General features: G+C 47.7%; 1 long non-coding RNA gene and 2 pseudogenes across 1 annotated transcript; 1 reads left to right on the top strand and 2 right to left on the bottom strand.

Moving 5' to 3' along the window:
• Nucleotides 1-3106: 3106 nt before the first annotated feature.
• On the top strand, nt 3107-11625 carry LOC105489016 (UL16-binding protein 1-like; annotated as a pseudogene).
• A 20259-nt stretch (nt 11626-31884) lies between these two features.
• Nucleotides 31885-69485, bottom strand: LOC105489018 (uncharacterized). Its single transcript, XR_011623451.1, has 4 exons — nt 68709-69485; nt 43040-43330; nt 40128-40342; nt 31885-32768 (listed from the first exon to the last, which is right to left on the bottom strand). It is a non-coding gene; the product is annotated as an uncharacterized lncRNA (long non-coding RNA).
• LOC112422950 (transcription factor BTF3 homolog 4 pseudogene) lies at nt 46668-58968 on the bottom strand (annotated as a pseudogene).
• Nucleotides 69486-72089: the final 2604 nt, after the last annotated feature.

The raw sequence follows: 72089 nt of genomic DNA, 5'->3' as shown, positions 1-72089 counted from the left end.
AGGACGAGCCACAGACAAAACTCCTCAGACACCGGATTAAAGAAGGAAGAGGTTTTTTATTCGGCCAGGAGCACCCGCAGACTCGCGTCTTAAGAGCCCAGCTCCCCCAGAAGAAGTTCTTGGCCTTTTTAAAGGCTTACAACTTTAAGTGGTCCATGGGAAAGGGTCGTGATAAATCGAGCAAGCATGGGAAACGTGACTGGGGGCTACATGCATCAGCTAACAGAACAAAAAGTTTTACAATGCTTTTTTCATACAGTGTCTGGAATTTACAGATAACACAAGTAGTTTAGGTCAGGGATTGATGTTATTATTATTACTTTTTTTAACTCCTAGGGCTGGGTGGTGGTGCCAGGGTTGTCTGGCTATTTATCTTACTTTTATTTCTTTCTAGCTTTTTGCTTTCTGTCTCCTCCTGTCTTGTGAACTAGGCAAGGTAGGGGGAGGACAGCAATAGGAGTAGTAGTGGTCTCCTTCCTTAGAGGCCGTAAGATGGCCTGAGCTCAGGAGTTAGAGGCTGCAGTTAGCTATGACCACGCCGCTGCACTCCAGCCTGGACAACAGAGGAAAACCCCATATCTTAAAACAAACAAACAAAAAAGATGGCGTAGCTAAATCCTAAACAGTAATTATCACAATAAAGGTGAATTACTAAACTTATCACATAAATCACTGAAACTCCCAGGTTGGATTTTAAAATATCGAATAATGTACACTATTTTCAAAAGGCAATTAGCTGTTAAATGTAAAGATTAAAAATAAAAGGTGTTGTATCTGCCAAGAAAGGCTACTTTGCTTTTTTTGTATTTGTTTCTTTTAGCAACTACAATATGCTTTATTGTCCTTGGAAAGGGCTCAGGGTTTGGCTTTAAATCAGGCTGCACGCTTTTCATCAGTCTCACATCTCTCTCCCCATGCCAGGCTGGCTCCAGCCCGCAATGCTGCATTACATTCCAGGGAGACATTCAGGAGCTTCCAGAAGTCTCTCCTCCTCCTGACCTCCCTGAAGTCCAAGAGTCCACATGACCCCTGCTTAGGGTCCAGCCCTGGAACTCACCCACCTGACCCACCCTGGACCATCCTGGCACCAGGAACAGAAGCTGGATGCAGACACCCAACTCTGTGCCAGCACCTGTGCCACTGGGGACCTGTAGCCCAGGGTGTGACACACCCAGAGGAAACAGAGGGCCCCCACATGAGTCACCCTGGCTTTCAAGGCTGTCATAGCTCCAGTGGCCTTGTCCCACCCACTTACAACTCCAGGCTATGGGGCTGGAAATACTTGGATCTTGGCTCCCTCTCAGACCCTAACCCTTCTTTTCTCCTCCACTTTCCTTCTGGCCCCCTTATCTTTTCCCATTTCCATTCCTGCTTTCAGACTCATTCCTTCTTTGCTTAAATGCAAGATTTTCGGCCAGGCATAGTGGCTCACAACTTTAATCCCAACACTTTGGGAGGCCAAGGCTGATGGATCATGAGGTTAGGAGTTTGAGACCAGCCTGGCCAACATAGTGAAACCCCGTCTCTACTCAAAATAAAAATAAAAAACGTTAGCCAGTCGTGGTGGTAGGTGTTTGTAATCCTAGCTACTGAGAAGGCTGAGACAGAGGAATCACTTGAACCCAGGAGGCGGAGGTTGCAGTGAGCCAAGATTGCACCACTGCATACCAGCCCGGGCAACAGTACAAGATTCATCAAAAAAATTAATAAAAATAAAAATAAAAAAATTTTAAAAAGGCAAGATTTTCCTCGCCATGGTGCACTCTAGGCTCAATCAAATCATATGAAAACAGCTGTTTGCTGTCCATCATTACACTATGTTTTCTAGATGTTTCTATCCTGATGAAGCACCCCAGACTGGTTGAAAACCAAAGTTACTCTTCATTGGAAAATGTTTGTGGACACCCAGGTGGGCATACAAATTTCCAAGTTGTGGCTGGAACCAGTGGCTCACTCCTATAATCCCAGCACTCTGAGAGGCCGAGGCAGGTGGATCACCTGAGGCCAGGAGATCGAGACCAGCCTGGCCAACATGGTAAGACCCTGTCTCTACTAAAATTGCAAAAATTAGCTGGGCACGGTGGCAGGCGCCTATAATCCCAGCTACGCGGGAGGCGGAGGCAGGAGAATCACTTGAACCCAGGAGCCGGAGGTTGCACTGAGCTGAGATCGTCCAACTGAACTCCAGGTTGAGCAACAGAGCAAGATTTTGTCTCAAAAAAAAAAAAAGAAAGAAAGAAAGAAAAAGAAAGAAAGAAAAAGAAGAAAAAAGAAACACCAACTAAAACAGGAAAAATGGGCAAAAAAATTTATCAACCTCAATGCAGCCACCTTCAGGCCCCTGGGGATTATTACGACCTCTGCTCCAGCTCCCCTCTGCACCTGTGCTATTCCTCTGAGCCCCATTCACTTCCACAACTCTCTCATTCATTCTCTGGTTCACTCAGCCTCCAACCACCCTTAAATCATGTCAGGCTCACCAGGTGATGGAGAGAAAAATCATCCTCTGTGGGTCTGAAAAACACGCCTGAGTCCTGATGGTGGGTCTTGCTTTCATTTCCTCTCCCTCACAGCACCCCCAGGGCCATGAAGAGGCCACGGCCTGGGCTCAGAGCTCCAGCTCTCCTCAGGGTGGGCCTGGCATTTGCTGACTTCAAGGAGGGCAGCAGGGCTCACAACTAAAATAGGAAACCTGCCCTGGGTGCTTAGCATGTGCAAGGACAGGGTTCCTTGTAGAATCTGCTCATTTCATCTGTGTTCATAGCATTTGTCATTTTCCACATACCAACATCCACGCCCAGAAAGCTGAAGAACCTTGCACAGGAATATTCAGCCACAGTATCTGCTGACTTCCATGTCTGAATGCATGATCGCTAGATCCCTGCCATTACAGTCACTTTTGGGCCACTTCCATCCCCATTCTGGGCTGGTCTGAGTCTGGTGGCCAAATGCGGGCATCAGGGGTGAGGCAGGAGAGCCCAGGTGTGCACAGAGGCCCCTTTAAAAACCCTCCTGTTCTGCAGGGCAAGCTGCAGCCGCAGGAAGAGGACCCAGCATAAAAGAGCCCAGCGGGGAACTCAGCGGGGGCGATGTTTGCAGCGGGGCGATGTTTGCTGCGGGGAACTCAGCGGGGGCGATGTTCGCAGCGAGGCCGATGTTTGCAGCGGGGGGCGATGTTCACAGCGGGGAACTCAGCGGGGGCGATGTTTGCAGCGGGGAACTCAGTGGGGGCGATGTTCGGGCAGATGGAAACCTGCTGCAATCCACAACCCCCGAGGTTTGGCCCCAGCCCCCGATTAGGCTCTCACCTGGCTGTCCTGCTCGAGGGTCTCCTGCCAGCCTCCTTCTGCCTTCCCCTGTTCCCCAGTCACTGACCCAGGTCACCCAGCCTCAGGGGTGGTGCTGCCAGGGTCTTCCCAGTGGCCTCCTCCCAGGACTAACCCGGGTTGCTTGTCCTCAGCCCTATGCATGGGAGGCTCTTTTCACGCATAGATGCCCAGACCCACCAAGCTATGCCCCTCCCAAGTCTGAGAACAGCTCACCCCCCTGTGTCTGTTGTCCCGTAGACCACTCTCCACGTGGCCCCTCCTGGACAGTGGCTCTAGTGCATCAGGCCAGAACCTTCTAGGCTCCTGTGTCCCTGCTCAGTCACAGAGGTGGCTGCCCTCCCATGACTGTGTCCTGAAAGCAGAGACAGGCCCTGGGCTTGGTCCAGGCCTCCTCCTCTTTTCCACAGCCTCAGGATCCTAGGGATTGCTGGTCACCAGGTGCAGGTTCTCCCCACATGAAGACTCATTCAATGGGGAACGGGCTGAGTGGCTGGGGGCAGAGTGGGCTCAGGAGCTCTGCTCACTCCTCACCCCAGGCTAAGCCCTCCCTTGCAGCCGGGGGCCACTGGGCTCCTCGCCTTCCTCTGGTTTCTGTCCATAGATCTAGATGGTTCCATGGTGACTGAGATGAGGATGCACTCGGGATGCCCCTTTGAGGATGGCTGCAGAGACCATCCAGGGACTGAGCAGAGGTGCGGATGCAGCCATAGATTTCGGTGTGGTTGGACACAGATGGGTGTGCAGCAAAGTGAGCTCCACCCATGCGTAGACCCCACCCTCGGCTTCTGCTGTCCATGGAAACACAATTAATCACATGATGATTGATCACGGTAGGCCACTAGGCCTTTCTTTTCTTTTTTTCCCAAAAGTCATAAAGGGATATAGAATATACTCAAAGACCTCCTTATGCTTTTAGTGGAGAGGCATAGAAGGTCTGCTGCGAACTGGGGAAGCGGCTCCGCGACGCAGGCAGAGGGAGGGCGGGTGTCGCTGGCACAGGCGGTGACTGGGCACACCGCCGCCACGCAATATTCCTGTTAAGTTTCTTCACCTAGGCCGGGCACGGTGGCTCAAGCCTGTAATTCCAGCACTTTGGGAGGCCGAGACGGGCGGATCACAAGGTCAGGAGATCGAGACCATCCTGGCGAACACGGTGAAACCCCGTCTCTACTAAAAAAAAATACAAAAAACTAGCCGGGCGAGGTGGCGGGCGCCTGTAGTCCCAGCTACTCGGGAGGCTGAGGCAGAAGAATGGTGTAAACCTGGGAGGCGGAGCTTGCAGTGAGCTGAGATCCGGCCACTGCACTCCAGCCTAGGCGACAGAGCGAGACTCTGCCTCAAAAAAAAAAAAAAAAAAAAGTTTCTTCACCTTCCTGTGCATAAGTGTTTACACTAGGGTAAAGATAAATGCTGTGCTGAAAAATTAAATGAGGCGGTCATGGAAGGAACCGTGTTCTGCCCGGCGCGGGGCACTGGGATGCCGCCACCAAGCCGCGGGGGTGGGGTGGAGGGGGAGGGTTCCCCCGCCTGGGCCGCTGTCAGGTGACGACCCCGGAGCGGGGCGGGGTGGAGCACCCCCAAACCAGGGCAGTAGTCGGATCACGCCCCTTGGATCGCAGCCTGGGGCGGGGCGGAGCAGTTAAATTCACTAGCCTGAGTGGGAGGCACTAGGCGATTCCTCCGCCCATATCCACCTGGACCCCAACTCCGGTCCCCTGCGCCCCAGGTCCCCAGTGGCAGCGGTCGCCTGCCCCGCCTTCCTTCCGTGCTTCCCGCTTCTGCTACTGCTGTCCGGCTAGTCAGGGTCAGGGCAGGACGGTGAGTTCCAGGATGGAGCCTAGTCCGGGGCTGGGGCCAAACCTCGGGGGCTGTGGACTGCAGGGGGTTTCCATCTCCCCAAACATCGCCCCCGCTGAGTTCCCCGCTGCGGCTCCTTTACGCTGGGTCCGCGTCCTGCGGCTGCAGCTTGCACTGCAGACCAGGAGGGTTTTTAAAGAGGGCGAAAAAGAAACCACAGGAGGGTGGAGGGGCCAAAGGGCCGCAGAATACAAGGTGGAGCGGGAATCCCTGGTGCAGCTCCGCAACCCCACTCGCCCTGGGGAAGGAGAAACCAGAGCTCCCGAAACCCTAGCTGGGATCAGGACAGGGGTGAAGGGGAACTCCACAGGAACGCGTTCACAGACTCCCCCACCAGTCGCAGGCCTGCTCTGCTCTCATCCGGTCTCCACCACAAAAACCCTCCAGCATCCCCAGGGCTCCGCCCTGAAACTTCTCCTGCGCTTTGCTGCAGGCACTCACCTCCACCCAAGAAGCTCACCAGACACTTCCCACCATTCACCACTTCTTCACCATTCACTTCCACTACCCAGGTCGCATCCTTTCACTCCCCATCTCAGCCCAGCCCCGTCACCACTCAGGCCTCCCTCACCTCCCCATCCATGAAGGGGTCCTTAGCACCTCCCCCAGCAACTAGCACCTTCTCGCCTTTTGCCTGAGGACACACCCCAGCAAACACACCCCACACTTTCCACAGAACTTAGTGCAGGGGGGATGGGAAGAACCATTTCCCCCAGGATGACCCTGGGAGCGCCCGTGAGTAGAAGCGCCCACTACTGCCCTTGGGTCCCAGACCCGCCTGTTCTTCCTACTGGGGAGCCAGAGTCATATGGAATAGTCACTACGCAGACAGGAGTCAGCAAACCCTTTCTAGAAAGGAAAGGCTGAAGGCACTTTGGTCCTTGCTGGCCATGGGTACTGTGTGTCAAGTCCTGTCCCTTTGTAGAGAAACAGCAGGCAACGGCAACCTGCAGATAAAAGGGAGAACACATCTGAACACCATCCTAGGTTGCTGACCCCAGATGAGGGCACATGCTGTGTCCTGGCAATTGGTTCCCCATCCCCTAGGGTGTCATCTCCAAGTGCTGTAAATTAAAGAGTCACAGGTGTCTCCGACCCTGCCTGTGGCTTCTGGGTGGTGTGGGTGTGATGGATGTGAGTGGAGGTTCTATGATTCGGGGTCAATGCCCCCCTCCTTTGCTGCTGGGTGGCATCATCGGTCCCTCAGGGCGATCAGGGACCCTCCCTGAAGCCTCAGGTGTGAGCTGAGGGTGAGGGGTGCACCCATGTGGTGTCCTGGGGATCGGGACCAACTGCTTGTGCAGCTTCTTGGTTCTCTGTGGCCCTGCTCCAGCCCATCCCAGGAGACCCACCTGTGTCTTCTCACTGCCGTGCCGATCTTCCTAATGACGTAAAGGGTGAGAAGCACACCCTGTGATGGGCAGCTCTGAGGCTGTGTGGTCACTGCCCTCCCATAGCTGGAGGCCCATCTCTACCAGGGCCCAGGACCACACCTGGAGCCTCTTATAAGTGAGGGGATTTCACTGCTGTGAGTGGCACAGCTTTGCTTCTGAGCACTAGGGGACCCTGTTGTGATTCTGCAGTTAGCAATTGCCATGAAATCCACATAGCACCTTTTCCAACCACACATGCCTCTGGGATCTTAGGGACTCCAGGGTCAAATAACCATATAAGTAGGTCCAGTCCCTCATCACAGAGTGTGTATGGTTGCATCCCAGCTACAAGAGCAGAGTTGAATAGTGACAGGGAAGGTCATATGACCAGCACAACCTATAATAGTTACTACATTAACTACAAACACTATCCATTCCCAGTACGAATCCAGGAAATGTGAAATTACCATCGAATGGGTCTATGAACCCAGCATATCCCCCTAAGCTGGACCTGACACAGGTGTCCATCCTTTATTTTGCCCCAAATGCACCTCATGAGTATCAGGGGAGCAAGTTAACACTTCATATCTCTAGAAGGAGGACACACACTGTGTCCACCAGGAGTATCTGGGTATTTGCTATTTCATGGTGTACACTTACCAGAGTGAATGCCCATCTGGCTCTGTGGGGGAGTCTGAAGGAGTCACTGCAGTTGCTGTGGGATTGAAGGGGCCCACCAGGGCCTCTGGGCTCTCCTTTTAGTCATGGACTCTGGGTCTGAGGTGTGGCTCGGTACTCAAAGCTGGGCAAAGGAGCCCGATTATTTCCTGGGGTGACTCATTTCAGCATCCACGTCATACATCCTTGTGTTTTGTCTTTATTTGTTGTAATTATTTAAATCTAGCAGTATTCGGGTTGAGTTTCCATCTCTTTTGGATCCTTGACCCCTTTGTTCTACGAGCCGTGGGCACACCTTCCTATGGCTGAGGTCCCCAGCTGCCATTGTGACTTCTCTAATTATTTCCATCATTGCACCCTCCTTCCTCCTGACAGTTGACGGCCTCCACTTGAGATCTGTTATTTCAGGATTTTCCATCCCCATTACTACTGGGAGCCCATTTCAGGAACAGCATTTCCTACCCCTGACCCCGGCCTTCAGCAACAGGCATCCCTGAGCTTCTTGACAGTCTGCTGCCTTCTCCTGGGGCCTTCTTTATATGCTGGGTAAACAGGAGTCCTCCAGGCTTCCCATGAGCACAGAGAGTGGACATTGTTCTGGATTTTCATACTGCAGTCACTCTGGCATGGGTGCTTCTCTGAGCCTTTTTGCTCTTTCTTCTACACCCTGACTTAGAAGTTCTGGATTTTCCACTTCTTGCCCTGTGAACCATCCCTTTCCAAGGTTCCAGGAATGCATCCTCAAAGCAGATGGGTGTCATTGCCGGGGCTTTGCAAACATATTAAATCATGTGACCCATGACATTAATCACTTGTGTATCTAAACTGAATTCTGCCCTCACCCCCTCCCCCCGCCCCCGCCGCCCCCACTGTGCTGGAGGGTGCGAGGGCAGCTCCCACACCCTCTCCCATCTCCTGCAGTCCACATGGGCTGCTGCTGAGGGTCCTCCTCATCCAGGCCTTTTCCTGCCACAACAGGCCTGGCACCTCTCCAACAAGATCATGTGCTGACTGATGTTGGCACAGGGTAGGTGGGACATGTCTGGAGGGGACATGTGGTTTCATGGCTGCAGGAACCTTCTCCTCCATATACTCAAGCAAGGGAGACGCTCTAGTCTTTAACTAGTTGACATGACAGCCCTGGCTGGGGCACATCTTGCTCTACCAGCCCAGCCCCTCAGAGGCCTTCACTTGCAGTCACCATAAGGGGGAGGAGGCGTCTCAGGTTCCCTTCACACCAATCCTCTCCTGTGTTTTGCTTCCACAGACACACACTGTCTTTGCTATGATTTCAACATCACCGCTAAGTTCAGACCTGAACCACGATGGTGTGAAGTTCAAGGCCTGGTGGATGAAAGGCCTTTTCTTCACTATGACTGTGTTAACCACAAGGCCAAAGCCTTTGTTTCTCTGGGGAAGAAAGTCAATGTCACAAAAACCTGGGGAAAACAAACTGAAACACTAGGAGACGTGGTGGATTTCCTCAAAGGGCAACTGCCTGACATTCAAGTGGAGAATTTAATGCCCATTGGTAAGTTTCAGATAGTCCAGGACAGCAGGGAGCAGACACAGTAGTAACTTAGAGGCATTTATTGGTTTCATGTAACAAATAAATCAGAAGTTTGTGTCACACAAGAGGCTGAGAAGCATGGGCAGGATGCAGCAGAGAGAGCAAGTCCAGGAGCCAGGAAAGGAAGCAGAGTGGGGCTCAGGACTTGTCAAGATCAGAGCTGATCTCTTTCCAATGGGGCAGAGTCCCTCATTCTGCAGGCCCAGATGTCTTGTGAGCACGAAGCCCATGGACACGGCAGAGGATCTTGGCAGTTCCTCTTCAATGGACAGACGTTCCTCCTCTTTGACTCAAACAACAGAAAGTGGACAGTGCTTCAACCTGGAGCCAAGAAGATGAAAAGATAAGTGGGAGAAGAACACGGAGGTGACGTGTTCTTCCACAAGATTTCAGTGGGGGATTGTAAGATGTGGCTTAAAGAATTTTTGATGTACTGGGAAAAAATGCCGGATCCAACAAGTAAGTGAGAGGCGAAAAAAGGAAGCTTTCTTGAGTTCAGATCTTAGCCTGGTGTGTGAGTGTGTGTGAGTGCATGTGTATGTGAGTGTTTGAGTGAGTGTGAACACGACCCCCTCATGGGGGACTCCTTTTGGGGGTGCTGGTGTGCCTGTGCCCTCTCATCCTCCTCTCCCTTCTTCCTCCTGACTACTCTTCCTCCCTGCACCTGCCTGTGCTCCACCCACTGTGCGTTTCTCACCAGCCTCAAATCTGTGGGTGTCATAGTGTTTCTAGACCTTTTTCGTCAGTGTTCCTTCCTCCTAGAATCACTTTTCCTTTCCTCTCCCTTCATTTGTTTCTGTACATCCATCGAAACTACCTCAAAGGCCAGCCCCAAGACCCTCCCCTCCCTGGCCCTGGGGCATGACCTCCTCTTCCGCCAGAGCAGGAGGGGGGGCTGTACTATCACCTTGCTTCCCTCAGCAGCTGTGTGAGCTCCCCGAGGACAGGGACACCCTCTCTCTTCCTACCCCAGAAACTGTCACAGCGGCTTCCCCACAGCAGAGGGGGACAAAAGCTCTTCCAGGATGAGCTGGGGAGGCAGGAGCTGAAGAGGCATCCCCTAAGATTTGGGGCCTGGACAAGGGTTGTCACTCCTGTGTTTCCATTTCAGAACCACACTCTCGGGCCCCAGGCACAACCCAACCCAAAACCATGGCCACCACCCTCAGTCCCTGGAGCCTCCTCCTCATCATCCTCTGTTTTATCCTCCCTGGCATCTGAGGAGAGTCCTTCAGAGTGACAGGTACTGTAGGCAATATTGGGAGGGGGGCAAGGAGCAGGTGGATGAGGTGGAAGGATGCAGAAGGAGAATACCCAGCGTCCCACATCTCCCCATGGCAGGAACCTTCTCATCCTGACATGAGACAGATGAATGAGACCTAGTGTCACCTATTGGCAATGACCTGGGTAGCTCAGCCCTGAGTTCTGATGGATTCTCACTGTCAGAACCAGAGAGAAAGGGAGGGGCCCATACCAAGGCTCAAGCCCTGTTGAACTTGAGAGGGTTTAGCCAATTCAGGTCTGTTTCAGAGCAGGTTCCTATTCAGGAAGGGTAGTGGGGTGTGGCCTGCAGGCAGTAGGAACTCAGGCATGGGCAGTCCGCGCAGTAGGAGAGGAGCAGCATGGCTGTTTCACCTAGGATGTCAAGGGAAAGGGTGTCCCTGGAGAAGGCTAAGAGGAGAGTGATCTGGGAGAATCCTCAGACAAGGGGGCTGTGAGGACCTTAGCCCACCCAGTTCCTAAGGCTGCATCCCCAGAGAAAACAGCTTGGGTCCCAGCACTTAAAGTGGAAGGTGAAGAGTAGAGCATGTCCAGGGTGAGGTTTGGGAAAAGGCCAGGCCCCTTGGACCCATAGGATTCCTGGTTTGGCCCTAGGGCGATGCCCCTGCCATTCTGCCTCCTTCACACTCCAGATCCTGAGCCAGCTGATGGCCCTGCCTGGAGCAGAGTGGACTCAGAGAGGGAGGCTGAGCTGCTGCTAGAGGTCCATGGTTGCCACTGAGCTTGGCTGGGAATGAATGGGGCGGGGCAGGGACAGTCCTATTCAGAGCTATGGGTGCAGCTCCCAGGGTGAGGAGAGGCTGAGAGCGAAGGGGAAAGAAGGAGGTTTGCCTGCAAGCCCACCCAAGGCCAGGGAACATGGATCCAGAGACCTCTCTTTGGACAGGGCTCCCCCAGGTCCTCTAGACCCTTCTATGAGAGGGAGGAGCAGTCCCTGAGTGAAGGTGCAGACCCCTCATTACCAGTCTCAGTTCTGAGCCCCCATGCGCTGTAGCAGGGCCTGGGCTGGCTCTGTGGTGTGGTGAAGGAGGGTGGAGGTTGGGACAGGCTGCACAGCCAGGGGTAGCATTGGAGGGAGAAACATAAAACATGTTCCTTATTTGGGGGAGAGGCTCCGAAATGGGGAGGGCCTGGAAGGGATCACCCAGAAGAACAGACCCAGGTTTTTCTCAGCCACTTAAACCAACACTTCATCTTTTCTGAAGGTGGAAGATGATATCAAGAAGCCTCTGTTAGCCTGTTCTGGTTCCTGCTCTCCCTTCAGGGAGGTCGCCTGTCTACTCACCACTGTGCCTTTCTGGAAAGCAGGAGTGCAAGCCTTAGCAAGCCCACAGGCCCCCAGGAGATGATGAGGACGTTGTAGACTCAGCGTCTCATGCCACTCATTACCTTTGCTGATGATCCTAGCAGCCATTTTTCTTAACGTCTTCTGCCACTTTCTCTCAGTGCTAACGGATGGAATTCCTGCACAAGTTTTAACTGAACAAGAAATCCTAGCAAAAAAGCATTTTCTTTCTACTTCTTTGATTGTGGAAAAGCAGACACTTCTCTGAAGCATGACCTTATTCTTCCAAACAGTATCGCTATGACTTCAAAGCTCAGGGATCATTTTGATGCAGTGACCAAGAATTGCATTCATTTTGTTTTGTTTTGTTTTTATGGTTTTTTACAGTTTCTTATTCTGTCAACCATACTGGAGTGAAGTGGCAGAGTCTTCACTCACTGTAATCTCCAGCTCCTGGGCTCAAGTAATCTTCTAGACTCAGTCTCTAGAATAGCTGGGGCTACAGGCGCATGCCACCAGGCCCGGCAAATTGTTTTAGTTTTAGGAAGAGTGGGTCTTCCTATGTTGCTCAGGCTGGTCTTCAACTGCTGGCCTCAAGCAGTCTTCCCACCTTGGCCTCCCAGTGCTCTGGGATTACAGGCATGAACCACAGTGCCTGTTGTAGAAATTTTTAAGTATTTAATATGGAAAAGTATTACCTTCATTATTATTTTATTTAGTAAGACAGCAGATCTAATCTCAGAATAGCTGCTTAGCCTTTTCTCTGACTCACCTCCTGCCAGCTCTGGCATTCAAGTGAGGGTCAAAGCCTGTGAACCTGAATGACCCCAGCTCCTGTTTTGGGCTGAGCTGCTTCAGGCTGTGGAAGGGCCTGGGAGTTGCCTGCAGGAGAGGTGAAGGGAGGAGAAGCTGCCTAAAGCAGAAAACAGAGGGTGAGAGGGAAACATCTGGAGGCCCTGGCTTTGCAGGAGAAGAAGGAACCATAGTGGATTTATTGAGGGATTTATCTCTTTACATCAGTTTCCGAAAAGAATGTTTTTCTTAAGTTCCCATTATCAACTAGTAAAACAGAACAAAGCAAAACCAATGTGAAACAAGCAAGAATTGCAAAGCATTTGCAAGCAGAATCCAGAGAACTTCTCTGCCTGCGCCACTTGAGAGCTAGCCACCACGCTGATGCCCCATCTTTAATGATGCCACCTCATGCCCCATACTTTAGTGTTCTTCCTACAAACCACAACACTCTCCTAATAAGCACAATACAATCACCAAAACAGATTCCGCATCCATACATTAGATCCATCTCATGCTCAGACACCACCCAAGATTCACCAGTTGTTTTGATTATCTGTTTTACAGACAAGGATCTGATGGATTTAGGCATTTCCTACCTCATTATTTAGCTGAAAATATAAATCATGATGTTTTATTTGCCCCACTATTTGATCTCTATATTTTTGGAAATAGGTGGGGAGATTTGGATTGATGTGGTGCTTCTTATTGTGTTTCACTCAGAAGTCCTCATTAATATATTTGAACGATTTAACATCTTTTTATCCAGCATTTGGGTTGCATAATTTTTTCTAGTTCAGATGTTCTAGTCTGACATAGAAACAGAAATCTAACACCAACATGAGAAAACATGCTCTACTTTAGTGGAATATTTTATTGCTAACTGTTTCTTATGAAAGCAACAGCAAAGTAAACAACCAAATATCTCCATGCTTTCTAGAACGTGCTTGGAGCCTGGAACTGACTGGGATTGCTGGTTAGTGGGATGAGCACAGCATCCACTGTCGTGAATATCACCTGAGTCGATGTCAAAGGAACAATTCAATAGAGACTCCTACCCACAATGGAGGAGGTCTCTGATGCTCCACTTCCTGCCCACCACCTGGTGTAGACAGATTTAAACATTTGTCAATAGAATGGGTGTGAGAGGGCATTCCATTGTTCTTTATGTGTGTTATCTTGATTATGTAGGACATGTCAACTCTTTCACGGGTTTCCTCAGAATCTCTGAACTGCTCATAGCATTTGCCCAATCTTAGGACAATTATATGTATTTTTATTTATTTGTAGTTCTTTATACATTACAAATCTGATCTTTTCTCCATAGGGGAATAAAATAACTTTTAAAAATAGAGATTAATCTGACGTGGGGATTACTTCTAAAGAAGTAGGTGTGTTCAGGGCTGAGGGATGACAAGGAACGTCACTGCCCAGGGTGTAGTGTGCTGGGGCCAAACCAGAAAAGTTATGTTTTTTAAGAACAGGAACATTGGTGTCTGTCCAGGGTATCAGGACAATGTTCAAGGCTGACAGAGGACCTGTAATTTAGAAGTATCGTTAAGTTCTCTGCTTCCCAAATAGTCTAGCGGAATCCCTAGTTTATTAACCCATAACATGAAGGAAGAATAAAATCCCATTAATTCTCTACTGGATTATAACGCAAATTTGAAGGTCAATAAGCCTTTCAGAAAATAAATATTTTTATTTAAATATCAGTAAGAGGTAAATTACTAAAGGAAAGAATCATGCCTATATATATTTTCTTATGAACAAATTAGAAAATTCTGATTCAGGACATGAAAAGAATTCCTGGTGTTCTGAAGTCGGCCATGATGTTTCAGTGGCAATGCTTTAGAAGAACAAAATCATGGTTTAGAGAAGCATCTTTTTTTCCACAACCAAAGCAGAAAACAGAAAATGCTCTTTTTGTGGAGATTTCTTCTTCAGTAAGTTAAAACATTAAATGCAGGAATTCTTCCATCAGGTAGCATGAGAGAAAATGGGAAAGTATTTTAAGAAATTTCAGTGATATTATTACCAAAGGAATTAAGGCTCATGAGTCTTATGGGGTCATCCTGATCTACTGGAGGCCTCGGATTTGCTAAGGCTTGAATTCCTGGTGGCCCAGAAATGAAGAGTGCATGATGGACAGGCTGCCAGCCAGAAGGGAGAGTTTGACATGCACCCGTAATCCCAGCTACTCTGGAGGCTGAGGCAGGAGAATCACTTGAACCTGGAAGGCAAAGGTGGCAGTGAGCCAAGATCGTGCCATTGCATTCCAGCCTGGGCAGCAGAGTGAGACTCCATCTCAAATAATAATAATAAAAGAAAAAGGCAAAAATTCAGACAACTAAAGAGAAAATGGGCAAAAGAGTTGAACCAGCCCTTCACAGGAGAGGAAATGTGAAAGAATGGCCAATAAAAACATGAAGAGGGTCTCAGCCTAACAGGATGAGGTATCACATGACACCCACCAGACTGGCAAAAATCCCACAATCCAGTAAATGCAAGGGTTGGGGAGAATGGAGAGCAACAAGAACATTCAGCCACTGCTAAGAATGGTTGTGAATTTTTTTAAGTATACTTGTATATGAAAAGATGTGTGTTTTAGATTATGAGGAAAATTACATTTCTTACCAGGGATGAAATTTTAATAATTGAAAGCTACTGACCAGAACAGACTTGCACTTGTGTACAAAAGAAATGCCCAAGAACGTTCTAGCAACACAGTCCTAAGGGCCCCAACCTGGTCAAACACTCATCAACAGGAAAACAGAGACATTTCCCATGTTCCCCTCATAGCACGGGAGATCACACAGTAATGAAAATGAATCACGTCAATGTGGATGGGTCTCAGGAAGAGAATGGAGGACAAAAGTAGACATCGAGCAAATGCTCAGACCCAGTGCATTCACACAAAATAATTCCTTCATATCAAAGTTCAAAAACTGCAGCCGAGGCAACAGAGCAAGACCCTGTCTCAAAAAGACAACAGAAAGTTCAAAAACTAAATGGCATATTGTTTAGGGATACACAAATACATGGTGAAAGAAATGTACTATGAAGAAAAGTGGGGGAATAATAAAGACTAAAGCAGAAAGTGATTCCCTCTGTAAAAGGGAAGGGACTGGGATTCAGGAGGGACCTCCAGGGAGCATCCAAACTTATGTCTCTTCAGATTCTATTCCCTAAACTTGGTGGAGGTCCTGATTGTGTCCAATGTGCCGATATTCTTTATACCTTACCCATATTGTACAAATACATTTTTCTATTCAGTATTTAGAAGACAGTTATAAACAAGATTCATTAAATAGCAAGATGGCAGATCCACATCAGGAAGGAACATCAGGAACATCCATAGTGTTCCATCCATGGAACCTCACCATGGATACCCTTGTGCTCATGGGCCTGGTCTCCTCTCAAGACACAGTCAGTTGGTCAGTTGGTCCACCATCTTTAAACTACAACAGCAGCACCACCTCCTCCCTGGTCGAAGGAGCGCCTCTTCCTTCCCTGGATCTCCAGCTCCATAACCCTCAGACATGAACAGCAGCACCAGCCTCTCCCCAGGTCTCCAGCTCCACAACCCTCAGACATGAACAGTAGCACCTGCTCCTCTTTGGGTCTCTAGCTTCACCACCCTCAAACTTGAATTGCAGCTCTGGCACCTACCTGGATCTCCAGCTCCACAACTCTCAGACAACAACAGCAACACCGGTTCCTTCCTGGATCTCCAGCTCAATGACTCTCAGACTTGAAAGGCAGCACCAGCTCCTCACAAAGGCTCCAGCTCCAAGACCCTCAAACTAGAACAGCAGTAGCAGCTGCATGCGGGGTCTCCAGCTCCACAACCCTCAAAGTAGAATAGCAGCACTGGCTCCTCCCTGAGTCTCCAGCTCCTCAAGTCTGAGGGTCGTGGAGCTGGAGACCCAGGGAGGAGCTGCTGCTGTTCTTCTAGTTGTCTCCAGCTCCATGACCCTCAACACGCAACAGCAGCACTGGCTCCTCCCTGCAACTGGAACCACATGACCCTCCGACTTGAACAACAGCAACACCAGCTTGCCACTGGGTCTCCAGCTCCACGACCCTCAGCCTTAAACAACAGCAGCACCAGGACCTCCCTGGGTCTCAAGATCCACGACCCTCAAAGTAGAACAACAACGTTTCTCCCTGGGTCTTCACCTCCACAACCCTCACACTAGAACAGAATCACCGGCTCTTCCCCAAGTCTCCAGCTCCATGAGCCTCAAACTAGAGCAACATTAGCCCCTCCCTTGGTCTACAGCTCCATGACCCTCAGAATTAAACAACAGAAGCACCAGTTCCTCACCAGGTCTCCAGCTCCATGACCCTCACACTAGAACAGCAGTACCAGCTTGACCCAGTTCTCCAGTTCCATAACACTAAAATTTAAGCAACAGCAACACCAGCTCCTCCTTGGGTCTCCAGCTCCCTCACCCTCAAACTAAAACAATGCTTCTCCCTGTGTCTCCACTCCACAAACCTCACACTAGAACAGCAACACCATCTCCTCCCTGGGTCTCCAGCTCCATGAACCCCAAAGTAGAAAAAAAACACGAGTTCCTTCCCAGGTCTCCAGCTCCACAACCCTCAAACTAGAACATCGGCTCCTCCCTGGTTCTCCAGCTCTACGACCCTCAAACTAGAACAACGCCAGTCCTCCCCAGGTCCCCAGCTCCATGACCCTCATGAACAATCCCTTCTTATGAACTTCAGCAGTCAAGAAAACTGCAGAGGAAGTGAATGAATAAATGCTTTGCTTTCAAATTGATATTTCTTTTATGTTCACACAAGTCAGGAAACTTGTCTACTTTCCATTAACCTTGCAGTCTTCTTATGTCCAAAATGTAAGATCAAAATCCACCATTTGGAATGACCTTTAAAAACTTAGTAATATTTTTAATATGATCTTATCTCACAGCTATAGAAACGATCTTATTTCTCTCTGTCTGTGCAGAAGTCTTATGAACATTCAAACTATGAATTTAGTTTGTTGAGATTTCCAGAATGCACGTTATGCCCAAATGTTACTGCCCTCCTTAAAATCTTCTAACACATTCTCATCACCTGAGCATAAATGCCAGCTCCCATCCACAGCCCACAGTGTCCAGCATGGCCCTGCCTTCTGCCCTAGCCTTCTGGTCTCCCCTCTGCTGTTACTTTCCTGCTGGACAGGCTTCTATCAGTTCCTCAAACCACACAGGCTCAAGCCTGACTCCAGGCCTTTGCCCCTGCTGTGCCCTCTGCGTGGGGTGCCTTTCCCTGGCTCCCCATCCTCCTCTCAACCCACTCAGCTCCAGCCTGCTGGTCGCCCTTCAGGTCGATGAACACATGATGTTCTCCCCACATAGGCCTTTGCATATGCTGTTCTCTGTGCCTGAAACACTTTCCCCTTTCACCATCAGGGTTCACTTTTCTAATTACCATTCATCTTTGGAGTCTCCACTGAAATACCAATCCCTGCCCGCCCCCATCACTTGGACTTAAACTTGGTTAGGTTGCCAACCCCTATCTCCTGACTCCAGGAAGCTAGATGCTATCCTGGCACTTGGAACTCTCACACTGCAGTGTTTTGCACACTCGTAATTATTCAATAAGGTTGGTGCAGAAGTCATCTTAGCTTTTGCCATTACTTTTAATGAACTGCAGCACCAGCTCCTCCCCACTTTTTATTGGCATTACATTTAATGGCAAAAACTGGGATTGCTGCTGCACCAACCTAATAGAATAATTTATATTTATTCATCCATCACCTGTCTTCCCCTCCAGAAAGTAAGCTCTATGAGAATAGGGACCAAATCTACTCAAATCACTCCACCTTCCTGGCACATTTTTTGTCCATAATTGTTTGCTGACTGACTGATAGAGAAACACCTTCATTGTTGCTGGGATGAGCTGCATAACATGACACGCCCCTTTGAAAGTCAATGTCATGGACAGTTAGCATTTGCTTTTCACTCCTGCACCCGTGGGTTGGCTAGGCTTAGGCTGATCTAGTCTGGGCTTGACTCCAGGCTGAGGGTTGTAACCATGTGTGCTCCACATGCCTCTCCTCCTGCAGTTGGAGCCGCAGTTCCCTGGGGCACGCTCATCTTGTGGGAAAAATCAACAGCATTAGAGGGCAGACCTGGCAGTGCCAACACATTCCAGGCTAATGCTTATGCCATGTCTATGAAAATCTCATTGGCGTAAGAAAGTCACCCAGCCACGAGCAATACCTGTGGGATGGGTAAGTCTATCCACCCTCCCTCAGGCCCTGGCAAGGATGTGGCTGTGTCACACTCTTACAGGGAGAATGAAATATTGAGGCCCAATATTAAATCAACTACCGTAAGAAATGTCAACTTCTATGTCCCTACACAGGAATCATTCTTCACCAGCAGTTTCACCTGAGCTGACTTCCCTTTGCAATTAATGGTTGGTGTCTGCAGGTTTAGGCCAATGCTGTCCCCTGTGGAGGACAGAGAAGCCTCAACTGGCCTTCGACTGTTGGGAAGAACAAGATATTAGGTTGGCACAAAACAACTACAAGCCCCAGGTGGCCTGTGCCCAGTGAGACAGGAGAGGGACAGAGACCTGTGGGAGCTCAGGGTACCTTGCATCCCCAGCCTCTTGCCCCCATCTCTGCTTTCTGTTTTTTATTTGTTTGTTTGTTTGTTTGTTTAGACACGATCTGGCTCTGTCACCCAGGCTGGAGTGCAATGGTGCAATCTTGGCTTGCTGCAATCTCTGTGTCCCTGGCTCAAGCAATCCTCCCACCTCAGCCTCCCCAGTGGATGGGACCACAGGTGCATGACACCACACCCAGCTAATTTTTTTTTTTTTTTTCTGTAGAGATGGGGTTTTGCTGTGTTGCCTAGGCTGGTCTTGAACTCCTGGGCTCAAGCATTCCACCCCTCTTGGCCTCCCAAAGTGCTGGGATTACAGACATGAGTCACTGAGCCCAGCCTGCTTTATTTTTCTTCACAGTACTTGGAACTTTCTATTGTACTAAGTACACATGTATTTTCTTTCTTTTTTGTCTTCCCTAGAACAGGAGCTTAACGTGGGCAGGTATTTTTGTTGATCTCATTTATCACTCTATTCCCAGTCCCTGGAACAGTGTCTGGCACAAATGATGTGTTCTAAATAAATAGTTTTAACAAATAAACAAACTATCCTACAAGAGAAGGCTAATATTTGGAACTCACTTATCAACAGAACCAAAAAGCCAAAAACCTTTAGCCTGTCCCTACGTCTGAATGCACCCAACCCCAGAGGAGCCAGCAGAGAAAAAACAGGAACAAAGGTGGGGAAGGGAGCAGGTGGTGCCCACCCCCCAAACTAAAGACCCCTGAAACAGGTTGAACTTGAGTTGGAGAAGGGAGTCATCTAGGAACTGGGTGTGAGATTAAAGTTTAGATTTGCCTGGCCTGAATTTTGTAACACCCAACCCAAGTTATTCCATTAACTTTTGTTTTTATTTTTTGAGACAAAGTCTTGCTCTGTCACCCAGGCTGGAGTGCAGTGGTGCGATCTCAGCTCACTGCAACCTCTTCCTCCCAGGTTCAAGCAATCCTCCTGCCTCAGCCTCCTGAGCAGCTGGGATTATAGGGGCCCATCACCAGGTCCAGCTAATTTTTGTACTTTCAGTAGAGATGGGGTTTCACCATGTTGGCCAACCTGGTCTTGAATGCCTGACCTCAAGTGATCTGCCCACCTCAATCTTCCAAAGTGCTGGGATCACAGACATGAGCCACTGTATCCAGCCATATTGCATTCATTATTAACAAGTCTATTATTATAAATCAAAGTGACCAAAATCCTAGGGAAACTTCCCCAGATGTCATCAAGCAGCAGAGACCAGAGAACTATCAGCAGGATGGGGACTAGGGTGAGGCAGGGGAGAGAGGCGCGCATCTCTGGATTGTCAGGGTGCAGCTAGTGAGGCATAAAATTTAAGGAGGCACCAAAAAATTCATTGATCAAAATAAATATTTGAATGCAGATTTTTTTTAAAAAAAATCAAATTTAATGCAAAAATAATCCCTAATGGGAAAAGTTATCAACATTTCAACTAAGACGCAGTCCAACCCTGCATTTGAATGACTTGGCCTCACTCGCTCACCCTAACCCACCTCTGCCTCACAGAAGCTGCTGGAAGGCAGCAGCTGGAGAAAAATGAAGTCATTTCCTGCTCATATCCAGTTCAGATGTTCCATAAACTAGCTACATGTGAGACCGTGATGATCTACCTGTGCCAACCAGGACCACAATCTACCATCAGGACCACAATAACCAGGTCCATGTTGACTGGCCCTAGCTGAGCCCAGACACTTTGACTTAGAGGCTCAGGCCAGGATTGCTTCTCCCATTGACATCAAGCACTCGTTAAGAGAAAACAGACAAGGCCGAGTGCAGTGGCTCATGCCTGTAATCCCAGCACTTTGGTGGAATCCCAGCAGAGGCAGGTGGATCACCTGAAGTCAGGAGTTTGAGACCAGCCTGGCCAACATGGTGAAACCCCATCTCTACTAAAATTACAAAAATCAGCTGGGCGTGGTGGCACACAGCTGAGGCACAAGAATTAATTCAACCCAGAAAGTAGAGGTTGCAGTGAGCCAATAACAAGCCACTGCACTCCAGCCTGGGTGACAAAGTGAGACTCTGTCTCAAAAAAAAAAAAAAAGAGAGAAAACAGGAAAACAGACAGCTCAGTTATGGGAACTCAGGCCTCCCTACAGATGCAATCAAGGAGCTTCGTTATTTAAAATGTAGCGTCGTGTGGGGGGTAGGATGAAGAATGATTGTGAGTTTTGACTTGATTCTCTTTCTCCGTTGCCTGGCATCTCTGGCCATGAGCACATCATTTCTGGAATCAGAGCACAGATTGTGGGGAGAGGAAGGACAGGCCACCTGGCAATGTGGTCCTGTTTTTCTCGGACTAGCCTTTGTGTGAGGACCTGTGCCCAGTAGGCAGATTCAGGTCCCTGAGGAGAGAGGAGGAGCCAGGTAGTGGGACATTTGAGGTGATGACACTTCCCCAGCTGCCCAGAGCCCATTTGGCACCGAAGGTCACTTCCAGAATGTTGGGTTGGCCCTCAGGGATCTGGTCGGGACTCTCGGGGCCATTAGGTTCTGGCAGGCCCAAGTCTGGTTGTGAAGACACCTGGGACAGCTCTGACACCCTCTCTGGCCACTCGCACACCCAGCACTGACAGGCCACAGCAGGTCTGCCCACGCCCCTCTCCTTGTTCACTTGGCACCTGACCAGTCATCATGGATGCTGACCATTGCTTGAGTGTAGGGTCCCCAAGTTCCTGCTGGGCCAGCAATTGTGCCCCTTGTGCTGATGTATCTTGGGGTGCCAGCGCAGGGTCTCCTTTGGGATACAGAGAGCATCTCTGCACCAACCGGCGGGGACACAGGTGTGTTTCAGGACAAACACCTGGGCTGGCTGGACAACACAGCCTGCACCCAGTAGCTCTGATTTGCCTGAATCCCAGAGTTGGCATAGTGGAGTCATTCCCTCAGCCAAACCAGTGGGAACATCCTTGGGCAGGACGAGGAGTGCTCAGAGCAGACGAATGAAGCTCTGCAGGAAATGACATCTCCTCTGAGAAGTGAGGGCCGTGAAATCAATCCAAGGACACTTTCTGAGCACCTCCAGGGTGCACACCCGGGCTCAGGGAGCAGGGGAAATGTCAGCCAGTAAGTACATGTCTGTGTTCTGTGGATGGGCCAGAAAGGGCTGCAGCAAGGAAGTCACAATCACAGAGGAGAAAACGGCCAGAGTCACAGTCTGGTTTGTCCCTTTCTCATTGGGTGCTGCCAGGAGTCCAGTCCAAGCAGGTGACTCCCAAGCAAAGGTATTAAAATGGACTAAGGCCCTCTAATCGCTTCCTGGTGTCTTGAGATAGCCTCCAACTAACTGGCCCCACCGCGGGGCCCTGCACTAGCTTCCCCAAGAAGAAACTGGGAGGCTGAGGGGCTGAGCTGCCAGGAGATCTTTCACCAGTCCCTGTGGACCTGTTGAATGTTTAACTTATCCTTTAAAAACATGCCTGCCTCTTTGCGTGTTAACTCTCTGTAAGGAGCATGTGTTACTTGGCTAAAGAAGGAAAACATGACTCAAAACCACCTGTGCATTTAGCAAGCACCAATTCCCAGCCCAGAGCAGTGGATTTGCTGCTGCAAGAATCTAAACTTCAACACCCACGTGGAGCCTTCAAAGGCCGCCTGGCCCCAAGCTCACCCTTTGGAGTTCACTGACGGGTGTGTTTGGAGTTGTTTCTTCCTGGTGTCTGGTGTCAGGAAAAAGAAGACACAGGGACACCAGTTGGGGGTTTAATCCCATCAGACCCAAACCTCGGTTTTCTGTGTCCATTACATTACCCCATCGAGACGCCGCTGGGGCTGAATGATCAAGTTGAATCTATTCTTGACCAGATGGTTGAAGCCACACACACCCTCTAGGGCCCTGCGTGGGGGTGGAGTCACTCCTCGGTTTTATCTCACAGCAAGGATGACCCCTCACTGGGCACCCCAGCTCAGATCTCAAGACAAACAGGTGCTGGGGACAGTGGGTGGAAGGAGGGGCACCTCATGGGAGGACTCACAGGGTGAGAGACCCACACCCAACCGGGCAATTCACACTCAGGATCTTTCAGGCCCTCAGAGGAAATGGTTCACAGTGAACACAGGTCCCGCTATTCAGTCACAATTATCTGCAACAGGGACAACCACTCCCTCCAAAGAGATGAATTCAGTAAGGCAGAAACTTTAGCTCAAGATGAATTTTTTCTTGAAAATATTCCTGAGGCTGCCTGATGGAGTTTAAATGTTGTCAAAAGCCTTTCAAAGGAAATTTGGTTAATTATTACTCTTCTTCAACAGTGGGGACTCAGAAATGATCTTTCGGAGATGCTACAGGAGGGAAGCTGAGTTCACCATCACCTTTTCCTTCACTCATACAAGGCCAGGCCCCCTCACCACTACTGCTAACCCAGGTCCCCTTTGGTAAACCTGGAAAACTCACATTCCCTTTCAATGTGATTTCAGATCTATACATGATTTAAGTGTAGTGTCTAAAAATGAAGCAAAGGGAGTGCATTGGGGAAAAAAATGTTCTCAGAAAATGTGTATCTTGTGCTCCAGCCACGTGGTCCCCCCACCTCCTATGGCTTCAGGGCAGCTCTGTGGCCAGCTGTGCCTCCTCCCCAGAGTCAGCAGCAAGCTCGGGACGTGTCCCTTCTGCAGTTCCAGGTCTGACCCCAGCCCTGGCTCCAGGCCAAGGCCTCCTGCATTTGACCTCTGGGAGTCCCTTTCTTTGTGGCCAGTGATGTCCAAGGTTCCTGCAGGGGCCTAGAGCCTGTGGTCCCTGAGTCCATCAGAAATGCAGCCTGTGCCAGGTGGGCAGCATCAAGCCTGCCACCCAACACCACGGGCTGCAAGGGTGAACATCTGTGCAGAGTCTGGTGGGTAAGAAATGCTGTGCCTCTTACCTTTCTTTAAGTCCACCTCATTGTGACTGCAGTCTCCACCTCCCTGGGCTGCTGGGAAATGCCATCTCAGCCAGTCTTCCTCTCCCAACCTGAGAGGAGGTCCATGTTGCAGGCCTTGCCTAGGCTAACGTTGGGAATAAGGGAAGCCAAGCCAAGCCTTCTGCTCTCGGTTCCTGGTTATCTTGAGATGCCTGTGTTCCACCCAGCCCTTGCAGTCCCTCAGGTGCACTGGGGCAGGCAGTGTAGCATGATGAGCACAGCTTCCAGAAGCGGACTGCCTAGACTCCATACCACATGTTGCCACCTACCCCTTGTGTGACACTGAGCAGTGATTAAACACTCTACGCTTCAGTTTCCTCATCTGTCCAGTGACAGCACCCACCTGCTCATAAGGTACAGTAAGGCCATAGGAGATGCTTAGACCAATCCCTCACAAACAGGGGTTCCTTGGGCGGTACAGGCTGTTCCATCTCAGGCCCAAGACTGGCAATACCTCCTGACACTCTCGGGAATGCAACACAAGTCTCCACCACTGTCCAAACACAGACTTTAGCAAGCCTGCGAAGCTCTGCACAAAGCTCCTCGGCCCACCTAGCTGCTGGTCAAAGGCTCCCACCCTTCTGGACACTTGGGCAAATCTCCTCACTGGTTCAGGGTTTTTGCAAAAGCCAATAACTTTGGCCTTCTTTGACTCACTTGCCGTTGCCACCTAGTTCCTCCCAGCAGACACTACCTATATCAGTCTTCTGTTGTCACAACAGTGGGGCATAACACACCGTCACCCAAACTCAATGACTTATAACATGAGCTTCTGTTCTCACTCTGAGAGTCTGCAGGGTGACTAAGGTTTGGATGATCTGGGGTGGTCTAAGAGCAGCTCTGCTCCAGGCTACAAGTTGGGCTTGGATTCGCAATACATTACTTTTTCTAGACCCAGGCACAAGGGTCAGCAGCTCTGTAGGACACATGCTTCTTGTGACAGTGCACTCAGTGCCTCTGCTCACAGCTCTTGCATTCATATTCTTTTGGCCAAAGCAAGTCACTCGGCCAAGCCCAACATCAGTGGGGCAGGGATGAGTTTTTTACCCCATAGTCAGAGAGTGAGGGGATTGACTATCTGCTAAACAATAATGTTAACTTTCACATCACCCCAAATCCTAACTTCTGACATTAACAAGACTGCCTCCCTGCTTAAAATGGAAGAAAAGGGGAAAACAAGAAGAGAAAAAGGTTAATGACTCTGACAAAAATTTCCCACCAAATCTATATGCCCACCAGGCTGGCCAGCCTGCAACAGCAGACCCTGACGTTGTTTTAGCCCCAGGAGAGTGTTCTGTGCTGTCATGCGATCTCTCCCATCAATCATTCCTCCCCTCGGCATCCCCACCACACAGGCCTGGCTAAGAAGACCAAGCCGCTCCAAGATCTCCAAGACCCTGGTGCTTCAAATCCACGCTTACTCTGGGTGAGGTTCCAGATCAAGCCCTGTTAGGATACACTGAAGACACAACCTCTGCCATGAAAAACATCATTTCATGGGGGATTTCAGAAAATTCTAGAAAGCATAGACTGTAGTCATATTACAGGTACAAGTCCACGAAGATGGAAAGTGAATGTGATATTTCCCCAGAGATAAAAGCAGAGACAAGCAAAGACAAGAACCCTTGTGGCCGGGAGTGGTGGCTCATGCCTGTAATCCCAACACTTTGGGAGGCCGAAGTGGGTGGATCACCTGTGGTCAGAGTTCGAGACAAGCCTGGTCAACATGGCAAAACCCTGTCTCCACTAAAACTACAAAAATTAGCTGGGCATGGTGGCAGGCACCTGCAATCCCAGCTACTTGGGTGACTGAGGCAGGAGAATCACTTGAACCTGGGAAGTAGAAGTTGCAGTGAACCGAGATCATGCCACTGCACTCCAGCCTGGGCGACAAAGAGAGACTCCATCTCTAAAAACAAAAAGAACACTTGTGAGGAGCATTGCAAGATCTCTGCGGAAGCTTCTCTCTCCTTCTCTTCTTTGACCACACCAACACAATGGGGTGTGGGTACAGTAGAGGCCTGTGGGACTCAGGGTGGAGTCAACCTTCCTGTGAAGTGAATGGCTCCAGAGCAGTGGTTCTGCAGTCACCAAAGCCACCAGCTATAACCAAGGCAACATGGGTCTCCGGATCAGAAATGTGCTGAGAACAGAAGGTTGACAAGCAGGACTGCCTTAGAAAACCTAAGACATTCAGCCACTGACAATGTAACCTATCACCTAATTCTGGCTCAAGGTCAAAGTCTTGAAAAGAACATTGTGGAGAAAGGAGCAAAATGAGGAGATGAAATAAGGATTCTGAGAAACAAGGAAAGGCCAATGCCATGGTCCCTCTTAAACCATGTAGAGTGAATACATGGTTCCCAATGCATTTGAGGACAAATGATGGTAAAATACTGGGCCGCGGATTGGAGGGCCTTAGAAATGTTCTTTCAAAATGACTCCTTAATACAAATATAGACACTATTCAGTGATCCCACAGCATGAATCCACCACAGATGGTGCCCTCAGCTTCTCTCTTGTTTCTCTGGGAAAAAGTAAAACTGAGGTACAGCTGAAATCATCTGGCCCTTGGAAGCACACCATCATAGATTCAAATCTAGCTCTGATACTTTCTGTGTGACCTTGGGCAAATTACTTAACTTCTCTGGACCTCAGTTTACTCATCCACAAAATGCATGTGATACCGAAAAGGTTGACATAACAGTAAAAGAAACAGCACAGATAGAACATCTTGTGTCCTACCTAGTAGATTATGAGATGCTTAGACCAATAACCTAGTAGGTTAGTTCCCTTGTTTACCTAGGCTTGGCTAGGACACAACCAAGCACATTTTCACTGTACATTAGGAGGTGATGCTGTAAAGAGCTCCTGAGGAGGGCGTTCAGAGCAAATCATCATGGACGATCTAATTTATCTCCTCTTTTATTCCTAATGCTGCCAGTTTGGAGACAGCATAAATGGAAGTATTTTCCAGAAGTACTGAACATTTGGTCACAGTCTCCTGATCTTTGAAATGGACATAAATATTAAATATCTCAGGGGAAATGCACACTCAGATAGCATTAGTGGCTAGTCACATTCAGCAGGCACTCACTATGTGCCATACTAAGCACATGTTAGCTCATTTCATCCTCACACCCACACTTTGAGGTGGGCATTATTATCTGATCCATTTTACAGATGAAGAAACTGAGGCACAGCCAAAGTAACTTAGACAAGATTGCAGAGCTGTAAGAGGCAGAGCTGGGACCTGAGCCCATGGGGTCTGACTCCAGAGCCTGCATATTCACCTGTGCACTCCATGAAAGCTTCGAGACCCAGCTCTGCAGGGGCAACGAAGTCCCTAAGTTTGTCTTCATCCAGTTACACTGAAGTCATTCCCTTTCATGGGTCTCTAAGACCCTAAAGAGATTTTTTAGTTTTTCAAAAAGTCTAGAGTAGAGCCATTTCACCAGACCCTTCCCAGATGCTCCAAAAATCTTCCTTCCACCATCTCAGGAATGACAAGGAAGAGTCAGTCACGGCTGACGAGGACGAGGAGATATCCAGTGTAAGGGGTCCAACCAGATGTCTAATCAGGACTTGAATCATTGTCCCTTCAACACGCCATTCTCCACAACCCATGGTGAGGGCTCTGGGAGGGCCAGCTCCATCCTGGAGTTATGGAGGATGGGCACTGAGTCTTCCAGGACAGAGGGGGTGGCACAGGCTGTGCCCCATGAGTTGCAGGAGAGACAGATGCATGAATGTGGGGGACACCCCTGGTGTTCCCACCCAGCACCTGCTGCTTTTTCTGGGTCCTGAGTCCCCTTTGGAAAAGCCACTCCTCCCCAGCTCTCCATCCATGGGTGGGGTGGACCCAGCCCTGCTCATTCAGTGCAGGGTTCAGCCTTGGCTGAAGCAGTTGGTTCAGGGAGGAGCTCATGAGAATCACCCTTCAAATGAAATTCGATCCAAGGGCTGTTTTATGAATGATAAAAGAGGCTCCCTTTCCCCTGGGATAGGGAAGCTGGGAGAAGGAAGAGGGGCTCCTGGAGGCATCATCACAAGGAGAGGGCCATCCTCCAAATGCACCAACTAAACAAACGAGCCTGGAGAGTCACAGAGACAGGGAGACCTCGCAATGTCATCTGAGCACCCGGATGGAGCAGTACCTGAAGGCAGCTGGCCTTTTGTGTTAGTTTTCTATTCTTGTGTCAAATTACCATGCACTTAGTGGCTCAAAACTGCACCTATTTATTAGCTCATAATTCTGTAGATGAGAAGTTTGGCCCACCAGTACTGGGTTCTGCTCAGAGTCCCACAAGGCTGAGATCAAGATGTTGAGTTCTTATTGACTCAGGGGCAAAATCTGCTTCCAAGCTAGTTCCTGTTGTTGACACAGTTTAATTCCATTTGGTTACAAGACGAAGGCTCTTCCTTCCAGGTATTCTGAAATGTACGATAGATTATTGTAAAGTGTAGTTACCCTACTGATCTATACAATACTAAATATTTCTTCTATGACTATGCATTCATACCCATCAATCAACTTCCTTTCATGCCCCCACCCCCTACCCTTTCCAGCCTCTGGTAGACACCAATCTACTTTCTATTTTTATGAGATCCACCTTTGTGGCTCCCACGTGGGAGTGAGAACATGTGATATTTGTCTTTCTGTGCTTGGCTTATTTCACTTAAAATGATGGCCCGTAGCTCCATCCATGTTGCCGCAAATGACATGACATCATTCTTCTTTATGGCTGAATAATAACCCATTGTGTGTATAAGACTTTTTAAAACCCATTCACCCACTGACAGGCACTTAGGTTGATTCCATATTTTGGCTCTTGTGAATACTGCTGCAATAAACATGAGAGTGCAGAGAAACAAAACAAAACATGAAAAGCTAAGGTTCCCAAACTCCCATCTTCGGGCCAGATGTCCAACAGGAACCACTCTCGGCTCCTAGAAGCCTCCTGAGTCTTTGGCATTCAGGCCCCTCCAGTTGTTTTTTTTTTTTTTTTTGAGACAAGTCTCACTTTGTTGCCAGGCTGGAGTGCAGTGGCGTGATCTCGGCTCATTGCAATCTCTGCCTCTCGGGTTCAAGCAACTCTCCTGCCTTAGCGTTCTGAGTAGCTGAGATTACAGGCTCATGCCACCATGCCTAGCTAATTTTTGTGTTTTTAGTAGAGACAGGGTTTCACCATTTTGGCCAGGATGGTCTTGATCTTTTGACCTGTGATCTGCCTGCCTCAGCCTCCCAAAGTGCTGGGATTACAGGCTTGAGCCACCACGCCAGGTCACTCCCCCATTTTTAAGCCAATGGCATTTTGAATAACTCTTGTGATTTGAATTCCTAACTTCTATCTCCAATCTCTAGGCCCAGAATTAAACAGCTAGCATGATTAGGTCAGGTTCACTTGCTAATCTGCCTTCTGATTAGCTCAAAGTCAGTCAACTAATAGCCTTAATTAGATCTGCACAATCCCCAGTGTCATATGATGTCACAGGAGTAGTAGCCTATTCACAAGCTCCCGCTCCACCCACACTCAAGGGGAAGAGGCTTTATAAGGAAGAGGGTCATTGGGAATCGTTTTGGTATCTGCCAGCCACACCTCTGGACTCTTCAGTGATGTGAGGCCTAACATTCTTTTGTTTGTTTGTTTGTTTGTTTAAGGTAATTTGAATTGCTTCTCACTTAAAACCAAAAGAGTAGGCTGGGAGTGGTGGCTCATGCCTGTAATCCCAGCATTTTGGGAGGCTGAGGTGGGGCAGATCACTTGATGCCAGGAGTTCGAGACCAACCTAGGTGACATGGTGAAAACCCGTCTCTACTAAAAATAAAAAAATCAGCAGTGTGTAGTGGCATATGCCTGTGATCCTAGCTACTCAGGGGGCTGAGGCATGAAAATCATTTGAACCCAGGAGGTGGAGGTTGCAGTGAGCTGAGATTATGCCACTGTACTCCGGCCTGGGTGACAGAACAAGGCTCTATATCAAAAAAACAAAACAAAACAAAAACAAAAGAGTTATCCATTCAATGGAATGCTATTCAGCCATAAAAAGGAATGAAATGCTGATTCATGCTACAGTGTGAATGAACCTTGAGAACATTATAACAAGTGAAAAAAGCCAGACACAAAAGATCACATAGTATATGGTCCCATTTATGAAATGTCCACAACAGCCAAGTCCATAGAGACAGAAAATAAATCAGTAATTCCTTAGGACAGTTGGGGAAGGACTGCTAATGGGTACAGGGTTTCTTTTCCGCAGTGACAATATTCTGGGACTGGATATTGGTGAGGGTTGCATTACCTTTCGAATACTAAAAAATACTGAATTTTATACTGTTAAAGTGTGAGTTGTATGTGAATTTTGATTTATATCTCAAAAATCAAAATGAAATGAAGAAACAAAGTGCCTCGGTATAAAAGGAGAGCAAGAAAATAAAAAATGTGGTCTGATTGGGAGAAGTCAGACTGCGTGGCTTCTCTCCGGGAAGAGGGAACCTTGCCTCTGAAGTCATCATCCCCGTCACACTTTTCACAGTCATGCCATTCGCTGGGGCGGCAGAAGTAAGAGAGAGAATCAAATTATTTTCTAAATGTCTCACATTACTGTGGGTTAGCCTGACACACTGCTTATGAAAGCTCTTGCTCAAAATCACCTATTATTTGATAGGCTTGCGAAAGAGAACTTCTTCTGGAGTTCATTCCCCGAAAGTAAAATGAATGGCTTATGGTGAGTGTTACAAATCAGTCTTTGTACAAAGGGAAACAGACTTTGGCTGCAAGAACCAGAGTCATCTTTTCCCCTAGAGCAGTTTCTGAAGAGGCCATTCATTAAAAAGTAGTTTGTAGATTTCCCCCATATGGGGGTGAGTTAGTTCGTTCAGCCATTTCGGGTGGAAGTTCTAAACATCGCTGGCCCATCATCCTCCCCAGCAAGGGGGACAATCCCAGGTCTCTTGAGGGATGGCTTTGGGAACACATGCCCAGCCCTTACATCCTTCTCAGACAACAGCCTCCTCACACTCCCAGGCGTGGCCTGCAGCTGCCCTCTGTGACCTGACTCCTGTCCACAGCAGACTGGAAGGGGTAGAGTCCTCCGACCTAGGGGCCAATCAGAATCTCTTTAAGGCACTGAACTAAAGAAATGCACATCTGGGGACCGTGGGGGCTGCGATTTTCAGCCACGTCATCAGGGAGGCAAAAAGAAGAAAAGAATGAAGTAACTGGCCAGGGAGCACGTGAGAGGCTCTGAGGAGAGGGGCAGAGTGACAGCCACATTTCTTGATGGCTTCCCAGGTCTGGTTCTGCCCTTCTGAGCCTGGACCCACCTCCCACCACTGACTTCCTTTAGATGGCCCGTGTCTTGGTCCCAGGTTCCCGTCCTCCCCTGCAGCTGCCCTGAGTGGCTGTTTCCAGGCAAGACCAAAGGTCACCTCACTGAGACCCCTCATTTTCTCCCAGAGGGAAGATTCCAGAGATTCAGAGGAGGGATCCTATAAGAGCTGGCATGGGAGGGGTCTCATATCTTCTGGCAGCAGGAGCATGGGAATCCAAAGTTGTCCTCACCTGGAGGGCTGGGCTAACTGCAGTGCAGTCAAGGGTCTCAGCCATAAGTAACAAGGATGCGCCTGAAAAGCGTGAGGAGAAAAGGCTCCATCAGGAGGGTCTCCAGCCTCCCAGAGTAGATGAGGGTGGGGAACAGTGGAAGGAACCACAGAATCCACCAAGAGACAGCCCCCACCCAGAACTGGACGGTCAGGATGCTACCCCTGGGACAAGGGATCCCCCCCGCTTCTTTCCCTCACTTGCTCAAAACTCAAAGTCCCAGGAAAGCGCATGTGAGGGGTCACTTAGGCCAGGGCTCATCCCTCAGGAAACCCACATCGGGAGGCAGGGTTGCACCCTCAGCTTCCCTAGGGAAACGTTACCAGCAATCCCCTCCTCCTGCAACTGTCCCACATGGGAGGGGAATTCCCAAAAATAAGTCAGGCAGCATCAGGGAGGGGAAGTGGGTCACAGCAGCAGGAAATGATTTCTGTCCCCCTATCTGTCACTTGGGCCGGGAACACAGGGAGCCTTGAATGCTGGGCTCATGGCTCAGCTCTTCATAGAGCAGGTGTGGGCAGAAATGCTTGACAGATCTCCGCATGTGACAGGCAGGTCCACGCCGCCACCTAAACTCCAGGTGACATGTGGCAAGGCAGTACTCGGGATTATTTGCTTTTACAATGAATATTTATTTCTTTTATGACAAAAGTGATTTTTTACTTAGGAAATGTGAAAGCTACAGGTTCTGAGAGTGGCAAGCTAGCAGTTAAGGCTGATGGGTGCAAATGCCTCCAGATGACCCTGATGGGTCATCTGCACAGGTTTGGTCTCCGTGGTGGCTCCAGCACTGTACTCGATGCCCAGAGCTCAGAACAGTGAGTCTTGTGGACACAGCTGGCCCCGGGCGCCCAGCTGGGCTTCCCATTCTCCTGTGGCCCATCCTTTAGATTCCCTGTAAGACTATATCAGGACCATAGCACTTGCTGCCATTTGCCCTGTGCAGACACGGCCAGCACGTACACTTCTCGCTGCTGACATTTCTTAGACATGGAGTCTCCGAGATTTCCATTCTTTCTGCAGCAGCCTCCTGCCTTAAGACAATCATGCCTCCGGCTGGGCTCTACAGGGTCTTTCCCTCATGCCCTGATGAGCCACACAGAGGCCGGCAGCTGTGAGGATGTGTCCCTTGCTGCAGACCTCCCAGAGCAGTGAGCTTGGGGCTGGGCATTAGTGTGGCTTGCGGTGTGCAGTGCCAGCCTCACCAGCCTCTCTCCCTCAAGACCTCAGAGAAATACCTTTCCTGGGCCCTAGAATGTCAGATCTGGAAGGAGGCCTGGGACCATCTCACCCAGGGGCTTTGTCTCCGTTGCATCTGAACTCTGTTCACAGAGGCCTGGTGGCGCTCCTGGGTCCTGGGTTTCTGGAGACATCACCTCCACCCATCACCCAGTAGAGCAAATATCAACATCATGTCCAGTCCATCGTACTTGGGAAAGGATGAGGCACATGAGACCTGGGGAGGAAAAATGCTATTAAGGAATTTGCCCCAGGTAGAGCCTGGATGAGTGACTGTGGGGCATTTTATAATTTGCAAAGGCCTGTCACACCCTGTTGCTTCATCTGACCTTCATAATGGTTGGCCAATGGGAGTGATCCCGCAAGTCACACATCTAAGACCAGATTGACTGCATGATGCATCATTGTACTGTGTACCACTGAGAAAGAAAACACATTGACAATTAAATTCTGACACGTGATCAGATCCCATCAATTATGTGATATAACCAGACTAGAGAGATATTAACATGGGGAAAAGGTGCGTCTTAGAATCAATGAAATTCAGTGTTCTCTCCATTTGATAGACCAGAGACAGATTGCAAAGTGTTCTGATGTGTTCACACACAGCTGGTTGGCGGTCAAGCCTCTGCATGACCTCAGCTTCCTGGGGACCATCTCCAGTCAGTGGCAGACGTGGAGATGTGCTGCACCGATCCCCTTTTAAGGAAGAATTTGCTGCCCCGCATGGAAAATGTGCTCAGCAGAGAGGCTCCCACTTCTTTCAGGCTACTCCAAAGCTCACAGAAGAGCAGGCAGGTGCACTGCATACTCATTCCTACCCTAAAACGTTGACCTTAAGTGTTGGAAGAAATGCAACGGGCTAAAGTGTTGGACCCAAGGCTGCAGCCATGAAAGTTGGTTCCCATGACAGAGGGAGGAGGCTGGGGTTAGTGCAGGGACAGGGAGAGGAGGAAGGAGAAAGATTGTCACCATCCACCTGTCCACTCCATCACCACTTTGGGGAGAAACAGAGAGTGGGGAGAAGCTGTGGTTCCCTGAAGACCTGAAGGTTCTCCCTCCACATTGTCTTCCTCAAGATCATAAAAAAGGAATGAAATATTGACAACTTTTCCCACATAACCTAGTGTAGTGGTTAATTTTATATGTCAACATGAATAGACTACAGGATGCCCAGAGAGCTGGTAAAACATTATGCTAGGTAGTTCTGTGAGGACGTTTTTGGAAGAGATGAGCATTTGAATCAGTAGACTGAGTAGGGAAGCTCCACCCTCGCCAGTGTGGATTGATACCCCTCCATTCATCCTTCCATTCATCCAGGGCCTGGATAAAACAATAGAACAAACTAGTAGAGGAAAGGCCAATTCACGCTCTGTTTAAGCTGGGACATCCACCTTATCCTGACCTCAGACACGAGTGCTTCTGGTTCTCCTGGTTCTCAGACCTTGGGACTTGGAGTGAATTCTACCACCAGCCTTCCTGGTTTTTCCATATTGCAGCTGGGAAGTCACAAGACTTCTCAGCCTCCATAATCACATAGGCTCATTCTCATAATAAATATAGATATAGATATAGACGTCTGTTCTGTTTCTTTTTCTTTTTCTTTTTCTTTTTTTTTTTGGAGATGGAGTCTTACTCTGTTGCCAGGCTGGAGTGCAGTGGCGTGATTGCAGCTCATTGCAACGTCCACCTCCCAAGTTCAAGCAATTCTTCTGTCTCAGCCTCCTGAGTATCTGGGACTACAGGCTTGTGCCACCAAGTCCAGCTAATTTTTGTATTTTTACTACAGACAGGGTTTCACCATGTTGGCCAAGATGGTCTCAATCTCTTGACCTCATGATCCACACCTCGACCTCCCGAAGTGCTAGGATTACAGGCATGAACCACAGCACCTGGCTTTTTTTCTTTTTTTCTTTTTCTTTTTTTTTGAGAGAGAGTCTCACTGTGTCACCCAGACTGGAGTGCAATGGCACAATCTTGGCTCACTGCAACCTCTGCCTCCTGTGTTCAAGCCATTCTCCTGCCTCAGCCTCCTGGGTTGCTGGGATTACAAGCATGTGCCACCACACCTGGCTAATTTTTGTATTTTTAGTAGAGACAGGGTTTCACCATGTTAGCCAGGCTGGTCTCAAACTCCTAACCTCAAGCGATCCACCCACCTTGGCCTCCCTAAGTGCTGGGTTTACAGGCATGTGCCACCACACCCAGCCTATCTGTTCTGTTTCTCTAGAGAGCCCTAATACACCTAGCCTTAATAATCACATCTTCATTCTTTCCCACCCAGGGTTATTTAGTGAATGCATTGGTTTATTTATTTATTCATTCCATAGATACTTACTGAAGGCTTACTATGTGCCAGAAATCTTACAGGTACTTCAGCTGTGGCAGCAGAAAAACGCAGCCTCAAATTTATGCCCTTAAGAAATATATTTTCCACTAGAGAGAAACTGGCAAGCAAGTAAGATGCAAACCATCCGGGCTGTGTATAAGACCCGTGCAGCACGTCACCTCAGGTTTCCCCAACTTCTACTGCAGGAACTGACTCAGTGCAGGTCCACAGGATGCCACTGTGTTCCAACTGCCTCCTGCTCACCCTGTGGGTGAGGGAGGCATCCTCACCCTAAATAGTATGAGATGGCCGAGCACACGACACCCAGTGCTGGACAGATGAGATGGGCAGCAGGTCAGTCACAAACACTCACAGCCCACAGGGGAGGACAACACGCACCCTGCAGAGGCACAGGAGGTGCGCCTAGGAACAGAGAGAACAGGAGGGGCTGGGGGAAGCAAACCTTGAAGTAACAGGGGGTGAGGTGCCCCTGGTTCCTGTGGGCAGGGAGGCGAAGGCAGTTAAGCTGAGGACCAGGTAGAATGCGGCTGCTCCAGTTGACAGGGAACCTGCCAGGTGGGAGCCTTTCCCACTGAGCTGGGGGCATATCGGTGAGGGAAGGGAACTAGCTGGGGGCATATCAGTGAGGGAAGGAAACTAGTGGTTAGGCCTCTGCAATCCTGTGAAGCTCAAAGACATCAAGGCCCTACTTAACACTGCACCTCAATTTCAGGCCTTACACCACACATGTCCTGAGACCAACTCCCCAAGATTCTGGATCCTCCACCAATTCTGGATTCAGCTAAGGTGCCACAAAGATGAGCGTGGGATCTGGCTTCCCCAGCAGCCGCCAAGGGAATGGGTGATGCACCCTGGTGTTAAGAAAGAGATGACTCCCTGAAGAGCAAACCTGGACCCTTGAGGGAGAGGAGAAAAGAGAGATTAGCTATAAATGGCCCCTCCCAACCATCCTCATATGGGGCGTTTCTGCACACCTTGTCTGGAGATGGTCTACGTGACCTGGTGACCAGCTGGGTCTCTGGGAGGCTGTCACCAGCTCAGTCATCACTTCCCAACCTCCTCACCTCGCTTCCTGTTTCCCCACCCTGGACCCTTGGGACTGCATCTACCCCAAAGGCACTGACTCTTGTGGTTGACCTTCGGCTCTGGGTGAGGAGGTCTGGGCTAAGATGATCTCCTCCAGTATCCCCGGGAAAGACTGAGTCAGACGGTGACAATGCTGTAAAGGAAACTGACACAGAAACAGGGCAGGAAGGGCCAGAGAAATAGAACTTTGGCCTCATTTCCCACTGGGTCATGTGGGGCTGAGAGTCCAGGAGATAAAGGATGACCCAGGAGCCCTGGGATCCAGGAGGAGATGGACTTCAACAGGGATAGAAGGCATCCCACGATTAACTCCATGCTCTCAGGGTGAAATGTGCTAAGGAAGGTGTGTATTTAGGGGCAGAAATGTGAGGGTCTTTCCAGGCTCATGCAGCACTGTGGGGCTTCCTATCACTCCCTGTCAATTGAGGTGTAGGCCAGGGAAGGGGTGGCCTCATGTGGAGGCCAAGGGACTCCCAGGCACCTCTCGGCTTATAGATGAAGTAGTGGAGTGTGGGAAGAGCTGGTCCTTCTCAGAGTAAAATGCTTACAGCAATAAGGAAAAGTCTGAGAGCCACACATCGACAAGTCCCCTGCTGGTCACCTTAGCCACTTGCTGCTGATGCCCCGTAGCTCTGCTCTCCTGTCCTCTGTGCGGCAGCTTTCTCCTCTGTCTTGTGCCCTCATAGAGACAAGACGGTTGCCATCTCACCTGCCATGACATCCACTCAGAGTCATGACCAGAATAAAGAAGATAGAAAAGAGATTCCCTTAAATTAGAGAACCCAGAGGATCCCCTTAAATTAGAGAGCCCAGAAGGCCCTACCAAAAGACTCCCAAATTATATCTCATTGACTAGCCTTGACTCACATGTCCCCCAACAAGCCAATCACTAAAAGTAAATGAGATTGCCACCATGGGCTCAGACCAATGGTAATCCACTCCCTGGTGTTAGAGAGCACATTGCTTCCCAATATCTGAGTAAAATCAGGGCTCTGCTTGCAAAGAAGAAGGATATCTGAATGTTGGGGTCTACAGCAGCAATTAACCAACTAACTGTGAATTACAGTGGAATGGCCAAATGCCTTGGGAATGAATGAATAATGTACTTGCAAAAAGACATGAAGATCCCACATGCACTTCAGAGCCCTCTTTTTGGAACTTTTGGTGAGTCTGAAAGTTTGACTTTCCATTAGAGGCTGTGATTCCTACCCAATACATTCATAACATCAAGGACATTCTCCCCAGGACACTTCTTAGGATGCCCTGAGATCAAGATTTTTCTTCTGGGAACATCAGAAGAAACAGGTTCAACTTTTCTACCACCTCTCCATTATCTCGCATTGGGCAACAAACAAGGAATGTTCAAAGGAATGTGTAGTTTTAAATAAGGGAACTGAAGCCCAGTGAAGGAGCTGGACCTTTTCTGTCCAGCTCTCAGAAAAGATCTTGGGACCTGAACAAGTGAACCTTGCCTCAAGGAATTTCAATGATGCTTCAGTATTTCCACTGAATGTCACAGGGACACTTAGTGTGTCTCTGTGTTGGCATGAAACTTAAGGTTCATTCACAAGAAGACATGATGGATCGACTATGGCTGCATCTTCAAGCTGTGCCTGGATGTCTCTGATCTTCTGATAAAAGCCTTTTTAACCTGAATTATCTTGGGCACCACCCAGCTTTCCCTTTCTTGGTATATATCATTTCTCATGAACAACTGGGCATCAATGCACATTTGCATCTAAGCCTTCTGTTTGTTTTCTTCTACCTGTTTGAATGAAGAGGAACCAGGGACATTTAGTAACCTGTTTTCACTCGCTGGTTCCATGATAGTAATTTGACTACACAGGGTCTTTAACACTTCACCATCACAAAGAGTCAATTTCATACGTGAATAAGTCAATGTCAAATGGTAGGAGGAGGAGGAGGGGGGCCTGCCATGTTTTCCTAACGCCTCTTAAATGGTTTCTTATTTCATATTGATACAGATCAGGGACCACAGATCATGCTGACAAGCTCATCAATTACCTGCTACTTGCCAACAATAAAAAGGTCTTGCTTTCTTGGCGGGGTAGTTGATGTTGATTGCTTAGGATGTCCGTGAACTTGAAGTTGTGTTGTTTATCTGCCTGAGATTTTGAACCTGAGAACTTCCTTCCCCATACAGTGGTACACATGGTGTGCTTAGTGTGAGTGTTGTCAAGGGACATAAATTAGAGCAATTGGAGTTGGAAGAGAGGGAAGGATGCATTGCTAACTGCAAGATCGTTACGGGACTTCCCAGAAGCTAAAAGAGACACAGTGTCAACAGTGACACCGCAGAAGTGACAGACAGTGTCTGTCTTTGCAGAGACCAGTGACTGCATTTGGAACCAGAGGTCATTACCATAGGCGATTTACAGGCTCTATGACTCTGCGGGAGAGAAACTCACTCTGACATGCAACAATTAAGTTACAGTGGGCATTTTATTATTTTTCACAGCCATAATTTTCAGATGACGACTTCAGGGACCCTTTAAGGAGGATAATTGATTACCTGACAAAGAACGTGTAGCATTTCCTCCTCACAATGGAAGAGAGAAAAACAGCAACAATCAGCTCCTCAGAGCAGAAAAGAAGGTTTTTCAGAAAAAACGTCGCAATGTTTATAACAATGGGAGCCCAAGGAAACACAAATACCTCTTGCCTTCTTGACAAATAAGATTTAATTAAGACAATCTGGTCTTCCTGCTGGAAAATCTGGTCTTGCCTGGGCCGTGCAGGGAAAAGCAACAGGCTTAGGAGTGAGAATCTCCTTGAAATGAAGTCCTGTGTTGGCCTCTTAATTATTCTTGAGCATCCTTGTCATTGAATTTCACTGTTTCACCTATTTTTAGTTAAATGTTTTACTCTAAATGCTACTTGTGTTACTTCATGAAATAGTTAATGCATCTACGATAGGCACAGATGAAACAGAGAGACTTGTGCTCACCCCTGAGGAATTTCAACAGTGTGGTTATTAGCACTTTGCACGCAGGCTGGAAACTATTGTGGGAAGCGGGGGTATGAGAGCAAGGTCAGTGACACCATCCTGTTCTTGGTACTGAACTGGAGGCAGGGCAGCCAGGAGAAGCCCCAGGACCCTGCCACCGGATGTTCACCATGGGCAGGCAGCTATTTGCAGAGAGATGCCTGAGTGACCCCCAGGTTCCTCATGAAAACCTACAGCTCCAGTGAAATCTGCACTTCCCGGCTGGGGCTGCTTCTCGCTGGATGCTCCCAAAGCCAGGCGCCTGCATTCTGACCCCTTGACGGGTCCCTGCATAGGCCCGTGTATCTCAGGCGAGTCCTGGGGCTTCTCCTGGCTGCCCTGCCTCTGGTTCAGTCGCGAGTACAAGACCACATTGTTGACCTGGCTCTCAGACCCCCGTTTCCCATGGCAAAGTTCCCAGCCAAGCATTTCCTGAAAATCAGTCTTCTCAGATTTTCTCCTGAGATGTGACCAAAGCCCTAAAACAGAGGTCTCCCCTCCCACCCAGGTTGTTACCTGTGAAACAGGCCACAGTGGGAATGAGGAGGAAAGGATCAGCCCTACTCAAGGAGGCCTTCCCGTGGGGATGTCCAAAGGGAAAGATAGGACCCATCACCCATCACACCACAGAGGCTGCCCTTGGCCCTCAGGATGGCGTCCAAACTCCCACAGATCCCTGATCCCCTCCAATCCCACCTCCCACCACTCATCACTGTGTCCACTCAGTCATGGCCACACTGGCCTCTCTGTTGGCCTTGGACAAATCAGGCTTCCCAGAACCTCAGGGCCTTGGCACATGCTGGCCCTTCCTCCTGGAATGTTCCCCCACCCCCACCCTGATCCTCACCCAGTTACCTCCAGGAGCCTCGTCACCTGTCAGGTCTTAGATGAATGTCACCTCCTTGGGGGATTCTCCTGTGTCCCCATCACCTCCTGGCCCATGTCAGGTCCCCCAAAGGCCCTCTCATCCCACCGTGGTGCCTTTTCTTCCCAGCCAGGACCACGTGTAATGAAACAAGGCCATTGTTATCTCAGGGCAACCCAACTAAAAAGCCCATTCAAGGTAAATTCAATTAAATTGAGTACCAAAGTTTCACAACAAATGCTTTGTGATTTAGTTAACAAACATTTACCTTGGACTCACTTTAGGCCAGACGCTGTTCCCAGCACTCCGTGGTATTAAATCATTTACTCTCCAAAAAGTAGGCACTACTGAATCACCATCCCCGTTTTGCAGATGAGGACACGGAGGCACAGAAAGGTTGCTTGTGTTGAAATCGGCGTCACCAGGACTGGATCAGGTCACCCTGAGACCAAGGCGCCTGCTCTCAGCCACATACCACCTCTTCTGAAAAGAAAAGAAAAGAAAAAAGCTTAACTAGAACTTTACCAAAAAATATTAAATTAAATTGGTGAAAATAAGTTTTTCTCTCCTACTCAAAAACATTTAGGTTATAGTGGCAAACAAATGTGTCCTAATTCTTTTTTTTTTTTTTGAGACAGAGTCTCTGTCGCTGGGCTAGAGTGCAGTGGCATGATCTTGGCTCACTGTAATCTCTGCCTCCCAGGTTCAAGTGATTCTCCTGCCTCAGCCTCCCAAATAGCTGGGACTACAGGCACACGCCATCATGCCCAGCTAATTTTTGTACTTTTAATAGAGACGGGGTTTTACCATGTTGGCCGGGATGGTCTCCATCTCTTGATCTCATGCTCTGCCCGCCTCAGCCTCCCAAAGTGCTGGAATTCAGGCGTGAGCCACCACGCCCGGCCTGTGCCCTAATTCTTAATCAAAGAATGAATCAAGTTCTCATTTTTCCACATAATTCTTTTGATAAAATTGCAGCCGCAGTCAACCTCTTTCCCCCCAGGTTTGAGTTTTGTAGCCCGATCAAAGAAGTCATTTTCAAAAATTCTCAAGCGCTCCAGAGCCTCCACAGGAGCCTCTTTTCCTCCTGGCAGGGTCTCCATTCCCTTTGGGAAATTCTGCCTCATCCTCATCCCTGCTGGTCCCAGTCCTTTAGTGTTCATTGGTCTACATCTGCCAGGTCCTAACTGTTGGACTTTGTGGGTGATTCAAGTAATGCTTCCCATTGCATAGCAGTATATACAGGCTCACCCACTGCCCCGTGGTGCACCCACCCCACATCCACTGTGAGACCCCTGGTAGGGACCAGACAGTCCCTTATGCCCAGTGGAGTGCAGGCAGCCGGCTCTGAGAGCCAACTGTGAAATGTTCAGGAACTTTGCTAATTGGTGGTTACATCTTTGGCAGCTTGAAATCAGCCATGATGGGAGTATTTACACCTGGGAAATTGGCAATTGCTACAAATCAGGGTTGTTGGGATTTTTTTTCCAAAAGAGTTTTTAAAAATATTTTTAACCAACACACCACTGCAGTCACACCCACCCCACAGCCCTCACTTTGAGAGGAGGCACTTGTTATCAAATTTGGGGCACCCTCTGCATGGGTTCCAATATCCAGGCCCCAGCTGCCTCCTCTTTTCCTGCTTCCTTAGAAGGGGACCCTGGGTCCCAAAGCCCCTATGCTGAGACCACTCCCGCTCCTCAGCACCATCCCCTAACAGCACCGTCCCCTGACAGTGCCCCTGCCTGGGTCCTAAGGCACACATTCAGTGGGTCCACAGATATTTACTGAATCTTCAATGTGTCCAAGAATTGTCCTAAGAACTAGAGCAATTTTATTGGGAGTAGTTGGTTACCAAGTAGTTCACGGATCTCAGACATTCTGGTTGAATGCACTCATCACAGAAGAGAGGAGTGCAACAGTTTGCAATAAAATAGACCTCTCCTTTGCCATCCAGGCACACACAAAGAAGAAAAAGTGAATGGTCAGTATTCCACCCAGATTCAGGCAACACATCCCAACCCATGTGGTATCCTCCCTGTGCCACAGGAACGGGGTAGGGTGGGAGTTCTCTGGCCACCTGCCTCCCGAGCTCTGTCCATGGGAATCCAAGCTGCCAGGGAGAACCACAAAACCCCCCTCAGCTGGCAGGAAGCTGGCCCCACCCTCTTCCCCATTCACCCCCTCACTTTCTCCCCTCCTCCAGTGACACTCGTCAACTCCCTGGACTGTTCACTCAGCCCCAAACCTTATCTCTTCTGCCCCCACTGTGGCATGATGGTCAGTCATTCCTGCCTAGTCCAGAACTGTCCATGGGGGTGAGAGCAGGGGGAGGACAGGACCCCCAAGGATGACCCGGCCTCAGAAGAGAGCATCTAAAACCCATTAGAGGCATCACCTTGTGAGGGTTCAACTGCCAACAAGTCCCATCTACTGACTGTCTTCTTTGCACAAACAGCATCCGCCTCCTTCCTGGCCTGTTGTTACCAGAATCTCACAAGATGTCAGACTCCAGGAAATGCGGGTGGGCTCTGATCTGTGTCATCTGTTTGACTATTTGATTAATGTTCTCCTTTGATCTGACTTTCCCACTGTTTCATCAATAAGGCCCAGCCACATGCCTGGCACGTTGCAGGCGCTGAACAAATACTTTCCTGAACAAATGATGGACACTTTGGTTTGGGTGGGGGCTATTAACTTTTTGACCTTGGGGTGAGAACCATTTCACACACTTTCAATAATCAAGAAATCTTTCATTATCATTCATTCATCAAAGGTAATTTTTCTTTCTGAGATGTTGATTTAGTTCCTATTTTCATTTCTTTGTCTATGTGGGAAGTAAACAACAAATTGCCTGCATGTAGAATGTATTCAGTGGAGCTGCCTTAATTAGGTAATTTACTCATGTCTCACTGGAGACTCACACCAGCCATCAAGTCCCCCAGGGGCCTCTGCTCCTCACTGTGAAACAGGGGGTGAGGCTCCCTGATGGGGAAGGGTCCTGCCAGAATCATGTCCCGTGAACTGTGTAAGAAGCAAACGAGACAGCACCACCTGCTTTCCAAGGCCTGGCCACTAGGCCAAGGTTTGGCTTAAGTGAGAGGGCCAGGCTGTCCCTACCCAGGTTTTAGCTCAAGGGACACAACCTTTCCTGCTATAAACCTTTTTTTTTTTGTCTACCTGGGAAAGGCTGTAGCTGCACAGAGCGAGGCTGGAGACTCGGGCTTGGTGCAGGACATGGATGATCTGAATCGCTGAACAGAACAGACTGTGGTGGAGGCTGAGCAGGAGACCAGGAAGGGCTGCGGTGTGATCCTCCTCCGAGAGCAGCCAGGTAGGGATGTGACAGGAGCAGGCAGGCAGGCAGAGTGCAGGAATTGGTCCGTGTAGACAGCAGAGGGACAGAGGTGCTGAGCGGTCAGAAGGTGGGTGCCAGGGGAGGAGTGGAGCTGGCCATGTCTCTCTGAGCACCTGGGGAGGAAGAGCTACCATCACAGAGGTGGGGGTGCAGGGAGAAGGCGGTGAGGAAAACCCACAACGATTTGAGATGGAGAGAGCCCAACCACAGCTGAATGCATGAACCTGGACATCAGTTAAAGGTCTGAGCTAGGCACAGAAATAGGCATTTAAAAATAAAAATAAAAGTCTACTCCTGATGTCACAGGCAAATCAGATCAAAATTCCCAAAGCATGACACATGATACTTTTCATCAACCATGGAACCCCTCAATCTGAGGAATGTATGGGCTTGATGATGAAAACTTGGAACCAGATAGGAACTCCTGCTGTTGGAGCTGGACCACCTGGATTCCCCACCATAGCCCCCACACCAACCCATTGCTCTTGCCTGGGCCTAGGGTCTCCAGAAGCAGAGATTGAGATAGAGTTTTCAGTTGAAGTTGTTTTTAGGTATCAACCCTTGTGAAAGGAAGCTGGGGGCAAGCCAGGCCGGGGGAGACGTTGACAATGGTAAAGGTGGTTCCAGCTGCCAGCTGGAGGTTGTCTGCTGACCATATGCCACGGTAGCCCAACAGCAAATCCTTCCTTGAAGGGAGACCCATGTGTTGCTCTGTGTCTTCGTCTCTGCATCTGCTCATGCTGGTCCCTTTAGCTGGAATGCCCTCCACACAGCCAAAGCCAACTCATCCCACAAGAACCGCTTAGCTGACTCCTGCCACTCCTGCAAACCCATGTCACCAGTTCCCCATGAGCCTCCCACCCAGCCATAACATCTCCCCTCTCAGAACTCCCAGAGTGTTCCAGCGATATTACTCTCCCATTTTGTAGATTATAGTTTTTTGTATAAAGGAATTCACATGGTCCAAATCTTTATGAATGGAGTCCCCACAGTTATTACAAAGTTACGTAGAGAGATGAAGCCATCACAATCCAAAAGAGTTCACTAATGAACTGACCACTTATAACATTCATCTCCAAAATCCACCTCTGCAGTCACAGCTGCACTTGTCTCCCCTGTGCCAACCCCAACAGGTCCTCAGAGGCAGCCTTCCTGAGGGTGACACGAAAACATCTGTGCACATAATGCAAGTAAATGAAAAACAGTGCCAAGTGGAAATGCAAATCTTGCAAAGAGTATGGGATTTTGTGAATTTCATGGAAGTGAAATTGGTGAGAACAGCTCATGAAGCCATGGGCACATGAAGACATGGCAATTAGACCAGTTAATGACACACTACCTGATGGGTACTTAAAAGGAGAATTATTTGTGTACAAAAGAATTGAGTCCTTTGGGGGAATGAATGAGCTCTGAAATATTTTGCAAAACTGAATTACTTTTATAGAGTTGTGAACGTTAAACACGAAGTGCAGGGAATTTATAGGAAAATGATACGCCCAAATCAATGCCTCCTTCATTGCAATTAAAGCATCAATTTTGTCAAATATAAGAAAATAGGCCGGGCGTGGTGGCTCACGCCTGTAATCCCAGCACTTTGGGAGGCCGAGGCAGGAAGATCACGAGGTCAGGAGATCCAGACCATCCTGGCTAACACGGTAAAACCCCGTCTCTACTAAAAATACAAAAGAAATTAGTCAGCCGTTGTGGCGGGCGCCTGTGGTCCCAGCTACTCGGGAGGCTGAGGCAAGAGAACGGCGTGAACCTGGGAGGCGGAGCTTGCAGTGAGCCGAGATTGCTCCACTGCCCTCCCACCTGGGCGACAGAGTGAGACTCAGTATCAAAAAAAAAAAAAAGAAAAAGAAAATACGCTTCCTCTAAAACTTTTCATTCGACTATTCAAGATAAAGTCTCAATCACGTTTTCCACTCTTTGTTTTCAAATCTGGACTCTCTGTCTCCAGTAAATTGACTTTAAGGGACTATTTTCCTTGGTTGACAAAGACCTGTACTTTTCTTATATTTCGTATTCAACCAAAAAGACCTAGAAGACATAGAATGGGCATGTTTTTCAGCCTAGGACATAATAGATGCCAACTAATGTTAAATGAATGAGTAAACCAACAAAGCAGAGACACCCTAGGATGTTGTGCTCACTCAAGCTGGCTAGAGAGAAAACAAAACTTATACCCAACATTCACCATGCTGGCTGAGCTCCCAAGAAACCACCAGGTAACTTAAGACAGCAATTCACTCGAAAAGGAAAAGGGTGACTTCTTTAGCAAATGATGCCAGAACAACTGGTTTCCCATTTGCAATAAAATTAAGGTTAAAATTAAAATGCCTCCCTATCTCATGTCTTCTATGAAGTTAAATTCTAATGAGTTGAAGACTTCACTATACAAAGTAAAATTAAAATTTTGCAAGAAAATCTAGGATACTACAGATATAATCTAAAGGTTAAGGACATCTTACAAACCAAGAATGGAAATCTTGAAGAAATAAAAGAAAAAATTAGCATATTTGAATATTAAAATTTTGTACATTGCCAGATTATGTAAACGAAATATACATATACACTATAAATCTGTAAATTATTGTAAGATAAATGATAGATAAAGGTTAATTTCTATTATATACAGAGAACTCTTACAAACTAACCAGAAAGAGGCAAAGGTTATAAAGAGACCATTCCCAGAAGAGCAAGTCTCAATGTTTAAAAAAGAAAAATAAGGAAAGATGGGAGGGAAGGAGAGAGGAAGGAAGAAAAAGCAAAAAAAGAAGAAAGTAAAGGAAAACAAGTAAGGAAAAGAAAAGAAGTTTGAATTCCTCAGTATTCAAGAAATTTCATATTCAACTCTGAGTTATGGCTTTATGCCTAGCACACTGGCAAAAATTTAAAAGTGCCATAAATACCATTGCAGCTGGGCTGTGGGGAAAATGTACTCTCCAACAGTCTAGTAGAAACATGGAATATGCAATCTCTTCTGAAGGCAATCTGGCAGCATTTAGTAAAATTGTTAAAAGTGCATACACCCAGCTCTTGAACTGTTGAAGATTCATTCCATTTTTACCAAAATGTACAAAGATACTTACTGCAGCATTGTTCATAGTGATGCAGAACCAAAAGCAAAACAAATTCCTATTACCAGGGGAATGGCTGAGTACTTTGTGAGTATATTCACTCCATGACATAATGCACATCTGTTGTAAGGAACTAACTTTAATTTGGAGCTATGCAAGATGACTCAAAGATATTTCTATGAGATATTGAGTGAGAAAATCAAGATGCAGAAAAATGTATATCATATGATAACATTTTTCTAAAACAATGACTCATCCTCCCTTAAAAAAAGTTCCTTTTATATGTGTTTGTGTGTGTGTGTGTGTGAGAGAGAGAGAGAGAGAGAGAGAGAGAGAGAGAGAGAGAGAGAGAAGGAGTTCTAGAGAAAGAAATGAGCTTTGTAGGGTTATGGGATTATATGAATACAAAGGAAAACATGGAAAGATAGGTTTTTTTTTTTATTTAATACAAGTTGTATTTGGAAATGGAGGGGCAGATGGAAGGGGAAGGGCAGAGAAGAAAAAAGTGTCCACAGTTGTCAACAGGAACCATGTGATCTCTTTTATGTAAATGTACATATGTATTGCTATATAAGAATGTTACAACTAAAAAAGCATCTGGCCTCACATATGTAGTGAGGAAGGTAAATTCCAACCTTTGCCTGCCTGAAACAGTGAGGAAGTCATGAATGAGAAGCAAATCTGAGCCAGAGGATAAATGAGATTTTGACAAGTGAAGTTGGCAGCAAGATGGAAAGAACTCCTGGCAAAGGAAATATCTTAAATCAAGGAAGGCATTTGGAAGGGCAGGTGTTTTATTCATTCAACAAATGTATTGAGAGCCACTGTTGTAGTCAGAATTTTCTAGATGGTCCACAAGATCTCCATCCCCACAGCAAACACACCCTGCGTAACACCCTCTCTTTGCATGTAGGTGGGACTTGCTGGTAGGATGGGATTTCACCTGTGATTAGATTATATTATGTGGCAGAGATGAACTTTGCAGATGCAATTAAGGTCCCTAACCAGTTGACCCTGACTTCATCCAAAGGGGGATTATCTTAGTTGAGCCTGACCTAATTAAGTGAGCTCTTTAAAAGAGAATCTCAGGCTTTTGAAGGAAGAGATTTGAAGCCAGAGACATGCTCTCCCACTGTCCTTGAAGAAGCAAGCTGCTGTGAGTTCTATAGCTACAAGGAAATGAATTATTTCAACGACACAGGAGCATGGGAGAGGAGCCAAGACTCAAATGAGACCCCAGGCTCAGCCAACACTCTGATTGCCACCTTTGAGACCTTGATCAGAGATCCTGGCTAAGCTATGCCTAGACTTCTCATCCACAGAAACTGTGAGATCATAAAAGCACATTGCTTTAAGCTGCCAAGTTTATGGCAATTTATTATGTTGCAATGGAAAACTAATCCAGTCTGCTTTGTGGCTGCCCCCATTCAAGGCTGTAGAGAAACCACACTGGACAGTCCAGACCTGGCTTTAACCTTAGGGGACTTGTGGTCTGGTTGGGAAGAAAATCTACATTCAAGAATTTAAATCAGTGGCTGGACACAGTGGCTCACACCTGTAATCCCAGTGCTTTGAGAAATCGAAGTAGGAAGAGAGTTTGAGGCCAGGAGTTCCAGGCCCATCTGGGCAACATAGCAAGATCCCTATCTCTACAAAAAATAAATTTAAAAAATTACATATTAAAAAATTTTAGATTAAAAAAAAATAGCCATGTGTGTAGTTCTAACTACTCCAGAGGCTGAGGTGAGAGGATCCCTTATTTAAGGCCAGGAATTCAGGGTTGCAATAAGCTATGATCGCACCACTGTACTCCAGCCTGGGAAAGAGAGTGAGACTCTGTCTCTGAAAGCAAAAGTTAAATCAATAAACGAGCTAGTTAAAAGAGGATTTTGAAAGAAATGAGCATGGCTTTGAGTCAGAGAGTAATTGGGGCGGAGGCTGCATTAGCATGGTTGGTGGTCAGTGAGGGCCTTTCTGAGATGACTTTATGCCAAAATCCCAAGACAGACAAGAAAGTGGCTGGTCACAGAGCCACAGGAAGAGCAATCGCAGCAGAGGGAACAGTATGTGCAAAGTCCTGGAGGCAAAAAGTGTGGTCCTATTTGACAGACCATGTGTAAGATCACTTCTCACTGAACAAACCTCTGATTGTTGGTTTAGACTAGCACCCTTGAATAATATCTACCATTTCACATATTAAGCTGGTTCTACAATGCATAAACATGTCTTCATAGTCACAATCATCTATACAGCTTTGGTCGTCTATGGGGAGCAATAAGGGGCTCTCCAGATGTAACCCACAGCTGGAATCTAGTGCCTAGTAAGCCACAGTGTGGGTTTGGGGGTGCAGGTAGGCACACACAACACTGGGATGTGTTTTATTTTCATATACTTATATACTTACATATACTTTTTAATATATGTATTTCTTTCTTTCTTTCTTTTTTTTTTTTTGAGACGGAGTCTTGCTTTGTCACCCAAGCTGGAGCGCAGTGGCACAATCTTGGCTCAGTGCAACCTCCACCTCCTGGGTTCAAGTGATTCTCCTGCCTCGGCCTCCCGAGTAGCTGGGACTACAGCCACATGCCGTCACGCCCAGTTAGTTTTTGTATTATTAGTAGGACAGGGTTTTGCGACAGCCTCAATCTCTTGACATAGTGATCTGCCCAACTCGGCCTCCCAAAGTGGTGGGATTACAGGCCTGAGTCACCATGCCTGGATGAATGTATGTTGTTTTAAGACACTAAATTTATAGTAATTTGTAACAACAGCTATTGAAAGCTAACAAAGTCTGATTTAAAGTGGTCCTTGTTTTAGGAAGAAAACATTCAGGTGAAGAAGGTCCAGGACTGCTCAGGCAGGTGAAAATACTGCATTTTGAAAAATAAACTTTTACATTTAAAAATGGTTAAGATGGAAACTTTCATGTTACGTGTATCATACCACAATTTAATTTGTGTGTGTGAGCTTGTGTGTGACAGAGTCTTGCTCTGTCTTGCACTGGAGTGCAGTGGCATGATCATAGTTCACTGAAACCTCAACACCCTGGGCTCAAGGCTTCCTCCCCACTCAAAGTGAGAGAGTTGGGGGTAGGGTAGTCTGAGCCTCCTGCTGGCCATCCTTCGGCTGCTGTTCCCTATGCCCTGGCAGAAGGCTCAGTAGTATTCACACTCCTGACTTTACCAGCCCCTGCGGTAGATTGGTCCAAAGGCTGAGTGGGTCTTGGCTGTGAGTGCAACCGGGGTGAGTCATTCTGCCAGGCTTGGAAACTGTGCTCTTCAGGAAACTCTTCTCATCATCCACCACAATCCTGTCCCGGATAAGAGGAGCAGTGAGTGCTGCACCCAGGCTCCCTGCCTTCCCAGAGCTCCCAACAGCACACTAGCTCCTCCCTCGATGCTGTGGGGTCTGGGTGCTCTGTGTTCACCATGCCCTCACCATTGCCTCCCCATTTCACTGCCCTTTCAGCATTGTCCCAGCCCCTTCAGGGTCACTGCCTGACCAGGTAGGGGTTGGGTGAAGAGGCAGAGGTCAGGGCAAGACCCCTGGTCCAGCTTGACTCTAGGTTTCTCTCTGAAACATGACTGCTGCATTCCACATCCTGTTCCTCGGGCAACCTCAGTTAACACGATGTGTAGGGAAGTGTAGAATCTGGGCTGATGATGACGAATTCCTGCCACCATGGCTTTTCAACTACACTAATTTTTCCTAAAATGGATAAACAGACTAGCAATAAGTTATGGAAACACTGTTTTCCTTACTAATAGTACAGATGTGTGTATGTATCAATGCTGGTTTTTAAAACAAAGATAAGCCCATAGGCACTCTGCTGCATGCAGATTCTATCCCAAAATAACACACTTTGAAGATCTTCCAAGACCAGCACATACAGATGCTTTTCCTTTTTATCTCTGCATGATATTGCATAGAATGACTGCATCACAACAAATGTAACCAGTGTCTATGTATCCATCTTCCCAGCAGTTCCTGCACAGATGTCGCTGAAGAGAAGTGCCGGGGAAGGGCAGAGAAGACGCGATCTGTCCTTTAACATAAGGCTGATTCTCTTGAACTGTGTGACCAGCGGAAGCAGGTGTGTGTGAACTGGACACAGGTTGAAGAATCTGCCCCTGTTGAGGCAGATGGGCCTGATTATTGTCCCCCAATGTCCTAAAACTTGTAAGGAGTTGGATAATGAGGAGGCTTAGACTGAAATGTGAGTCCTGTTGGAGACTCCCTCTCTACCCCCCACCTTGGTGCCTTTCAAATACCCAATGGAATTCCAACTTGAAGGATTGCATCCTGCTGGAGCTGAACTTGCCTGCCAAAAATGTGTCCGACCTGCATTCCTGGCTCCCTGGTTCAGAGACTACCTTTCTCAAGGGCTCTGTGCCTGCGCTGGGAATGAAACAACGATGAGAAGGAAACAAATGTATATAAATTGCTGTCAATAAATGACACCCAACCCTTCCAGCTCAAAAAAAAAAGAGAATGAAATAAACTTTTTCAATTCATGTGAAATACTTTCTTAAATGGCGATTAAATTGCTAGGTCATACATATTTATTGCTTGGTCCTAATTACTTAATAAATACATTCTTGGGTATTTCTTTTGTTTTAGGGTTGTCTTGAAAATGTTACAGAGGCACCTTCTGGATTTTCCCTGGACCACTGCAGGCCATATTTGTGGGCTCTGCCTCCTGCGGGAATGCTCACCTTCTTGAAGCCAGGACTCACACGTCAAATTTTTTGGAGACCTTCCTGTTCAGGCTACTGAGGACCTGGGGGCTCCCCTCCCAGTCTTCCTCCCCACAACCTTGTTCCCCGCCCCCTGAATCATCTGTCACCTTCCTACACCGGATGCAATGCACCTGCTCATTACGTTCACCTGCTGTCCCCACTGGAGCAGGGATTTTGTCTGTTTTCCTCAAGGAAGCATCCATAGCACAGTCCACTGTTGCTGCTGAGGCTGTACTAACACTGTGAGTGAATAAATGAGAGGCAGTGATTGGGGCAGGGGCCTTTTGTCCATTCATTCACTATGCTTTAGATGGTAACTTAGGACATGGTGGGACCAGTATTTTCTGGGCACAATAAATCAGTATACATTGTGAAGTCAAGAAGTAGAAAGAAATGTGAGGTGGAAGAATATGAATTTTCAACAAGTAATTGGGAAGAGTGAGACAAAAACCAATCAAGAAAGGGGCAAGATTGGCTTGGTTTTAGCCAACATGGTGGAGAAATGCAGCTGTCTGCAATGGAGACTGAGCACTGTTAGACTGGTCTGCAATGCCGAGGCCACCCCCACAGCCTGCCCTGCATCCTCCTCTCTCCTGAGGCTGAATGCAGTTCTTGTGCCTTCAGTGCCAAGGAAGCCATAGTCCCAGGCCAGAGGAAGGGCTGAGGTGGGCAGTGAAAAAGAAGGTAGTAGGTACAGAAAGAGACCCCTGGAAGCAATGAGACCCTGAGGATAAACAAAAAATGCCACTTGAAAATAGGACAAAAAAAGAAGGGTATAAATAACAAGGTGGCAATTATCCATAATTCCATACACAGTGTTTAATGGTAGGGTTTTGGTACAATCATATGTGATCTGTATAAGATTATGATCATGTACCCTACACTTATTTTAAATGACTAGAGTATTCTTTTTAAGAGCAGAGTTCGAGTTGATAGTGCAGAGTTCTCTCTCATCCTGTCAGTTAAACCCATTTTTTGTTTTTGCCTCGTGTCATTTTATTTTCTTTATTCACTTTTAATTTCAACTCTTTTTACAGATTAAAGAGTACATGTGTAGGTTTGTTACATGGGTCAATTGTGGGAGGCTGCAGCTTGGGGTCCCAACGATCCCATCACCCAGACAGTAAGCTTGGTACCCAGTGGGTGGTGCTTCAGCCCACGTGCCCCACCTTCCTCCCCTGTCTAGTGATCTCCAGTGTCTGTGGTTCCCATCTTTACATTCATGTATATTTAATGTTTAGCCCCCACTTATAAACGAGAACCTGCAGTATGCAGTTGCCTGTTCTTCTGTTAGGTCACCTAGGATAATGGCCTCCAGCTCCATCTGTGTTGCTGAAAAGGACATGATTTTGTTATCTTTCGTGGCTGCATAGATTTCCATGGTGCACTCAGTCCACTGCTGCTGGGCACTTAGATTGATTCTGTGTCCTTGCTCATGAGAATAGCACTGCAATGAACATATGAGTCTATTTGATTGAATAAATTATTTTCCTTTAGATATATCCCCAGCAGTAGGATTGCTGGGTTGAATGGTAATTCTATTTTATCTTCTTTGAGAAATCTCCAAACTGCTTTCCGTAGTGGCTGGACTAGTTTGCTTTCACAGCGACAGTGTCTAAGTGTTCGCTTTTCTCCTCAGCTTCACCAACATCTGTGGTCTTTCGACTTTTTAAGAATTGCCATTTGACTGGTATAAGATGGTACCTCACTATGGTTTTGATCTGCATTTCTCTGATGATGATTCATATTGAGCATTTTTTCATGTTTGTTGGCCACTTGCAGGTCTTCTTTTGAAAAGCATCTGTTCATGTTCTTTGCTTACTTTTTAAGTGGGTTTTTTGTTCTTGCTTGTTGAGTTGTTTAAGCTCCTTATAGATTCTGCATATTAGACATTTGTCAGTTGCATAGTGTGCAGATATTTCTCCTGTTCTATAGGCTGTTTACTGTGTTGCTAGTTTCTTTTGCTGTGCAGAAGTTCTTTAGTTTAAGGAGATCCCATTTGTCAATTTTTGGTTTTGGTTGCAATTGCTTTTGGTGTCTTCATCATGAAATCTCTGCCAGGTCCTATGTCCAGAGTGGTATTTCCTAGGTCATCTTCCAGGATTTTTATAGTTTTAAGACTTACATTTAAATCTTTAATCCATGTTAAGATATTTTACATATATGGTGAAAGATGGGGTTCAGTTTCATTCCTCTGCACACGGTTAGCCAGTTATCCTAGCACCATTGGTTGAATAGGGAGTCTTTCCCCATTGCTTATTTTTGTTGATTTTGTTGAAGGTTACATGGCTGGAGGTGTGAAGGTTTCTTTCTGAGTTCTTGATTCTGTTCCACTGACCTAAGTGTCTATTTTTGTACCAGTACCATTCTGTTTTGATCACCATAGCCTTATATTATAGTTTGAAGTTAGGCAATGTGATGTCTCTGGCTTTGTTCTTTTTGCTTATGATTGTTTTGGCTATTTGGGCTCTTTTTAAATTCCAAATCGCTTTTAGATTACATTCTTCTAATTCTGTGAAAAATGACATTGATATTGATAAGGATAATGTTTCATCTATAAATTGCTTTTGGAAGTATGGCCATTTTAACTATATTGATTCTTCCAACCCATTAGCATGAAATATTTTTCCATGTATTTGTATTGTCTCTGATTTTTTCAGTCATGTTTTGTAGATTCTCTGTTTCCATACAAAATCTAGCAGAATCACTCATTTATTACTCCCTATCATGGAGGAAAAATGAAATAACATTAATTCTCTACTGGATAATACAACAAAATTCCAAACTCAGTAGGTTTTTGGGACATAGAACTCTTTATTTAAATATCAGTACAGGGTAATAAATTACTATAGGAAACAATCATTAACATAATTTTTATTAGATATTTAAATAATTATCTTTCAGGACATGAAAGGAATCCCTGGAGGCCTGAAGTCTAACATGATTGTTTTATTGACAATATCATTTGGAAGAACAGTGTCACCATTCAAAGAAGTAACTGATTTTCCAAACAAAAGCAGAAGAAAGAAAATGTTGACATATCTTGTTTAGTCAGCCAGAACTTTAAGTGCAAAAATTCCATCAGGTAGCACCAAGAGAAAATAGCATAAGATGTTAGGAATAACCAGTGGTAAAATTGTTGACAAAAGGGATCAAGGCAGTGAAAAAGCTATTGGGTCCATGGTGTCATCATGATCTGCTGGAGGCCTCTGGACATACACAGTAGGTGGTGGGCAGGTGGCCAGCCAGAAGGGCAAGTTTGATCGAGACCATGCTCACAGGGGCTTTTTGGTGTCATCTTCAGCCTTCAGAAAGGATACAAATGTTGGTTTAAATGGTGAAGGAGAACCCAGATCACTTTTCCACATCTGAAAACCCAGTGACACCTGCAGTCTTGAGGCTGGTGATAAATCCACAAGGAGAGGAGCAAAAGCAAGTGCAGTGAGGAAGAGGAGTCAGGAGTGAGAAGGGAGAGGAGGATAGGAGAGCACAGGCACCCCAAGGAGGAGCCCTCTATGAGGGGGTCCTGTTCACATTCACTCAAACACACACACGCACACACACACACACACACACACACACAGGGCTGATTAGATCTGAACTCAGGACAGCAACCTTTGTTTTTTTCCCACTTACTTGTTCGCTTCAGCATGTTTTCCCAGTGTATCAAGAATTCCTCAAGCCAAGTTTCAGTCTCCCAGTGAAATCTTCTGGAAGAACCTGGTCACATCCCCGTTCTTCTCCCACTTCTCTTTCATCTTCTTGGCTCCAGGATGAAGCACTGTCCACTTTCTGTTGTTTGGGTCAAAGAGGAGGAACCTCTGTCCATTGAAGAGGAACTGCCAAGATCCTCTGCCGTGTCCATGGGCTTCGTGCTCACAAGACATCCTGGCCCGCAGAATGAGGGGCTCTGCCCCATTGGAAAGAGATCAGCTCTGATCTTGAGAAATTCTGAGTCCCACCCTGCTTCCTTTCCTGTCTGCTGCCCTTGCTCTTTGACCTCTTGAGTGATATAAACCTGATTTGTTTATTATTATTATTATTATTTTTTTTTTTTTTTTTTTTTTTGAGATGGAGTCTCGCTCTGTCGCCCAGGCTGGAGTGCAGTGGCGCGATCTCAGCTCACTGCAAGCTCCGCCTCCTGGGTTTACGCCATTCTCCTGCCTCAGCCTCCTGAGTAGCTGGGACTACAGGTGCCCGCCACCGCGCCCGGCTAATTTTTTGTATTTTTAGTAGAGACGGGGTTTCACTGTGGTCTCGATCTCCTGACCTTGGGATCCGCCCGCCTCGGCCTCCCAAAGTGCTGGGATTACAGGCGTGAGCCACCGCGCCTGGCCTGTTTGTTTATTTTTAATCAATAAATTTATTTTTTAACTAGGCAAAGAACATTATTAACCTTTGTTTCAAACTTTATTCCCAGGCTTCTTCGGCTTAATTAGCTGCAAAGAATAAATTGTGTATATGCAAAAACTGAAAGGAGCTCAGTGTCCAAGGGGCTTGGGCTTAAAAGTATTGGTGACCTAGATTTTATCATATCCATAAACAAACATTTCTTAAAAAGCAGTCATAATAGAAAATAGCAGTTCCTAGTAACTTCTTCAAGTTTTATCTTCAGAAGTTGGCTCAATTCATTTTGCCTCATGCTTGGAAGCCTCATCAAAATTCTCTACAAGATCAGTAACTTCATCATCATCATCCTCTCCAGTTGCAAGTGGTGCTGGTCTATCCACAGACTGTTTGGGCAGAGCTTCAGCCAGTCTCCTTAAACTAGTCAGACAGTCTGCACCAAGCTGGATGAAGATGCTGGGTAGCATTGCTGTCAGCTGCTTTGTCTTAGCATGGCCTGTAATGGTGAAAGGTTTCCCTGCCAGAGATGTCTGAACTTCAGGGTTGTTAAAGTGGATCACTCTTCCTTGGTTTGTAAACACATTCACCTCTTCAATACCAGAGATATTGTTTACCCCTAACTTCTTTAAGGAGAACTGAAAGTTTTTATCTTCTGTTGTGGCTGTTCTATGAACCACCTTCTTCTTTCTGCGAGCAGGTCCCTTCCCACCAATGTACACTTGTGCCTGCAGTTTGGCAGGTTTTTCCTGGTTCATGATTGTTTCTTTCACCTTGTCGGAGCGGATAAGGGGCCGTGCAGGGGACTAGGGTTTGTGTTCAGGTGGTCTCGGGTGGACCAGCTGAGATTAGGCACACACATGTAAGGACGCCAACCTGGTTTATTTTTTGCATGAACCCATTAAAGCCTTCTAAGCTACTATAGTGTCTGCTCCCTCCTGTCCTGGGCCATTTTAAACTTACCACTGGGTATTCAATTCTCCACTTGAATGTCAGCCAATTGCTCTTTGAGGAAATCTACCACGTCTCTTAGGGTTTCAGTTTGTTCTTCCCAGGCTTTTGTGACATTGACCTTCCTCCCCAGAGAAGCAAAGGCTTTGGCCTTGTGGTTAAAACAGTCATAGTGAAGAAAAGGCCTTTCATCCACCTGGTCTTGAACTTCACACCACTGTGGTTCAGGTCTGAACTTAGGAGTGATGATGAAGTCATAGCAAAGATAGTGTGTGTGTGCGGAAGATAAACACAGGAGAGGGCTGGTGTGGGGGGAAGTGGAACCTGAGACCCCTCCTCTTCCTTATGGTGACTGCAAGTAAATATCTCTGAGGGGCTGGGCTGGCAGAGCAAGATGTGCCCCAGCCAGGACTGTCATGTCAACTAGTTAAAGACTAGAATGTCTCCCTTTCTTGAGTACAAGGCAAGGAAGGTCCCTGTAGCCATGAAACCATGCATCCTCCCAAGACATATCCCACCTGGGTTCTGCCCACATGGGTCAGCACATGACCTTGTCATGGAGGTGCCAGGCCTGCTGTGGCAGGAAAAGGCCTGGATGAGGAGGATCTTTGGCAGCAGCCCCTGTGGACTGCGGGAGGTGGGAGAGGGTGTGGGAGCTGCCCTAGGATGCTCCAGCTCAGTGAGTGGGATAAGGACAGAATCCAATTGGAATCAAAAAGAGATTATTGTCATAGTCCCAGGATTTAAACGTTAGCAAAGCCCCTGGTGATGATGCCCATCTGCTATGAGATGCATTCCTGAAACCTTGGAAAAGGGATGGTTCACAGGGCGAGAAGTAGAAAATCTAGAACTTCTAAGGCACGGTGTAGAGGAAGGGATCACAGGCTCAGAGAAGTGCCCATGCTAGAGGGGTCTGAGTGTGAAAATCCAGAACAATGTCCATCCTCTGTGCTCCTGGGAAGCCTGGAGGACTCCTGTTTATCCAGCATATAAAGCAGGCCCTGAGAGAAGGCAGCAGACTGTCAAGAAACGCAGGGATGCCTGTCGCTGAAAGCCAGGGTAGGAAATGCTGTTCCCTAAGTGGCTCCCAGGAGTAATGATCTGAAACAACCGATCCCAGGTGGAGGCTGTCACCTGTCAGGAGAAGGGAAAGTGCAATGACAAAAATGATTAGAGAAGTCACAATGCCAGCTGGAGTCCTGAGCCACAGAGAGCTACGCTCATGGCTCATAGAACAAGGGGGACCAAGAGGCAAAACAGATGGAGACTCACCCGGATCCTGCTGGACTTTAACCACAATAAATAAAGACAAAACAGAGAGATGGATGATTTGGAAGAGGAAAGTGGACATTTCATAAAAAACTGTATTACTTTGCCGAGTTTCCAGCACTAAGCCACTTCTCAGACAGACCCAGGATCCATTACTAGAAGCAGAGTCCACATTCCAATGAGGAAAGACCCTTCAACCTCACAACAAGTGCAAAGTCCGACTTCCCCACATACACGCATGGCCCGCAGAGCTTGCTGTGAGGGCCTGTATTGTGAATATAAGGGGCTTGCTGGCAACATAGTCCCTGTTGTCACTGATCAACTCTCCCCCTGTATCTTGATAGTAGCCACAGACAATCCATGCGTGATGAGTGTGGCTGGACCTGTCACTAGGGCCCTAGGACTCAGTACACGTTAGATCCTAGAAGTATCTGTGGTTGAAAAAAGTTTTGTGTAGAGTCCATAGCAATTTCTAACTGGAGAATCAACAAGGTCCCCTAATGCCCAGAAGCAAGCCCATGCTACTGGCACCAGGAAATAAATCACACCCTTCAAAAGTGGTTCCTGTATTGTCCTAGGCCCTGGCAGAGATGAGGCCTCCAGCCATGGGAGGGCAGTGACCACACGGCCTCAGAGCTGCCCACCATGGGATGGGCTCCTCACCCTATATGTCACTAGGAAGATAGGCCCAGCAATGAGAAGATGCAGGTGGTTCTCCTGGGATGGGCAGGAGCAGGGCCACAGGGAACCGAGAAGCTGCACAAGAAGTTGGCCCCAATTCCCAGGACACCACATGACTGCACCCTCTCACCCTCAGTTCACACCTGAGGCTTCAGGGAGGGTCCCTGATGGCTCAGGTGAACTATAGATGCCACTCAGCAGCAAAGGAGGGGAGAGTAGACCCCAAACCATGGAACCCTGGCTCCCATCACATCCACACCACCCAGAAGTCACAGACAGAGCAGGAACTGGCTCTGACTTTAGGAGTTGCACCTGAGACCCCGTCTGGAGATGCCACCCTAGGGGATGGTCCATCAACTGTTGTGTCACTGTGTGTATCCTCATCTGGGGTCAGTAACCTAGGCCAGTGTCCAATTCTGTTCCCTCTTTTATTTTCAGGTTGTCCTGGCCGGCTGTTGCTCTACAAAGGGACAGGACTTGACACACAGACAGATAATCCATGCCTTGAAAAGACCAAAGTGCCTCCTGCCTTCCTTTCTAGAAAGTGTTTCCCACCTCCAGCCTACCATTCTATATGATGCTGGCTCCTGAAGAGGAAGAATAGGAGGTCTTGGTCCAAGGGTAGAAGTGGGTGCCTCTACTCACCTGCATTCCCAGGGTCATCCTGGGGAGAATGGTACTTCCCATCCCCCCTGCACAGGTTCTGGGGTGTGTGGGTGTGTACTCAGCAAGGAGGAGAAGGTGTCGGTTGTTGTGGGAGGTGGTGAGAGCCTCCTCATGGATGGGGAGGTGAGGGAGGCCTGTGGGGTGAGAGGGCTGGACTGAGATTGAAGGTAAAATGATGTGACCTGTTTGGTGGCAGTGGGTAGTGATGAAAGGTGACAATGTGCTAGCAGCCCTCACTCTCAGCGCCTCCTCGGTCTCGGCCTCCATTCTGGCGGTGCTTGAGGAGCCCTTCAGCCCGCCACGGCACCGTGGGAGCCCCTCTCTGGGCTAGCTGAGGCCGGAGCTGCCTCCCTCTGCTTGCAGGGAGGTGTGGAGGGAGAGGCCGGGGCAGAGACTGGAGCTGCGAGCGGCGCTGGCAGGCCAGTGCGAGTTCTGGCAGGTGCAGTCACCGGCTCAGTGGGCCCTGCACCGGGAGCGGCTGGCAGGCGCCACAGGCCCAGGGTAGTGAGGGGCTTGGCACCCAGGCCAGCAGCTGTGGAGGTTGCACCGGGTCCCCCAGCAGTGCTGGCCCGCCAGCGCTGCACTCAAATTCTTGCCGGGCCTTGGGACCTGCAGCCCTTCATGTCTGAGCTCCCCCACTGCAGTGGGCTCCCGGAGGCCCCAGCCTCCCCGATGGGCGCCACCCCCTATTCAGTTGCCACCGATCCCATCCACAGCCCAAGGGCTGAGGAGTGCAGGCGCCACTGGGGACTGGTGGGCAGCTCCGCCTGCAGCCCGGGTGAAGGATCCACTAGGTGAAGCCAGCTGGGCTCCTGAGCTGGATGGGGACTTGGAGAACTTTTATATCTAGCCAGAGGATTGTATGTGCACCAATCAGCACTCTGTATCTAGCTAATCTGGTGGAGACTTGGAGAACTTTTATGTCTAGCTAGAGGATCCTAAATACACCAATCAGCACTCTGTGTCTAGCTCAGGGTTTGTAAATACACCAATCAGTACTCTGTGTCTAGCTTAAGGTTTGTAAATACACCAGTTGGTACTCTGTACCTAGCTAACTCTATGTCTAGCTAACCTAGTGGGGACTTGGAGAACTTTTCCCTCTAGCACTCTGTGTCCAGCTCAAGGATTGTAAAGGTACCAATCAACATTCTGTCAAAACGCACCAATCAGCTCTCTGTAAAATAGACCAATCAGCTCTCTGTAAAATGGACCAATCAGCAGGATGTGGGAGGGGTCAGATAAGGGAATAAAAGCAGGCTGCCCTGGCCAGCCAGGGGTAACCCTCTTGGGTCCCCTTCCACACTGTGGAAGCTTTGTTCTTTCCTTCTTTTCAGTAAATCTTGCTGCTACTCACTCTTTGGGTCCATGCTGCCTTTATGAGCTGTAACACTTACTGCAAAGGTCTGCAGCTTCACTCCTGAAGCCACCAAGATCACGAACCCACTGGGAAGAACGAACAACTCCAGATGTGCTGCCTTTAAGAGCTGTAACACCCCCCAGGAAAGTCTGCAGCTTCACTCCTGACAGCGAGACCACAAACCCACCAGAAGGAAGAAACTCTAGACACATCTGAACGTCTGAAGGAACAAACCCTGGACACACCATCTTTAAGAACTGTAACACTCACCGCAAGGGTCCGCGGCTTCATTCTTGAAGTCAGTGAGACCAAGAACCCACCAATTCTGGATACAGTGAGGGGATTGGGAGGGAAGTGTCTGCTGAGCCCCTGGTTGCAGGCAAGTGCAGCAAAGTGTAGGGTGAAGTTTAAGGGCAGGGAGCCCTGGGGGTGCTGGAGGGTTTGTGTGGTGGAAAGTCAGTGAGAAGAGAGCATCTGTGTTTGTCTGGGATGTGTGTGCTCCTGTTTCTGTGAGATCCCCTCCCTCACCCCTGGTCACGCCTGTGTCCCGGTAGTTCAGGCTCCTTCTGCCCTAGGGCACAGTGGAGGTGCCAGCCTCACCTGAGTCCGGCCGTGCCCTCTGGCCCCTTCCAAAACTCTTGTCCCTCCCATCCTCCTGTTATTATAGGAGATAAGAAAGAAATCATTTAGGTAGACAGGGTAAAGAGAGTCCCCAGCAAAAAACTTTCCTTCTAACAAAAAGCAGCTCAGAAACTGCTCCCTTTTTAACCTCAAGCAGTTCAAAGAAATAACTTGTCTTCTAACAAAGAGAAGCCTAAAAGATCAGGCTGTAAAATGCAGATAAGCAACTTGGGCACAGAAGGAGGAACTACCTGGATAATGATCGAACTTTACATACATAGGATGGGCCCCTGCAAAAACAGTGGGGCTCAGTGAGCATATTCCTGTCCATTTCCCTTCTTCCTTTGTTTTTTTGTTTTGTTTTATTTTTTGGTTTTTTGTTTTTGAGGGAGTTTTGCTCTTGTCGCCCAGGCTGGAGTGCAATGGTGTGATCTTGGCTCATCCCACAACCTCTGTCTCCCAGGTTCAAGTGATTTTCCTGCCTCAGCTTCCCAAGTAGCTGGGATTACAAGCGCCCATGACCATGTCCAGCTAATGTTTGTATTTTTAGTAGAGACAGGGTTTGCCATGTTGGCCAGGCTGATCTTGAACTCCTAACTTCAGCTGATCCACCCGCCTCAGCTTCCCAAAGTGCTGGGATTACAAATGTGAACCATGGCACCTGGCCCCTGTCCATTTCTTTAGGCACACTGAGATAGGGAAGCCGGAAGCGTGCACAGTGTGGGGATGCCTGCAGCTGCAAGAAGGTGCCTGGGAACAGGCACAGAAACTCACCAACCCCTTTTATCACAGGCAGGTAAGTAGTGCAGAGCAGCACAAACTAAGAGCCAGCCTGCATGATCAAAGAATGGGGTGGGGGCTGCTAGAGACTCTACCTTATGCAGATGGCATACCTGGTCCTAACCGGCTCTTTGGGCCCTATGGGTCTCTCTGTGACAGAGAGCTGTTCTTAGGCTGTGCACGGTGGCTTACACCTGTAATCCCAGCACTTTGGGAGGCCAAGGTGGTTGGATCACCTGAGGTCTGGAGTTTGAGACAAGCCTGACCAACATGAAGAAACCCCGTCTCTACAAAGAATACAAAAATTATCTGGGCATGGTGGTGCATGCCTGTAAACTCAGCTACTCTGGAGGCTGAGGCAGGAGAATCGCTTGAACCCAGGAGGTGGAGGCTGTGGTGAGCTCAGATTGTGCTGCTGCACTCCAGCATGGGCAGCAAGAACGAAACTCGGGGGGCATGCCCAAGATGGCTGAATAGGAACAGCTCCAGCCTCCAGCTCCCAGCGTGAGTGACACAGAAGACAGGTGATTTCTGCATTTTCAACTGAGGTACCGGGTTCATCTCACTAGGTCATGTCGGACAGTTGGCGCTGGTCTGCAGGTGCAGCCCGACCAGCAAGAGCTGAAGCAGGGCAACACATCACCTCACCTGGGAAGCACAAGGGGTGAGGGAATTCCTTTTCCTAGCCAAAGGAAATTGAGACACACAACACCTGGAAAATCAGGTAACTCCCACCCTAATACTGCACTTTACCAAGGGTCTTAGCAAATGGCACACCAGGAGATTATATCCCACACCTGACCCAGAGGGTCCCACGCCCATGGAGCCTCCCTCATTGCTAGCACAGCAGTCTGAGATCTAACTGAAAGCCGGCAGTGAGGCTGGGGGAGGGGCGCCTGCCATTGCTGAGGCTTAAGAAGGTAAACAAAGCCTCTGGGAAGCTCGAATTGGGTGGAGCCCACCACAGCTCAAGGAGGCCGGCCTGCCTCTGTAGACTCCTCCTCTGGGGACAGGTCATAGCTAAACAAAAAGCAGCAGAAACCTCGGCAGAGGTAAATGCCCCCATCTGACAGCTGTGAAGAGAGCGGTGGATCTCCCAGCACGGAGGTTGAGATCTGAGAACAGACAGACTGCCTGCTCAAGTGGGTCCCTGACCCCTGAGTAGCCTAACTGGGAGACATCCCCTACTAGGTGCAGACTGACACCTCACACCTCATACGGCAGGGTACACCCCTGAGACGACGCTTCCAGAGCAAGAATCAGACAGCAACACTTGCTTTTCAGCAATATTCTATCTTCTGCAGCCTCTGCTGCTGATACCCAGGCAAACAGGGTCTGGAGGGGACCTCAAGCAAACTCCAACAGACCTACAGCTGAGGGTCCTGACTGTTAGAAGGAAAACTAACAAACAGAAAGGACACCCACACCAAAACCCCATCAGTACATCACCATCATCAAAGACCAAAGGCAGATAAAACCACAAAGATAGGGAAAAAGCAGTGCAGAAAAGCTGGAAATTCAAAAAATCAGAGTGCATCTACCCCTCCAAAGGAACACAGCTCATTGCTAGCAACGGAACAACACTGGATGGAGAATGACTTTGACAAGTTGAGAGAAGAAGGCTTCAGTCGATCAGACTTCTCAGAGCTAAAGGAGGAACTACGTAACCAGTGCAAAGAAACTAAAAACCTTGAAAAAAGATTTGACAAATGGCTAACTAGAATAACCAATGTAGAGAAGTCCATAAAAGAACTGATAGAGATGAAAACCATAACAAAAGAACTACGTGACAAATGCACAAGCTTCAGTAACCGACTCGATCAACTGGAAGAAAGAGCATCAGCGACTGAAGATCAAATGAATGAAATGAAGCGAGAAGTGTAGAGAAAAAAGAGTAAAAAGAAATGAACAAAGCCTCCAAGAAATATGGGATTATGTGAAAAGACCAAATCTACGTCTGATTGGTGTGCCTGAAAGTGATGGGGAAAATGGAACCAAGTTGGAACACACTCTGCAGGATATCATCCAGGAGAACTTCCCCAACCTCGTAAGGCAGGCCAACATTCAAATTCAGGAAATACAGAGAACGCCACAAAGATACTCCTCGAGAAGAGCAACTCCAAGACACATAATTGTCAGATTCACCAAAGTTGAAATGAAGGAAAAAATGTTAAGGAAAGCCAGAGAGAAAGGTCGGGTCACACACAAAGGGAAGCCCATCAGACTAACAGCAGATCTCTCGGCAGAAACTCTACAAGCCAGAAGAGAGTGGGGGCCAATATTCAACATTCTTAAAGAAAAGAATTTTCAACCCAGAATTTCATATCCAGCCAAACTAAGCTTCATAAGTGAAGGAGAAATAAAATCCTTTACAGACAAGTAAATGCTAAGAGATTTTGTCACCACCAGGCCTGCCCTACAAGAGATCCTGAAGGAAGCACTAAACATGGAAAGGAACAACAGGTACCAGCCATTGCAAAAACATGTCAAAATGTAAAGTCCATCGATGCTAGGAAGAAACTGCATCAACTAGCGAGCAAAATAACCAGCTAATATCATAATGACAGGATCAAGTTCACACATAACAATATAAACCTTAAATGTAAATGGACTAAATGGTCCAATTAAAAGACACAGACTGACAAATTGGATAAAGAGTCAAGAACCATCAGTTTGCTGTATTCAGAAGACCCATCTCACACGCAGAGACATACATAGGCTCAAAATAAAGGGATGGAGGAAGATCTACCAAGCAAATGGAAAACAAAAAAAGCAGGGTTGCAATCCTAGTCTCTGATAAAACAGACTTTAAACCATCAAAGATCAAAAGAGACAAAGAAGGCCATTACATAATGGTAAAGGGATCAATTCATCACGAAGAGCTAACTATCCTAAATATATATGCACCCAATACAGGAGCACCCAGATTCATAAAGCAAGTCCTTAGAGACTTACAAAGAGACTTAGACTCCCATACAATAATAATGGGAGACTTTAACACCCCATTGTCAACATTAGACAGATCAACGAGACAGAAAGTCAACAAGGATATCCAGGAATTGAACTCAACTCTGCACCAAGCGAACCTAATAGACATCTACAGAACTCTCCACCCCAAATCAACAGAATATACATTCTTCTCAGCACCACATCACGCTTATTCCAAAATTAACCACATAGTTGGAAGTAAAGCACTCCTCAGCAAATGTAAAAGAACAGATATTATAACAAACTGTCTCTCGGACCACAGTGCAATCAAACTGGAACTCAGAACTAAGAAACTCAATCAAAACCGCTCAACTACATGGAAACTGAACAACCTGCTCCTGAATGACTACTGGGTACATAACGAAATGAAGGCAGAAATAAAGATGTTCTTTAAAACCACTGAGAACAAAGATACAACATACCAGAATCTCTGGGACACATTTAAAGCAGTGTGTAGAGGGAAATTTATAGCACTAAATGCCCACAAGAGAAAGCAGGAAAGATCTAAAATTGAAACCCTAGCATCACAATTAAAAGAACTAGAGAAGCAAGAGCAAACACATTCAAAAGCTAGCAGAAGGCAAGAAATAACTAAGATCAGAGCAGAACTGAAGGAGATAGAGACACAAAACCCCTCCAAAAAAATTAATGAATCCAGGAGCTGGTTTTTGGAAAAGATCAACAAAATTTATATACCACTAGCAAGACTAATAAAGAGGAAAAGAGAGAAGAATCAAACAGATGCAATAAAAAATGATAAAGGGGATATCACCACCAACCCCACAGAAATACAAACTACCATCAGAGAATAATATAAACACCTCTACGCAAATAAACTAGAAAATCTAGAAGAAATGGATAATTTCCTGGACACTTACACCCTCCCAAGACTAAACCAGGAAGAAGTTGAATCCCTGAATAGACCAATAGCAGGCTCTGAAATTGAGGCAATAATTAATAGCCTACCAACCAAAAAAAGTCTAGGACCAGATGGATTCACAGCCGAATTCTACCAGAGGTACAAGGAGGAGTTGGTACCATTCCTTCTGAAACTATTCCAATCAATAGAAAAAGAGGGAATCCTCCCTACCTCATTTTACGAGGCCAACATCATCCCAATATCAAAGCCTGACAGAGATACAACAAAAAAAGACAATTTTCGACCAATATCCCTGATGAACATCAATATAAAAATCCTCACTAAAATACTGGCAAACCAAATCCAGCAGCACATCAAAAAGCTTATCCACCATGATCAAGTGGGCTTCATCCCTGGGATGCAAAGCTGGTTCAACATACGCAAATCAATAAATGTAATCCAGCATATAAACAGAACCAAAGACCAAAACCACATAATTATCTCAATAGATGCAGAAAAGACCTTTGACAAAACTCACCAACCCTTCATGCTAAAAACTCTCAATAAATTCGGTATTGATGGAACGTATCTCAAAATAATAAGAGCTATTTATGACAAACCCACAGCCAATATCATACTGAATGGGCAAAAACTGGAAGCATTCCCTTTGAAAACTGGCACAAGACAGGGATGCCCTCTCTCACCACTCCTATTCAACACAGTGTTGGAAGTTCTGGCTAGGGCAATCAGGCAAGAGAAAGAAATCAAGGGTATTCAGTTAGGAAAAGAGGAAGTCAAATTGTCCCTGTTTGCAGATGACATGATTGTATATTTAGAAAACCCCATTGTCTCAGCCCAAAATCTCCTTAAGCTGATAAGCAACTTCAGCAAAGTCTCAGGATACAAAATCAATGTGCAAAAATCACAAGCATTCTTATACACCAGTAACAGACAAACAGAGTGCCAAATCATGAATGAACTCCCATTCACAATAGCTTCAAAGAGAATAAAATACCTAGGAATCCAACTTACAAGCGATGTAAAGGACCTCTTCAAGGAGAACTACAAACCACTGCTCAGTGAAATAAAAGAGGACACAAACAAATGGAAGAACATACCATGCTCATGGATAGGAAGAATCAATACAGTGAAAATGGCCATACTGCCCAAGGTAATTTATAGATTCAATGCCATCCCCATTAAGCTACCAATGACTTTCTTCACAGAATTGGAAAAAACTGCTTTAAAGTTCATATGGAACCAAAAAAGAGCCCGCATTGCCAAGACAATCCTAAGCCAAAAGAACAAAGCTGGAGGCATCACGCTACCTGACTTCAAACTATACTACAAGGCTACAGTAACCAAAAGACCATGGTACTGGTACCAAAACAGAGATATAGACCAATGGAACAGAATAGAGCCCTCAGAAATAATACCACACATCTACAGCCATCTGATCTTTGACAAACCTGACAAAAACAAGAAATGGGGAAAGGATTCCCTATTTAATAAATGGTGCTGGGAAAATTGGCTAGCCATAAGTAGAAAGCTGAAACTGGATTATTTCCTTACTCCTTATACGAAAATTAATTCAAGATGGATTAGAGACTTAAATGTTAGACCTAAAACCATAAAAACCCTAGAAGAAAACCTAGGTAATACCATTCAGGACATAGGAATGGGCAAGGACTTCATGTCTAAAACACCAAAAGCAACGGCCACAAAAGCCAAAATTGACAAATGGGATCTAATTAAACTAAAGAGCTTCTGCACAGCAAAAGAAACTACCATCAGAGTGAACAGGCAACCTACAGAATGGGAGAAAATTTTTGCAATCTACTCATCTGACAAAGGGCTAATATCCAGAACCTATAAAGAACTCAATCAAATTTACAAGATAAAAAACAAAACAAAAAAAACATCAAAAAGTGGGCAAAGGATATGAACAGACACTTCTCAAAAGAAGACATTCATACAGCCAACAGACACAAGAAAAAATGCTCATCATCACTAGCCATCAGAGAAATGCAAATCAAAATCACAATGAGATACCATCTCACACCAGTTAGAATGGCAATCATTAAAAAATCAGGAAACAACAGGTGCTGGAGAGGATGTGGAGAAATAAGAACACTTTTACACTGTTGGTGGGACTGTAAACTAGTTCAACCATTGTGGAAAACAGTGTGGCGATTCCTCAAGGATCTAGAACTAGAAATACCATTTGACCCAGCCATCCCATTACTGGTGATATACCCAAAGGATTATAAGTTATGCTGCTATAAAGACACATGCACACGTATGTTTATTGAGGCACTATTCACAATAGTAAAGACTTGGAATCAACCCAAATGTCCATCAGTGACAGACTGGATTAAGAAAATGTGGCACATATACACCATGGAATACTATGCAGCCATAAAAAAGGATGAGTTCATGTCCCTTGTAGGGACATGGATGCAGCTGGAAACCATCATTCTCAGCAAACTATCGCAAGAACAGAAAACCAAACACCACATGTTCTCACTCATAGGTGGGAACTGAACAATGAGATCACTTGGACACAGGAAGGGGATCATCACACACCGGGTCCTATTGTGGGGAGGGGAGAAGGGGGAGGGATAGCATTAGGAGATACACCTAATGTAAATGACGAGTTAATGGGTGCAGCACACCAACATGGCTCATGTATACATATGTAACAAACCTGCACGTTGTGCATATGCACCCTAGAACTTAAAGTATAATAAAATAAATAATAAAGTATTGAACCAAATCAAAAAAAAAAAAAAAAAAGAACGAAACTCCGTCTCAAAAAAAAAAAAAAAAAAAAAAAAAAAAAAGAGCTACTGTTTCCTTTCGCCTAAAAAACTCGTGCTCCAATCTCACTCCGTGGGTGTTCGTCTCCACCCTTGATTTCCTCGGCCGCGAGACCAAGAACCTTGGCATTTATCCCAGACAACGAGTTGTTTTACTCCCCTCAGTTTCTGGCCTCGTTTCTGCCACTCTATTTTCTCAGGCGGGGAAAAGCAACCCCAGGGACTCAACAGGGGCAGAAGGAGTCCTGCGCGGGGAATTGAGAAAGGCGTGGCACAGTATGAAATCCGTCCTCCCCGACGCCCTCTCCGCTTTCTTCAACCCATTCCTGGAACTCACCGGCCTGTGCGGTCCAGGGACAGTCCCGCAGCAGAAGCAGAGCCAGGATGCAACGAAGGAACGTGGGGCTCTCAGCCAGCGCCTTTGGGACCCGGACTTGGCGACGGAAAACAGAGGACACCGCGCGGGGAAACATCTGAGCCTCCCGCTGAGCCGTCCGGGGCTTTGGTCTCCCGGGTGGAGCCGAAGCGCTGAGAAACTCCCTGTCGTTTCACTCCGCCTTTCTCCTGCTTCCCACCTTTCCCAGGAGATCATTTCACTTCATTGTTTTGCAAATATTTCCTCCCACTTGAGCACTGCTTCTTTCTGTTCTTAAATGCCTGTTTCATAAAGAGCACAGGGATTGGGTTTTCTACTTTTGCTGTGTTCGTTTTTGTGTGTCTGTGGGTGGTAAAATAGGGTCGGGGTCGCTCTAAAGTCATTTTTGTCTCTTGCGCGCCTCAGGGAGGATATTAAAGGCATTTGCGGATTTCAGCTGCAAAAGGCTTTCGTCAAAGTTCGTTGCGGGTGGTTTCAGTTTCGCTCCGCCTAGTTCTTCCGGGTTCCGCGCGCTCCTCCCGTGGCGCCTGCAACGCTCGAGCTCAGGCCGGGTCCTGCCTGAGTGATGCCCCACAGGTGGCGCCCGGCTGCCACCGATGTCCCACCCGGAGGCACCCGGCGCCCGGCTGATACCCGCGGGGCGGAACCGCCTTTGGAAGACGTGTGAGGACTCCACCCATCGCCTCAGGGGACAATGTTTGTCTCCCGGCTTGAGGAAATGGGAAATCAGAGACAGCTGATGGTTTCCTCCTACAGCCTGGTGCGGGGGGCGGGGAGGACTTTACACGGGGCTGCTGCGGAGAAGTGACCTTACAGCTGGCGTCCTTGGGGCTCCCACAGCGAGGCTCCAGCGCGGATCCCCTGCCTGACTGCTTGAGGCTGCTGGTGGGCGGCGCCCTCGCAGGGGGTGGTTCTGTACCCGAGTTGCTTATCTGTGTTTTACTGATCTTTTAGGCTGCTCTTTGTTAGAAGACAAGCGATTTCTTTGAACTGCTTGAGGTTAGAAAGGGAGCAATTTCTGAGCTGATTTTTGATAGAAGGAAAATTTTTTGCCTGAGACTCTTTTAACCCTATCTACCTAAATGATTTCTTTCTTATATCCTATAACAGCAGGAGGATGGGAGGGACGAGAGGATTGGAGGGGGCCCGGAGGGCACAGAGGGACTCTCTAGTGAGGCCGGCACCTCCACTGCGCCCTGGGGCGGAAACAGCCTGAACTACCAGGACACAGGCATGACCAGAGGTGAGGGTGGGGATCTTGCGGAAACGGCAGCACAGACATCCCAGACAAACAGAGATGCTCTGTTCTCACCGGCCCTCCACCACACAAACCCTCCAGCATTTCCAGGGCTCCCTGCCTTTGAACTTCCCCCTATACTTTGGGTCCACGGGTCTGGCCAGGAGCTTCTTTTCGTCCCCTCCCCGACCCCGTCGCCTGCGGTCCAGGGGTCCTGGTTACTCTGCTGGGCTGAGGCCCCTTCCAGGACGGACGTCCTGAGGCTGAGAAAAGCCCGGACGTATGAAAAAGATAGGTTCAGAGATAAGATGGGAGAAAGGGAAGAAGCAGCAGGTGGCAGGAGAACAAGGAGAAACCCCCGTCCCGAAAATGGGGAGAGGCTGACACAGGGACAACCCCCACACCCCGGGTTACTCAGGGTTCCCCAGAGTGACTGCACCAATAGGACACGTGTGTGTATGTAAATGAGTACATACATATATAAGAATATATGTATGTACTGAGTGTATATATATATGAGTGTGTGTGTATATATACATCAGAGTGTGTGTGTGTGTGTATATATATATATGAGTTTATTAGGGAGAATTGGCACACAGGATTTCAAGGTGAAGTCCAATGGTAGACCGTCTGCAAACTGGGGAAGAGGGAAGCCAGTAAAGGCCAGTCCAAGTCTGAAAGCCTCAATACCGGGGAAGCCCACAGGGCAGACTTCAGCCCCCACCAAAGCTCCCAGAGCCCCCGGAAATGTGAAACTGCTGGTGCAAGTCCCAGAGCCCTAAGGCAAAACAACCTGCAGTCTGATGTTCAAGGAGGAAGGAAGCAAGAACCCCCAGGGAAGACAGAGAGAAGCCAGAGAGCTCCGCCCACAGGGTCACCCCACCCTCTCCTGCCTGCTGTCTTCTAGCCCAGCTGGCAGCCCATGGTGTGATATCCGCCCACACTGATGGGGGTCTTCATCTCCCAGTCCCTCGACTCAAATGTCATTCTCCTCTTGCAACACCCTGACAGACATGCCCAGAAAGAATACATTACCAGCCACCTAGGCATCCCTTAATCCAATCCACTGGCCACCATCAGAGCCCCCCAGGCCACACTCTCATCCACACTCCACCCCGACTCCAGCTCCCTGCGCTCTGCCTCTGGCAGGGATAAAGGATCCAGTCTCTCCATGTCTTCACTGTGATTATGATGACAGCCATCCTACTAGGTGTGAGGTGGCATCTTCTTGTGGCTGTGATTTGCATTTCTCTAATGGCTATGGATGTTGAGCCTCTTTTGATGAGCTTAGTGGCCAACATATACTTCTCCGGAGAAATGTTCATTCAAAACCTTTCCACATATTTGTATTGCATTATTTCTCTTTACAATATTGAGTTGTAAGAGTGCTTTATATGTTCGGGATACCAGTCCCTTACCAGGTATATAATTTGCACATATTTTCTCCATACTCTAAGTGCATATGGTGGGGTTGCACAGTTGCAATGATAGCTTTTAGCCAATGCTTTGAGAATCTGGGTTTTCCCTAGAAAGAGACCTCAGCAGGTCAAACAATGACAAGCCCAATGAATGAGGCTTATCCAGGGTGTTCCAGACAGGCCAAATAGAGTTCTCTGGGGCTGGGGCTTTTGAAGGGCTCCAAACCCCACGTGCTCTTCCAGCAAGTGGAGACTGTGGCCTTGCAGCTGTCAGTGACATGGGGAATCCAGTGTTTTCTGGGCATAATAAATCAGGATGTACTGTGCAAACAAGAAGTAAAAAGAAATGTTAGGAGGAAGAATATAAATTTTCAAGTACGAGTTCGGAAGTACTAGAAAAAAAACGAGGAAAAAGGCAAGGCTGGCTTGGTTGTAGTTAACCTGATGGAGAAACGCAGCTGTCTGCAATAGAGGGCTCGAGCTGTTAGGTTCCTCTGCAATGCCGAGAGCACCTCTACAACCGGCCCTACATCATCCTCTCTGTCGAGGCTGAATGCAGCTCTTGGGCCTTCAGTGCCAAGGAAGCCACAGTCCCAGACCAGAGGAAGGGCTGAGGATGACAGTGGAAAAGGAGGTGGTGGGTGCAGAAGGAGAAGGCCGACAGCAAGGATTTCCTGAGGATAAACA

This window comes from Macaca nemestrina, chromosome 5, assembly GCF_043159975.1.
Source record: "Macaca nemestrina isolate mMacNem1 chromosome 5, mMacNem.hap1, whole genome shotgun sequence".
Classification (NCBI taxonomy): Eukaryota; Metazoa; Chordata; class Mammalia; order Primates; family Cercopithecidae; genus Macaca; species Macaca nemestrina.
This window is presented reverse-complemented; position numbering and strand designations above follow the sequence as displayed.